General features: G+C 36.3%; 1 protein-coding gene and 1 long non-coding RNA gene across 4 annotated transcripts; one reads left to right on the top strand and one right to left on the bottom strand.

Moving 5' to 3' along the window:
- Positions 1 to 5,324: 5,324 nt before the first annotated feature.
- On the top strand, positions 5,325 to 6,316 carry LOC127151339 (uncharacterized). The gene is made up of 3 exons (XR_007824248.1): positions 5,325 to 5,397; positions 5,471 to 5,534; positions 6,140 to 6,316. It is a non-coding gene; the product is annotated as an uncharacterized LOC127151339 (long non-coding RNA).
- A 1,774-nt stretch (positions 6,317 to 8,090) lies between these two features.
- On the bottom strand, positions 8,091 to 36,173 carry LOC103496693 (plant UBX domain-containing protein 7). Of its 3 annotated transcripts, none has more exons than XM_008458658.3 (11): positions 35,742 to 36,173; positions 35,295 to 35,582; positions 34,524 to 34,660; positions 34,322 to 34,432; positions 16,729 to 16,921; positions 12,049 to 12,126; positions 11,889 to 11,957; positions 11,113 to 11,256; positions 10,929 to 11,028; positions 8,856 to 9,109; positions 8,091 to 8,505 (listed from the first exon to the last, which is right to left on the bottom strand). In XM_008458658.3, the coding sequence occupies exons 2-11, from the start codon at positions 35,394 to 35,396 to the stop codon at positions 8,341 to 8,343; spliced, it is 1,353 nt and encodes a 450-aa protein (XP_008456880.1). In that variant the 5' UTR covers positions 35,397 to 35,582; positions 35,742 to 36,173; the 3' UTR covers positions 8,091 to 8,340. The 3 variants fall into 3 exon arrangements, with proteins under 3 accessions (XP_008456880.1, XP_008456881.1, XP_050947373.1); XM_008458659.3 differs by having other exon boundaries at positions 35,295 to 35,404; positions 35,742 to 35,957; XM_051091416.1 differs by having other exon boundaries at positions 35,709 to 35,866.
- Positions 36,174 to 60,948: the final 24,775 nt, after the last annotated feature.

Here is a 60,948-nt window from a genome sequence, read left to right as displayed (position 1 = left end):
TGTCTATCCCAGTGCTCTGAAGTTCAAGAAGAATATTTGCACACACAAGTGAGAATTTCACAAAAATTGTGTGACGAGGATATTTTGAGTAATTCACCTTTTGGGATTGGACTTTTTGGATGGGCCTTCTCAATTTTCAAAAGCAACAACTAAATAAAATATTTTAGTTTCAATAAATAACAAAATAAATAAATAATTATACAAATGAAAAATCCAAAAGTTAATTAAAAACGAATAAAATGAATTGACAAAACTAACCTCATTTAAACTAAAAATCCAACGTTCAAATAAAACTTCACAAAAATGAAAAACTCACTCAAATACACTATAACAATAATTAATGTATCTGTCAAGCCTTAAATCAACCCTAATTGAAAGATCAAGATCCAAATACATAGCTCAAGAAAATCACACTAATTGATAGATTAGGATCCCAGTACATAGCTCAAGATTCTCGCTCCCTCTTCATGCGTTAACTAAGAACAAACCATTTGTCTTTTTTTTTTCTCTCTCTCTTTTGGCTTCTCTCCACCTTCAAACCTATTCTACCAAAAAAAAATCATCGTGCATGAAGCTCTCTGATCGAAAATGTCTGAAAATGTGAAGCTTTCCAATGGTTGTTCAATAGAAATCCTTGCGGTGGAGAAAATATTCATCCAATCAAAGTTCGTGAAGACGTGAAGTTTTTCACTGTCCATGTGTTCGAAATTCTTGCGGAGGAGAAAGAAAGCGTCCAGTTGAAATTCATGAAGTCATGAAGTCAGGAAGACCGTGAACAATAAAGAAAACCTAGAAGATGAATGATAGAATCTCCAAACTTCTCAAAACAAACAATGATTGTCTTCAAGCAAATAAGGTATTGGAGCTTCCAAATTATGTGCATAGTGTTCACACAAAATTTTCGGAGAAATTTGATTCGTGGAGTTGAACTTGTGTTGATGTTGTATTTATATTGATTTAATGCGACGTAGTTCGATCTCTAGAACTTGATCCTCTGATTCTCTCTCGGCTGAATGTTTACGCTTGATTTGAAGAAACGAAGTTCTTGGAGTTGGAGTCTTGGAAGAAAACTTGTATCTTCAAATGAGCTTCAATCTTGGAGGGTGTTCTTGAAGTTGGAGTCTTGGAAGAAAGCTTGTATCTTCAAAGAAGCTTCAATCTTCGAGGGTGTTCTTGAAGTTGGAGTCTTGGAAGAAAGTTTGTATCTTCAAAGAAGCTTCAATCTTTTAGGGTGTTCTTAAAGTTGGAGTCTTCGAATAAAGCTTGTATCTTCAAAGGAGCTTCAATCTTCGAGGGTGTTCTTGAAGTTGGAGTCATGGAAGAAAGTTTGTATCTTCAAAAAAGCTTCGATCTTCGAGGTTGGTTGACTTCAGGAGTTGAGGCTTCTATCTCTTGGGAGAACTCTCTCTAGACTTTCTGGAGTCAAAAATTTCCAACCCTTGCAAATGAAGAGAACTCCTCTATTTATAGAGTTCCCTGGTGGGCTTTTGTGGACTTGGGTTGGTCTGATCCATGGACCATACCCATAGGCTCAATCATATGGATTTTGGTCATATTTAATTTTGGGCTAAATTAAGCTTATTTTTGGGCTCAATTGAATTTTAGGTCAAGTAAATAATATTTAATTTAACCAAAATAATTAATTTGATCCAATTTTCATAACAAAGACACGTGATATCATTAGAATTGTCTGATTTGTTTTTAAATTTAATTTGGGACACATGCCAATTTTTAGTTAATCCCAAATATAATTATTTTAGTAAATGATGTGGCAATTTGTGATTGATTCCAAAATTTCTTATTTAACACATAGTTTAAAAGCTAGGTTTTTTTTTTTTTTTTTTGTCTCTTTAAATTAAGAAATGGTTTAAAAAATTTTAATTTTTTAAATCTATGATATCCAAACCTACCATCTAAAAAATATTTTGTAATGTTATAGAAAATAATGTAAATTAAACATGGGAGAGGAAAAAAATGAAAATCGTGTTGTATAGGCCATCGTATTAGTGAAAAATGTCACTCAATGGATGGAGGACATTTGGAAGAGTGAGTTTTATCACTTTTTGAGATTTGGAAAAACCTATAATATATCAAAATACCTTATTTTAAAATATATTTCAAATCTCAACAACTTCATTGAAAAAAATTCTTATTTAAAGAAATCAAATATTATTGAAATTGCAGCAAATTACACTTTTTGTATTTTGAATTACTCTATTTTCCAACAACATGATACATGAATTATATGGTTTAGTTATCTTGATGTTTTAAGAAAAACAAACAAACCAAATCTTTACTTTTTTTTCTTTTTTTTTTTGTAAATTTGATTAATGAGATATTTCGAAATTTAAAAAATAAACAAATTATATCTAAAAAAAGAAACCGGATCTTCATATACCGTTTTTATAAAATAAAATAAACATAAAATTTTGAGACTTTAAAACTGTGGAAAACCAAATCTCCACATTTTCTTTTTTTTCTTTTTTGTAAAAGATGAGATGTCTTTATATTAAATTTTCAAAAGAAAAAAACAAAATGTTAAAGTTAGTTAATAAAATACTTTCGATTAAATCAAATGAAATTAATTTTTGGTTAATAAACAAATACATTTGGAGATTATAAAAAGGTAAACTTTCCTAAATATAACAAATTAAACAATCTACTGAAATATTTAGGCTCGTGTAACAAAACCCATAAATTTAGCCATTTTTTAAATATTTCAGATTTGTCCTTCCATCTTTTTCTCCTCTCTTCAATTTTTTTATCGTCTTCTTTCTCTATACTCTTCATGTGATTTCTTCCATTTTTTTTAGATAACCAAATCTATTTCTTTTTATTCATGTTTCTTCTTTTTCTTTTCTTTTTTTTTTCATTCATTGCATGCATTGTATTATCTTTTTTCTTTTCTTTTTTAAACAGACGGTGTATAAAGAATCTTGAAAAAATTGGTTAAGCATTTAAATTAAAGTAACCAAAACTAAAAGATTGTGTATAAAGAATATTGAAAAAAAATCATCTTTCTTCTTTTCTTTTTTACGTAGATGGTGTATAAAGAATCTTGAAAAAATTAAAAATTTGTTAGGCATTTAAATTAGAGTAACCAAAATTAAAAGATCATGTATAAAGAATATTGAAAAAAATCGTTTATAGCAAATTTTGAAAAAAATAATCGTTTAGAGGTAGCCAAATCTAAACGATCGTGTAGGCAAATCTAAACGATCCTGTAGCCAAATCTAAACGATCGTATACCAAATTTTGAAAAAAAAAATTAGATTTGGAACCCCAAATGTAAACGATCGTGTAGCCAAATGTAAACGATCGTGTAGCCAAATGTAAACGATCGTGTAGCTAAATCTAAACGATCGTATACCAAATTTTGAATTTTATTTTTAAGATTTGGAACCCCAACTCTAAACCATCATGTAGACAAATAACGATCGTATATCAAATTTTGAAAAAATTGGTTTAGATTTGGCTACGATCGTGTAGACAAATTTAAACGATCGTGTATTAAATCGCGTTACCAAATATATTACGTGCATTGTTGACGGAACATTTTTGATATTTTACACGGTGGGCCTCTGGGCTTTTTCCATTTTCAGAATTGTTCTATACAATGTAAATACTTTACCTTTTTTTTATATTTTTGAAAAGACCCCTTATAAAAAAATAAACACAAACCAAGTCTTTTCCTATGTTAAAAGAAATCAAACTAAATCAAGTTTGTTCCGATAAATCAAATCAAAACTAATAAAAATGAAAATTTCAAAATTCAAATTCGTCCTTAACCATGACACATTTCTCTCAAGCCAGTTAAACTACAAAGACATAACCAATATTTACTATAAGACTATAATTTATTGAAAATTCATTCATGATCACGTTTCCGACGATTCCATTTACACTGTATAGAAATAAAATACAAAGTTTTCAAAAAGTCATATCCAACCATATGGATGTCACATATGGAATATTGAAAATATCATGCGTGTGCACTTACGTGACTTGCCATAAAACTTATTGTCCATGTTTTTTTTTTTTTGTCAAAAATCCAAGAGCACCTCACGAATTTTTCATTTCATCAAATTCCCTTTTTCAAAAATTGATATCTAGAATCTAATATTTTCCTTTACTATTCAAAAATTCAAAAATGGTTTTGTATTAAAAAGACCTGTAACGCCCAACAAATTCGATATTTCTTTTTGTTTTGGCCATTGTCATCAATATTAAGTGTGGTTATGGGAATTTTTAAATTTATTGGAAGAACCTTACCATTTTGATTTTCTCGAGTAATTAAGGTTGGGAATCCTTATTTGTTTAGGATAATAAGTATTACTTTTTATTTTATTATTTTATTTTTATTGGAAATAATTAGGGAAGCCTTATTAAACTAAAGTTGGTTGTTTTTGGTGAGATTTGGGGAGAGAGAGGAGGGGTTGTTTTGGGCTTTTAAAAGGAAAAGAAAAGAGTCATTTTTTCTTATAAAAAGGCCTTGGGACTCGTGCGTAAAGAGGAAGAGAAAAAAAAATCAAAGAAAGAAAGAGGGGAAAAGAAAAAAAGAAAAAAGGAAAAAAATTTTTATTGAAACCCTAGCCGCCGCACGCCGCCGCCGCCGCCGCCGCGAACCCGAGCCGCCAAGAATCCCCCCTCTCTGTTCAGCAGCGCAGCTGAGCCTGCAGTCGAAACCGAGCCGTCGCCGAGCTTCTAGCCGCGTCGGAAGAATCGTCCAAGCTGGTCCGCGCAGCCGAGCGCCGTGTCTGCAGCCGAAACTCGCCGCGCCGCGTCGATCTGAGGAAGAACAGCCAGCCGCGTCGCGTCGCTCCGATCCAGCGCTGAGGAGCCGCAGCCGATTCGTCAGCCAGCCGTGTCCGCAACGCCGTCGCTCACACGCCCAGCCACGCCGCGCCGCTTAGATCCGACGCAGCGCAGCCGGAACGTTCGTCAGCCAGCCGTCGCGCCGACTGAAATCCAGCAGCTAAGCCTCGCGCGCCTCCAGCCGTCGAACCCGAACCCGGAATCGCTCCACGCCCGCTCGCCGAACCCGAAACCGAACCCGCGTCCGTGCCCACACGTGCCCAGCTCTCCCCGCGTGCAAGCCGCGCCGCGCCGCCTGCACTGCAGGCCGAGCCGCGCCTCCTTGCTCCAAGCCGAGCCGAGTCGATCCCTGTTCTCCTTCCAGCCGAGCCGCCAAGCCTAATTTGGCCCCTTCCACCTAATTTTGGTAATTAAATCAACTATTTTGGCATTATCCAGTAAGATTCAATATTTTTGGGCACTAAATGATTTAATTTGGAATTAAATTAGATTATTTCTCCTTAAGGGTCGCCCTGGACCAAGTAACTGCTGCAGCGGGGGATTTCTTCGGTAGGGGCTTGAGCACTGCAACCTCTCTCTAGGGTAAGTCATTTCAAATGAGTCTTGAACCGTTAGTCGTTGGTGACCTAATTACGAATCTTGGCATATTACACAGTTAGGACCTCGTCGCTTGGAAAGCATACTGCCTTGCGGTTAGGACTCGTCAAGTAAATCTCCAGGTAAGAGATTCTACTACTAGCTTCATGTTTAGAAGTATGAGACTATGTATGCTCCAATTTTTCATGTTAAGAATTAGACAGTACGATGCCTGAAATAAATGTTAGTATGATGCAACAGACGATATGGTTATGCTATAGCCTGTTATGTGTGGCGAGAGCTGTTATGGCTATACGACGAATGTCGAGACGGAGAGTGTAGAGACGATTTATGTGATATGTTATATGCTGATGCCATGTGTATGTATACTGCAATTAGGGTACCTGTTAGCTTAATCTGTTAGAGTCGTACCTGCATGGGTGTCCTTCGGGATCACCACCTATTGAGGACTGTGTGGTCCGACGGGACACCAGTCTAGCATGGATATAGATATGACTCGAGTGACCCGACGGGGTCCTCGCATCCCGACTGTCCTAGATGTCCCCCGGGGCACCGAAGACCAGAGTTACGTTCCTACGGGAGCGCATGTTGCACGTGTTCGGGAACGTGCCAGAAATTGGGTACCAGTTACAGGACTCTGACAGGAAGTTAACAGGCACCTAGTGGGACTAGTAGTGGGTCCCTTACTGAGTATTTTATACTCACTCTCTTCATTTTATATTTTCAGGTAGAGGACGAGGCAAGGGCAAGGGCAAGCTGGCGAGCGACCCGAAGTGACCGTGGAGGGCCATAGGGGCTACTGCTTCCGCTTATCCTTATTTTAGACTTTCGTATTTGAGTTTGAGTATTTTTCATTACTTATCATCTTTTTATGTAGATAGGGCCCGAGTAGGACTTTAGAACGCATTACACCTTTTTGCATAACTACCTTGTTTAAATTTTCATAAATAAAATTTCTTAAACGTTACGCGTTTTTAATAAATTTTATGACTTAAACCACTTGTTCTATATTTAGTAATGACTTCGATTCAGTATAAGGAGTTGGGTCGTTACAAGACCCCTAGAAATAATCCATTTACTATATAAATTTTAGGGGTCTTTTCAAAAATATAAAAAAGCGACAAAATATTTACCTTCTATAGAACAATTTCGAAAACGGAAAAAACCCAGAAGCCCACAATGTAAAATATAAAAAATGTCCCGTCAACTACGCCGTGAACAACGCGCACCTAATATATTTGCTATCGTTTAGATTTGATTATTATTTGATACGAATTGTTTAAATATGGCTACAATTTATACGCGATGGTTTAGATATGGCTCCAACACGATTGTTTAGACATGACTATAATTTATATGCGATCTACAACGCGATCGTTTAGATAAGACTACAATTTATACGCGATCGTTTAAATATGGCTACAATTTACCTTTTCAATTCCATCGTTTAATTTTGTTACATGATCATTTAGATTTGGGGACCCAAATATAAATGATTTTTTAAAAAAATTTGGTACACGATTTTTTTAATTCTTTTGTTACATGATTGTTTACTTTTTTTATACGTTCGTTTACAGGCTACTCCAATACAAATGATTTTTTTTCAAGGTTTTTTATACACAATCTTTTAAATTTTGCTATTTTTTTATACATATTCATTTAGATTTGGTTACCTAAATGTAAACGACGTAAAAAAAATAAAAAGAAAAAAGACGATGGAAAGAAATCGCAGCGAGAAAAGAAGAGAAAAAGTAGAAAGATGATGGAAAGAAATCGAAGCAGAAAAAAAAAAGAACAAAAGAAGAACAACAATGGAAAAATTAAACAACGTAAATAAATAATTGAAAAAAGAAAAGACGATTGAAAGAAATCACAGGGAAAAAAAAGGAAAAAAGAAAGACATCAGGAAAAAACGGAGAAGACGAAATAATAGGAGGTAGACGAATCGCAAGAAATAGAAGAAAGATGGAATGAAAAACCTGAAATATTTATAAAAAGACTAACTTTATGGACCTTGTTACACGATCATTTGGTGCTTTGTTACATTTACAAAAATTTCCCTAAATTTTTTAAAAAAATTTATTTCATTTGGTATCAATTAAGATACTTTTTTAACATCTAATCAATTAAAAAGGTGTGCTTTCCTATACAACAAAATAAATAACCTAAACTTATTTCACGGGTATAGAAAGACAATTTATTACACTCAATTTTTCAATAAAGTATATATACTTCGTCAAAATATTTTATCTTTTATAATTTCCCTATTTACAAAATAGCAAAATGTAAAAATTTCAAAATCGTGGCCTTTTGTTTGCTTTTTTTCTGTATGTGTGATTTTTCCATTGATATGCTCATTCGAAACAATCTCAATTAAAATAATTGAAAACAAATCCACAAAGAACACATGCCCCGCAAATCGTCAACCCAATCCCCACAAAACTAAATACTCATTCTTCGCTTTGTTTTTCTTCTTTCCATTCACTTGAGTCTCTTTAGTTTCATCCACTCATCAATTTGTCATAGTTCTCCCTACCTTCCACGAAAAAAGAAAAAAAAAAAAGAAAAAAAAAGGAAAGTATCTTCTTCAGTAAAATATAGGTTCCATTACTACCATCATACCTATCAATCAAATTTTACGAGCACAGCAAACACACACCATGCGTAGGAGCGCGAAAGAGGAAAAATCAGCTCTTTATCGTACAAATAGTAGTCATAACCACGCCCGTTCTGTATGGCGTATACATTTTCAACAAAAAAAGAAGAGAGGAGAGGGAATGCGAGGGGAAAAAAACAAAAAGGAACTAGCTAAACTTTATACCCATAGTATATAGAAACTGCAGAAAAACCACAAAATACAGTGACTGACTGACTACTTACACAACTGCCCAGCTATGCTTGGAAATAGTTTTGGAAAATGGAACCTTCTCAGTCCCAAACGACAGAGATCATTGAATTGGCAAGCCCAGATTCCTCAAATGTCATTTGGGTATCATAGTCCAGAGTCTTTGTAGCTCCTGGTATCGCATGTGTCAATTTGAACGGTTTTGTCTCACCATCCTCTAACTGAGAAGAACAGAAAGACCAAAGCAACTGCAACAAGAAAAGGCCCTCAGGGTTAAAATGAAAGACACAACTTTTGACAAAAAGGGTTGAGTTGGATTATAAGTACATTTGTTTGGCTATAGTTGAGTTCAAATAAATATTGCTCATATTTGTGCATTAAATTATATAATTTTGTCTAACATTCTAATGTTTTTGTGCTTCTTAGAAGCTTGAATAAATTGTAATGTTTTAGTATGGCATCTATTATCAGATCAGCAAAGTATGAATGAAAAGTAACCATTTGACGTAAGTTCTGAGGCCTAAGTGCGTGAATCATATAACCCTACAAGGTCTGAACAAAATTGAGAATGGAATTGCAGCTCCTAAGAAACAAATACCTGGATTGGATCGGTTCGGAGGAAATTCCTTTGGCATCTACGTCCATTAGGAAGACGGACTCCGATCCTGCAAAGAAGATTTCTGTCACCTTTGGGTTCTTCAGGCAATGGTGGATAAGTTGGGCACTTCTCTTCTTCCTTCTCGGCAACTTTTGTGTCCTTGTCCTCAGAGGACAATTTGACTGCTTCCTTCATGCCTTCTAGAGAAACTGCCAATGCACGTTGCACTTCTTCATCCTCCTCGTAATCCACTTCTGCAGATAATTGAAATAGAAATTTTAAGCTCTTTGCAATAAAATACACACGTAAACCATTCACAACCACAACTAATGCCATGCAAGTTTCTTTCTTTCTTTTTATTTTTTATTTTAAATGAAAACCCACTTTATAAACTTTTAAAAAGACTGGAGACCATAAAAGGAAGCTAACCGTCCAAAGGACCATAAAAGGAAGCTAACCGTCCAAAGAATCATAACGATGGACCTCCAACTATCATCAGTACAGTGTGTGTGTGTATCTGGGATCAGAAACACAACTTATTTACTTTTATTTGTATTAATGTTTCCGTATGAACTTTTCCTTGTTCCTTTATTCTACTTTTGATATTGCCTGTCTTCAAGTAAGTCAGTATCATATCTTTTCGTCTCTTCATGTTGAAATATTCCAAGTTATTCTTGAGTCCAATCTCAAAACTGGTTTGAACTTTCCTTTCACCAATATAAATTGAGATATCAAACCGCAAGGAATCTTCATCAAATCATACATCCTTGCCTGTTAGCTGCCTTTGTTTAGACGAATTAGTTGAATCAATAGTCATTTCGCTAGTTGAATTAGGCAGAATTAGTTGAATCAATCGTTGTTTGGCTAGTTGAATTGGGCAGAAAGCTGATTACTTAACATCACATAGGGGTTGTCTGATTTAAGGTTTCATAGATGCCCAAAAACAAGGAAGTCTGGGAATAAAATTGCTGAGAATCAAGAATTGTGTTAGGCTGTGCATGAGAATGTTATCTGAATATTATGAAAGAAAATTATATTTATATTTGATTACATGACAACTTTATAAAATATTATAGCTAGTAAACAATAAATTTAATTCAAAGTTTTGAGAAAAATAACAATGTTAATTCGATTATTAATTACAAGTATTTATAAAAAATGAGTAATTTATAATTGAAGTTACAAGATTACAATAATAAAGTATTAAATTAAACTAAATTTACTGTTTAATAATTAAGTTACTTGGTTTAATTTTAAATAATTAGTTGTTAGTTTATTTGTTAGTTTTAAGTTAATATTCTAAAATATTTTGAAATAATATCATTCCATTTTTATTCATAGAAGAAATATAATAACGGCAAGAAAAAAGAAAAGAAAATAAGAAGATTAAAAAAGAAAAGAAAAAAAAAATACTCGAGGGGTAGAGGAAGGAGGCATGTGGATGAGTAGGGGACACACCAAACTCATCCATTTTCTATCAACAAAATCCTTCCACTCAAATAATTGAGTTTTTGACACCGAGGGATGAACTGAAAATCACACAGAAGAACTCAATCACAGTCCCCTCTTTTCTTCTTCCCTGAATTTTGGAATTTCTCCTGCATTTTGTTGGGTTTAGAAGAATCTTCACACTAGAAAAAGCCCAAAGCTAATTTCTACTTTACTCACTTGTAGATGCCAAGACCAAAGCCAAAGCCTTAGAAGATAATATTTTTAAAAAGAAAACAAAAGAAAGAAAAAGAGTGATACATGTAGAAAGGATGAAAGAGGAAGCGAAAACAGGAAGAGATACTTGGGTTGAAGAGTTCAGGTAGCAATGGAAAATCGAAATCCCACTCTTTTTCACGGTTAAAGAAATCCCTTACTTTTGCTTATTATTAATGCCTTGGAAACAACTTTTCCCAAAGAAATAACCAAAACCCTTCAACCAAATGTGATTTTATGATGCCAAAGCCTATTCCCATCCTCAAATTCCTTGAAACAAACGGCTAAATAAATGTTGTTATTTTTTTTGTGGAATAGATTGCACCATTAATGTTCTAAACTTCTAAACTAAAATAAAACACAAAATACCTCTAACTTTCGGTGGAGTCAAGGAACTCTCCCTTGGACGTTTATGAGATAAGGTAACATGATGATCCTTTGGACCTCCATCCATGAAGGGCAATAGATCCTGCAAGACACAAGATAATATCTTTGCCAGATAAACCAAACCCATTATTGAGATAAAAGACAAGTTCTCCAGAAACATTCACACCTCAAGTAGCCGTTCAGGTTGAACCATTCCGAACCAAGAGTGCATTTTTTGCCCTGTTATGGGATCAATGACAAGGACAGCAGGAATTGATTCTAGTTTATAATATGTGCAGACCTTTTGGCCTTCAGTTGAATCATCATACACCTGAGTGCAAATAACATGATATGATTAAAAAAAATGGAACTGAATATAACCTAGAATCACCAATGTTATATAAACAGAAAAAGAAACGATAAACTTTACATTAAAAGACAGTTCTGCAACTGACGAAATCAATCTTACCAGAAGAGGAAAACAAAAAAAAAGAAAAGAAAAGAAGGGTACTAATATGGGACAATGGCAGCTCTGACATGCCATTCCATTTTATGGACAAATGAACAAGGTCAAACTTTGGTGAATCAGAATTCCAGGTTCGTTTAGGAAAATTGCAACTTGAAAGAATTTTGCATTGTTTTTAGAGGGGAGAGAATACCGGTGCTCCTGAATACTCAGGTTTGTTCGTAGCTTATAATTAATCCATGAGTTCTTCTGAACCAATATTATCACCAATAAGACCAAGTCTTCATACAATTTGTTAGTACAATTTCAGTTTGGACTTAGTTTGAGCTTCGAGTCTTTTATTTAATTGGTAGTTTTCATTTAATGAGATGATCATATGCAATTGTTATGTTTCATTTTCAAAAACAAATAAAATGGTAAAGAATACAATGTTCTACGTCAACTTTTATGCGAAGTGTTGAGATGCCATGTGCGAGTACAAAAAGTATGGAGCTGACCTGCCAAAAAATAAAATTGGTAGAAATAGTTTGAGAAACAGCTTCATTTGCCCATGTATCCCGGTTAAGCTACAGAAGCAAAATAGGTATCCCAAGTAAGTGCCTGTTAAAATGGTAAGCGGCCTACCAAGATGGAAATCACAATGGTTGAAAATAATACCATATGCGAGCTGAATTCCTTGGTGGACTGCAGATTTACTATCAGCCACTTGTCCTGGACGCAGGCAGCACCTTTTGCCTGAAGAAGACAAAAACCTCCAGTAAATTGAGGAATGGCAAAAATGTACCAACTTGTTGATTAAAGACAGAACTGCATCACTACACAAACAGAAGAATGCTTGAGATCTTTCAATAAAAGAAACTTATATCAGAAGAACGAGCACCAAAATATGGTATTAAGATAGAAACAATGAAATAGAATTTTATTTTTCATTCAAGAAACTGCAAATGAGAAATGAAAGAATATACAAGGGCATACTTTGACATCCCAAGTTTTCAGTCTTCAAGTAGATTTAAACTAATTATCAATCTCTAATTCTGGAACTTGGAGTCACTTGAATTAGTTCGAAAGAGATAATTGGTTTACTTGAGTTTATTTTAATAGCAGATTTTGGCAAGATTCGGAGGAAAGAAGCTTAACTATAATTTCAAAAAGGAACACGCCCTAACTACAAAAATGATATCCAAAAGAAACAAACCAAGCTTATAATTACACAAAATCCAACAGACAACTACAATGAGTTTTGTGGTACGCAAATTTCAATTTAATTACATATTGTTTTAATGATTCTACTTTTTTTTTTCAATTTCCCACATATTTTCTTTTAGTAATCATTACTTAGTTAACCATCATGGTTTGCCCTAATGGATAAAAAGGAGACATAGTCTCAACAAATGATCAAGAAATCATGAGTTCAATTCATGATGGTTGCCTACTTGCAATTAATATCCTATGATTTTCCTTCATACCCAAATGTTGTAAGGTCAGACAGGTTGTCCCGTGATATTAGCCAAGGTGTGCATAAGCTGATCCAGACAATCACGAATGTAAAGAAAAATAAAAAAAAAAAAAAAAAACCTAATCATTACTTAATTATCTTAATGTTTTTGCATTACAATTCTAGCTCCTTGGCTATTTAAATCAATTATAATATACAAGCTAAATGAATATTGAGTGAGTTTCTCTTAAGCATTGTTTTAAAATGTCCAAGGCAAACCGAGGCGCAATAGCCCTCTAGAGCCTAGGCACAATGCACATAAAAAGGAGTGGGTTTTTTTGTAAAGCGCACTATATATAGAAAATATAAAAATTATATATACACACACACACACGTCTATTTACTCCAAAACATAGATGGACAGAAATAAAACTTGACAAAAAAAAAAAGATAGATAAGATTTAAATATAGTCATTCAACACCAAGTTAAGTGAAATGACATAAAAACAATCACAAATACAATTATAAAATCCTAAATATCAAAGTCATCTTCACTAAATAGGTCTTCCACTTCATTCTTTCTATTGTTCGTCTTATAACCATTTATATCGTCTTCGTTAGTCTCAAAGTCATCCAAATTAACTGGTGTGGGAGTGGGTTGCGGTGGTAGTTGTGTGCAAGATGAAGATGAACATGAAGCATTAGTCTTAGAATTAGTTCTTGAGGAACCAACAAGTTAATTAATGTCCTGTTTCTTCTATTTGTCCATCCATCAACCATAATGGCGCATCCAACCTTGGCCCACTCTGCCTTATGGCCTCATCAACTCATCTGTAGTTTCTAATTCCTTTTTGGAACACGACACTCTCAACTCATGATGCATGCTGGTTTCAATCAAGGAGCGAATCGCTCAATTGCTTCAACCATAGGGGCAAAGCATTCATAATTGCAGGCATTGAGAGGTATTCCCACATCATAAAACCATCGAGTAATTCTTTGGATGGTGTGCTCCCTTATTTCCTTTTTGTATGCCTCATTCATCGTAGTTTGCTTTGTTGTCATTCGTTCTATTTTGCACCACAGTTTCTGGGTGCGGTGTAAAATATGCATCCATTGGACCCTTTTGTCTTTGCTTCTTTTGAATCTTTACCCCCACTCATCTACTAAGCTTGAAAGAGGGGAGGAGAGGCAACATGAAAGAAGAAGAAGAAGAACGAAGAATAAGGAGAAGAGAAGAGACAAACTGATTTTTTGGAGAAGAAACTGTGAAGAAGAAGTAAGTTGACCCCCTTAGTGTTGTTGTCATATCATACATAGTGTAATGATGAATTAGGTTCAAAAAATTATAAATGTATATATATTTTTATATTAAAACACAAATTTGTTTGCGTTTAAGGGATGCATATTTAAAATTAAATTAAATTGTTAAAAGATAGGAAAAACACCCTATGAGCATGCTTCGCCCCTCGGCATTTCCTGGAAGTTGCCAAAAGGCGTGCACCTTTTTGTCATGCACACCCGATCGTGCCTTTCAAAACACTGCTCTAAGTCTTGTGCTGCCTCGGTGCTTAAAAAATCCTATTGAATTATTGCCGAGAGCTTTCGCATATTTTACTAATATTCAAAATGATTGCTCACCAAACCTGCGGAGCATTTAGTTTAGGTTCTTGCTTTTAAGTATTTGACCACAAACGTAAAAAACATTTTTTTCTTTGAGTTGATCTAAACCTTGGAGATATAAACCAACTAGAGCTTTGCAAATAAAATGGGCAAGAAGAAAGAGGAGGCATCAAGCTGAAACAATACGATTTATAAGAATACACGCCTTAAAGATGAAGATTATTCAAAGGGGAGGACAATGAAGTCATATCATCCACTCCCCAATTAGACATAGCTCTTCGTATCTTATAACCCATTTTTTTAATTAAGAAATGAAATTTTAATTGATTACCGAGAACTGTTATGATCATTATTTGTCAAGGAAAGGTTGAAAGGAAATGGGAAAAAAGAACATACAGACCATAAGCAACCAATAATCCAACCAAAAATATACACAAAAAGCCTTCTTTGTAGAAAATTAAATGGAATTAAGGAAGCAGATTAAACTTGCAAAATTGCTTCCTAATTGTACAGTTGGTCGACCTAAGCTTGAAGGCTAGAGACCAAAAAGAGATTCTTCTGCCATTTCTAAACTTGAAGGATGCTAAAGACTATTTCCAAACCTTAGAAATGCTAATCATTGAGCTACACAAACTCAAACCATATCCTCATGTGTCGATAAATACCAATGCCATAAATGCTTTAAATAACTTTACATCAGAGAAAATCCTTTTCAAATATAAATCACCAATCTCATTTGACCAAAAGAGCCATATTTTTTAATTTCAAGGAACCATCAATTTATGCTTTAGAAACCGATTCCCATTTTACTAAATGACTAACTTTGCTTCACTCTAAACCATCCCAGAAGAAAAACTGCAAAACTCTTCCCACTGCCAATAAAAACTTTGAGAGGTATTGATAAAATCGGCATGCAATATCGAGGATGCTAGATAAAACTGAGCAGCAAACTGTTCCTCCTCTTGATAGATTGAATGTTTACCACTCCTCTAGCTTGTTTTGAATTTTATGAATCATAAGCTGCCAAAATGAACTACTCCTTGAATAACCCCCTAAAGAGAGACCAAGATACATAAAAGGCAAAGATGTTGAGCTCAACTTATAGCATAATTCCCAATAGTCTCACATAAAGAAGATTTTTCACAATTTTGACATCGTCACCATTCTAATAGTTCTTTACTGGGTAAGAAACAATTTTGTTGATGAAAGAAATAATCCAAAATTATTTAAAAGGGATACAAAAGGGCCCCCCATTCACAGGAAAAACATAAGATGTTTCAAATTAGCAATAAGAAGATTTAAATTGTGGATTTTGGGGGCTGTAGATCTTTACACCAAAAAGAAGGCAGTGAAAATAGATGATTCTTGGCTTATTTAGTTCTTTGTATGATTTAGCAATATCTTTGAAGATTCTAGCATTCCTTTCTTCCCAAATCTTCGATCACAGCAAATGTAAGACTTCCTTTGTAGCTTTGAAGGGACGATTCAAAAGTGACATTCAATGCCAATCCAATGAGTCTTGTACAGGAACTACAGTCCAAGTCCAATTGAAGGCATTGTAATGCTCGACCCATATATACTCAAGATAGCATAGTCATTGGCATTCTGATGGGCAATACCAAGAGAGAGATAGGTTAATCCATGGGCATCTGAATTCAGGCTGCTCCATAGTGTTGACCAAGGGAGCTTCCATATCTTGGAAAAGACAGACATATCTTGGGTCAAACAGCTGCTGGATGATTGATGAATGACAATGATTTTGGATAAGAGTATCGGCATGTCATCCAAATAAGTATATTGACGCGGTTCGCATAAATCATGTACTTATATTGCTAAGAATTTCACTAACTCTAAGAAAAAGAAAAGAAAACAAAGGGCATCCTTGCCCAATCCCTCTTGTCTAAAATTCTGCCTAGAGAATTTAGAATCTCTAGCACACCCATTAATACAATCAGTCCATTTCAAATGGAAGCCCTCGAGTGTCATCACCCCCTCTAGTTCCAATTCACACAGATATTGTTCCGAAGTCAGTTTTCTTTCTTTCTTGTTTTGTTTTTTTTTTATTATTTATTTATTTATTATTTTTTTTTTTTTGGTGTGGAGGGGGGGAATTGGGGACAGAGAATGCCTTCTTCCAAGAACATGGCATGCATCCACCATAAGATCAACCTTAACATTGTAAGATTTTGTAAAGGTCAGGCACGAACAATGTAAAACAAGGGACTCTAACTCACCTTTTTTAAGGGTTAAAAATGAATGAATAAACAGATAAAATAACTCACCTTTTCAAAGGACCCAGTGAACATCAAATGGTAAGGAGGGCGGTATAAAGAAGCTAAATTATCTCGAGAATTGCCACTTGTGGATGCTGCACCATCTCCTGATTCCCAAACATCATGATGTTTCACTTCATTTTGCAAGTTCCGGAACCCTATTGATGATCCAGATTCATTTGGCAGATACCCCATAGTTGTTCTAAACAAAGTTAACCAATAACCACGTTTTAGGAAATAAAATTAATAAAAAAGCATGTTAAAAATGGCATATTGCTTCATGTAGGAGTCAAACAATGCAACATCATAAAGGTGTGAAGAACAAAATAGCTCGTAAAAGCTAATTTAAACGTACAATGAAAAAGCATACAAATGCTGGAAAAAGTTAGCCACACTGTTTTGATTAAAACGGTTGCAATTTCTCAAAAACAGAAGCAAGTTGGTAGTATAAATATAATTAATATTGTCAAGGAAGTTTGAGCTTCTGAGAACTAATATAAAAGTCAACAAAAAAACATTTTAGAAGAAATTACCAATGATGCTCCTGGAATAAGCTCTTAAAAGTGAATTTTGATATTTCCTGATGAGCAAATGAGTATGGTGATAGCAAGTGTATGTGGTGGTAGATCTTCTTTTTTTTATTTTATTTTTTTTGAAAAGAAAATGAGTCTCGTTTATAATAATGAGACAAAACTCAAAGTATATAAGAATTATAAAATGAGATAGAAACCTAAGAATCATTAGCGCACCCGGACATTCAAATATATTGATATCCCCTATGACCCTTAACAAACCTTACAAAATTATCAAAACTTTCCATTTGAGACCAACACGAAGCCTATAGCGTTGTCAACTAATACAAATGAATCCAAGGAGACAATCTAATAGAACAAAAGGCTAATACTAGGCTAGGCCCCCAATTCTATTCACGTATAATAGGAGAAATAGGAAAATACATGAAGCCAGTGAGGGGGAAACACGTGGAAGTAGGGAGGATAGCCATGAAACCAATGAAAAGGTTGAACGTGGTAGTGGGGAGTAAAGCAAGGAGATCCGGGTCCAGCAGGTGGGGACCACGAGTTAGTTAGTAGTGGGAATTAAAAGGAGAGGGGGGAGCAGAGGAAGGTACGGAAATTTTGAGAAAGACGAGAGAGGCTGTAGCTTCCTTGCAAGGGAGAAGGCAGAGTCCAGGACCCGTCGTTCTTGGTTATTTAGTTTTTCATTGCTGGTTGTTTGTTGTTTTTTTGGTTTTCCAGATTGTTAGCTTGGTTTGTTTTTTCTAAATGTTCTGAACGTGTTGTTTACTTCGTGGTTGATCAGTATAATTGTGTTTCCTGGTTATTATCTTGAAGTTATTGTGTTGTTTTTAACCGTATTTTGGTTGAAATATTAATAGAGGTTAAGGAACCAGTTGGTATCCTAACATTTGGTATCAGAGCCTGAAACTTGGGCAAGCGCATTACGATGGCAAGAATGGTCGAAAAGAGATTAGAGACAGTGGAACAAGGAATGCAGACTCCCGATAATCGAAGAAAACATAGCGTTGCTGTCGAAGAACATTACTAAGATGAACTCCCAGATTGATAAACAGTATCAACAATAGCAAGTTATCCTGAAGTACATTGAAGGGATTATCAGAGACGACTCAACCAAGAAGAAAACAAAGGAGGGGTCAACCAGCCAAGTCAAGAAGGCTGAATCCACGGTTTCCGCAACAATGATGGAGTCGAAAGAGGAAGTCAAAACAGACGAAGAACGAGCACTGGATCGTAGTAAGTTCAAAAATGTTGAGATGCCGGTTTTTTATGGAATGGACCTTGACTCGTGGCTTTTTCGAGCAGACCATTACTTTAAAATACATAACCTGTCTGACTCGGAGAAACTCACGATAGCTGTGATAAGCTTCGATCGACCAGCTCTTGATTGGTATCGGGTGCAAGAAGAACGAGCATTCAAGGGATGGGATAACTTGAAACAGAAGATGTTAGTGCGATTCTGGGCAATACATGATGGTAGGTTAGTAGGCAGGTTCTTAACCATCAAATTGGAGACGATCGTTGAGGAATACCGAAACCGATTCGACAAGCTGCTAGCTCCGGTGGCCTTCTTACCCACAGTGGTGCTAGAGGAGATGTTCATGAACGGATTGAATCCATGGTTGAAATCCGAAGTAGAAATGCTGGAGCCCGTTAGGCTGGCCCAAATGATGAAGTTGGCATTAAAAATCGAGAACAGAGAACTAGTCCGAAAAGAGTGTGGGCTGATAAGCGCGTATGACATCAAGGCCCTATACAAGAACCAACAACCCAAGAACATGGTCACAACAGCCGCAAAAGAAGCCATAACCATAGGTAACTGGCCAATGCAGACGATCACTTTGAGGGAGGTGGCGGAGGGAGATAACCGTCGTGATGGGCCCACTAAACAACTAACGAATGCTGAGTTTCAGGCCCGAAGAGAAAAGGGATTATGTTTTTGCTATGGGGAAAAATATTCTGTAGGCCATAGATGCAAAACCAAGGAGAATAAGGAGCTTCGAATGTTGTTGATCAAAGAAGGAGGAGAAGAATTGGAAATTATGGAGGAAGAGTTCTTTGACGCAGAGGCCGAAGTTAAGCTAGTAGAAGTTCTTAACATGGAAAACCTGAACATTGAGTTATCCATTGACACTGTAGTAGGTTTGACCAACCCGAGAACCATGAAGGTCAAGGGGAGGATTAGGGAGGAAGAAGTAGTGATACTAATTGAGTGTGGGGCGACTCACAACTTCATTGCTGAGAAGTTAGTGACAAAGTTGGGGCTAGCACTACATGAAACTCCTAATTATGGAGTGATCTTAGGCTCGGGGACGACAGTAAAAGGCAAGGGAGTGTGCAGCGATGTGGAGGTTTGGGTGGGAGAATGGAAGGTGAATGACAGCTTCCTGCCCTTGGAATTGGGGGGAGTGGATATGATCATAGAAATGCAATGGTTATACTCTCTTAAGGTGACCGAAGTAGATTGGAAAAATTTGTTGCTGACTTTCTGTCACCAAGGCAAGAAGATCACTATCAGGGTTGATCCGAGCCTTACCAAAACGATAGCCGTGGGAGGTGGAAGACCAAGGGTTCCTAATGGAATGCCGAGCCATGGAGGCAAGCCAATTAGGGAGGAAGAGCAGGAAGAAGAAACGATAGCACCAGGGGATGCTCCCATGGCCGCCCTTCTGGAGAAGTTCACGAGTGTGTTTGAATGGCCGGAAAAGTGTTACACCCCCAATTATTCATCAATACCAGAGGAGGGATAGAAAACAGTAAAGAATTGATGGAAGTCGGTTGTATAGGGGGGACCACATTTCTGTTAGAATTGTTTGTTAGGAAGGTGGGACCATCTGAAGGTTATAAATAGGTAGAGGAGAGAAGGATGACAGGAGGAAAATTTTCATGAAGTAGTGGGCACTGTAGCTCTAGAGAGAGAGTCTTCAGTGATAGTCTTTTTCATTTATGAATTACATATTGTAATCGTTGAACTCCTTCGTTTATATTGCTGATCGTTGAGTTCCTTCGTTTACCTTTTTGGCTATTTCATATTGTAATCGTTGAGCTCCTTCGTTTACACTTCCGATCGTTGAATTCCTTCGTTTACCTTTTTGGATATTTCATATTGTAATCGTTGAGCTCCTTCGCTTGCATTTCTGGATAATACATATCATAATCGTTGAACTTCTTCGTTTAGCTTGTATACAGCCGTTTTCATTTCAATTAAATTGTTAGTTTGCCTTAAGAAATTCAGTGTTGGATTGAGATCCAACAAAAAGTTACCCCCTCAACGCAGCATTGACCATCATATATATTTGAAGAGCGGAATTGACCCGGTGAATGTAAGGCCCTATAGGTTTGCCCACCACAAAAAAGAAGAGATGGAGAGATTGGTAGATGAGATGCTGTCCTCAGGCATCATCCGTCCCAACAAGAGCCTCTATTCCAGCCTGGTGTTGTTGGTGAGGAAGAAAGACGGGAGCTGGCGATTTTGTGTAGATTACAGAGCCCTAACTAATGTGACCATACCCGATAAATTCCCTATCCCGATCATCGAGGAGCTGTTTGATGAACTAAATGGAGCTAACATGTTCTCCAAGATTGACCTCAAGGCCGAATACCACCAAATACGGATGTGCCCTGATGATATTGAAAAGACAGTCTTCTGTACTCACGAGGGCCATTACGAATTCCTAGTGATGTCGTTCGGTTTGACTAACGCCCCCTCGACATTCCAGGCTTTGATGAATCAAGTATTCAAGCAGTATTTGAGAAGGTGTCCTTGTTTTCTTCGATGACATTTTGGTGTACAGTAAAGGACTAGACGAACATTTGCAGCACTTGAAAGTTGTCTTAGAACTGTTGAGAGAGAATGAATTGTACGCAAACCTGGAAAAGTGTAGCTTTGCAAAACCACGGATTGGGTACTTGGGCCACTTCATATTTGAAAAAGGCATTGAGGTAGACCCCGAAAAGATCAGGGCTGTCAGGGAATGGCCGGTCTCTACCAACGTGCTGGAAATTCAAGGATTCCTAGGCCTCACGGGGTACTACCAACGATTCGTGAAGAACTATGGCACCATGGCAGCTCCCCTAACTCAATTACAAAGACTAGTGCTTTTCGATGGAGTGAGGAAGCAGAGACAGCGTTTGAAAGGCTTAACATGGCCATGATAGGTGTGCATAATGTTGATGAGATGGAGACTTTGTCATGCCTGACTTCAACAAGTCTCGTCCCAATACTAGCCATGCCTGACTTCAACTTGTCGTTTGAGATTTGTGTCGGATGCTTCAGGATTTGGGGTTGGGGCAGTGTTGACTCAAGGCCGACGACCAATAGCTTACTTCAACAAGACCTTGTGTGTGCGGGATAGGACGCGCCCGGTGAATGAAAGGGAGTTGATTGCGGTGGTTTTCGCGATTCAGAGGTGGCACCATTATCTGTTGGGGAGGAAGTTTATGGTGAAAACGGATCAAAGGTCACTAAAATTCTTGTTGGAGCAGAGTGTGATACAACCCCAATATCAAAAATGGATAGCCAAGGTCCTGGGGTATTCTTTTGATGTAGTTTACCAACCGGGTTTAGAAAACAAGGCCGCTGATGCCTTGTCCAAGATTCCCCTAACTGTGCACTTGAACCAACTTATGGCGCTAGCATTGTTAGATGTGGCCGTCATCAAAGAAGAAGTGAACAGGGACCCGGGGCTACAGGAGATCATACGATTGATGGAAGAGCAGCAGTTAGAGATACTACATTATACCCTTCATCAAGGGGTGCTGAAATTCAAAGGCAGGTTAGTGGTTTCAAGTTCATCATCCTTGCTGTCAACCATTATGCACACCTATCATGACTTAGTATTTGGAGGACACTTGGGTTTTTCTAAGAACCTATGAGAGAGTGACCAGTGAATTGTATTTGAAAGGGATGAAGAAAGACAAAGAAATATTGTGATGAATGTGTGATCTGCCAGAGAAACAAGTCCTCGACGTCGTCTCCAACCGGGTTACTAATGCCTTTATGGAGTGATGTCTCAATGGACTTCATCGAAGGGTTGCCGAAGTCAAGGGGTGGGAGGTAATCCTAGTAGTAGTAGACCGGCAGAGTCCAGGTTCCGTCGTTCTTGGTTATTTAGTTTTTCATTGCTGGTTGTTCGTTGTTTTTTTGGTTTTCCAGATTGTTAGCTTGGTCTATTTTTCCTTAATGTTCTAAACGTTGTTTACTTCGTGGTCGATCAGTTTAATTGTGTTTCCTGGTTGTTATGTTGAAGTTATTGTGTTTTTTAACCGTATTTTGGTTGAAATATTAATAGAGGTTAAGGAACCAGTTGGTATCCTAACAGCTAATCAACAAAAGCAAGTGAACAAAAGAGCCAATTGGCTCCATGCCCACAGGAAAGGTGAAAACATCAAAGCTCTCCAAATCACGTTTTTTTTTTTTTTTTTGAAACGGAGACAAACTAATTTGTTAATAATAACAACTCAAAGTACAAGAGAGTTACACAATGAGTGTAATAAAGAAGCCTAGAAAGCAATAAGTGAGGGGGATCATAAGGTGTATCTGGACATCTCAACTAGATTGATACCTCCTCCTTAGCACCAAAACAACATATCCCAATTAAAGCTAGAAAATAAAATATGCAAAAATACAATGGAGAAATAGTCCAGCCTAATACAGAGAGCTGAGACAGAGAAAAAAAGAAAATAAAGAAAGGGAAATGGGGCAAACACAGCGGTGCAAAGGCTGAGCCTATAGACAAAAGCAAAAGCTGCTATTGTGTAAACTAGACCAAAAGGAACTATAAGCTATGCTCCCAAGAAGGCCGGCCAGAGAGGGGGAAAACGAAGCTGTCAAAATGCAAAACAAAGTAACCAAAACAAAACAAGGCCTAGGGGGTTGGTTGAGAGATAAAGACTGCCCAGTTGAGACAAAGGTCTTGAGCGGAGTAATTCACGAACTGATCGTCTAGAGAGAACCAAGCTGCTGCGTTGCGTTCTTTTCAAAGACAAATTACAGAACTTCCACCGAAAGAGAAATACCCAAAACTCTTCTCCTTTCTTTACATTATCTCCCTACCCTTCTTTCTTTTTTTTTTTTTTCTTTTTCTCTTTTTTGAAGGGTTAAGCTGCCAACCAAGGTATTTCCATTTGCAACAAAAGCAACCTTGCCAAAATCGGACGTTGAAATTATAGCTACTGAACACATGTTCTCTGTGAAGACATTGCAATACTTGCTATTGACGCAATTGGATTAACAGTATACAGGGCATCCAGGTATCTCTACAATTTGTTCAATCAAAACAGGGCATCCAGGTATCTCTACGATTTGTTCAATGAAACCAGAGACTGGAAAATGAAAGCGATGAAAATCTTGTGGTGCCAATTGAAATATCAGCAACGACCCATCTTTAAAAGCACTCACACTTATTTTGCCCTAAAGGACCTCGAACTGAAAAATTCCGCCCCTTGGGCTGTCATCAAATGACTTAAATGCCATTAGTCAGCAAACAGCAGCACATACTGCAACATCACCACATTCCACATGTGCAATTGGTCTAACAGCAGGCTCCAACTCTCTTATAAAGAAATCATTAAATGTCTTGAAATAATCCAAAGGGTGCTTCACCTCAATCATATTGATTTGATCCTTGAAAGATACAAGGAACGTGGAATATCTTTTGCAGATTCCACTGAATCCATTTGCTTTCCTTGCTTTTCAAAAATGTTATGCAAGAGTTCCTTCACCCCTTTATTCATAAGATGGCCCTCGTGGACAAAACAATCTTTCCGCCGATTATCTCTTCCACTAGCCTTTTTTCTGCTGATCATGCACAACCGTATGAGATGCACTCAAACCAGAGTTTAGACCAACATCCTAAGATGAAAAATGTGCCCATTCGCTTAATTGAAACATCCACCCATATGCAGCCTGTTTATCAGTCAAGAACCCTCTGGTCAACTGTCTCTTTAAACCAAGATGATGCCACAATCATTGACTAAGAGAACAGGAGATCCTTGGGCAATTCCAAGGGTATTTTGAGAGGATGGGTGACAGCTTCATCAAATAATGCAGTGAGGTCTGCCCCTTCATTTTATGCATTACACTTGTGATCAAAACCGTTAAGGAAATCCAAAGACTCCTCACTGCCGACAATAAAAGGTGAATCCAAGGCATCGGGGGGAAGCTCTCCAAATCACATTGAACTTCAGGAATGCTGTAACGGTCGAACTCCTTAGAAGGATGCACCAAGATGAAGCATTTCTACGAGCGATTTCATAACAATCCAACCAACCAAGGGATTTTAGGATCCCAACCTAACAAGAGATACTCAAGAACACACAACTCAAGAACAATCAAATATGGAAAAATATTGAAATGTAAGCTACAATCTCACAGGAACAAGTAACCTCTAGCCTTTCGCAAGGGCTAGACTCTCCCTAAATTCCCCCTCAAGGAAATTCAGTACAAAATTATTCTCTGTGCTCTAAAACCAAACCCTCTATTGATACCTAAAAAAGCCCTAGCCAACTTACTATCAAATTACTAATGTGCCCCTTCCATTCATCCTACTAATATTCTACTAATAACCTCATATATTTCTAACTAGGTCTCTTACATAGTCATGAAATATCCTTTGATTCCTTTCAAACCATAAATCAGCCAAAATTGCTTTTACCCCAATAAACCTCATTAAACGATTGGTTTTCCTCTACAATCATCACTTTCCATGTTGATGGCAAAGTCCCAACCTAAAACATTAGAACTCCATAGAGACTCAATGAAGCACAAGCCAAAAACTTCTTTCTTTGAATCTTAAATTCTTAAATAAGTGCCAACACGTATTTTGTGACTTCAAAAAATCTTTTAATGGCCGATCTCTTTTAGGCTTTAGGGAAGAAATCTACAGTATTCGTGAGTTGGTGCCTGGCTTATGGTGCTAATAAAATCACTAAAAGCATGGAAAAGTTGTATAGGAAGCTTATTGATATTCCTTTGTTTAATGGGTTTTTCAACTGAACAAATAGAAGAGAGACCCATCCTCTCTCTTTGTGATCATTTTCTGGTTAGTAGCAAGTGCATGGAGAAATTTACATCATCAATGGCCTCAATTCTTCATAGAATGACTTACTTTCTAACAGCATTAGATACGGAAAAAAAATAGTTGTCCAACACCTTTCCATTATGAAAACAAGAGGTTGAGTAGAAAAGATTCATGTATTTCTTTGACTGAAAATGAAGAAAAATATCCAAGGCTGGTCAGGTTTTGTATTTGTGCAGAAGCTGCAGAGAATGAAACTGGTTTTCAAAGCTGGGAAAAGGAGAAATTTGGCTTTACTGGCAGACAAATAGAGGAAATTCTCATAAGCCATCAGATTGTTAGATGCAACTGAAGTAAAACCTTGGACTCTTTGACCCATGTATAGGGGGGCACAATTGCATGAACGTGATTTTTGACCATGTATATAGAAAAAGAGCTTTATAAGCTTAAATGGAGAGTGGAGAGAAGAAAATTCAAGGTTCTTTCACAACTATGCTAATCCTATAACAAATTACCAAAAAAAAAACAATCAAGGAAATTCAAAATGACTCAAAAGAAAGTGTTAGAATGACGATTTGATATGATTAATGAATGAGTTTGTGTACTTCACTAAGTTATACATTAAAAAAAAAAAAGTGGAAGCTGGGTGATTCCCTCTAAAATATCTTACCATTCATACTCAAGGTAAGTCAATTTTGGAGGAAGAGAAGAGGCCTCTTAATAGCCATTTATGTAAAAAGAAGCTGATTTTTAAGTGAGGCTGAGGTTGACAATTCCCTTTCTGCCTTAATCCTTTGAAAGGCCATCAGAAAATGTGATTAGGCGGTCTCCAGCCAAAAAGTAAGGAACGTGTTATTTTGGCTGAAAAAGAGACCACTGTTGCAGCCGGGCCCAGCTCATCATTAAGGGCCCAGCAGTTGATTTTCCGTTTACCAGTGCACCACGTGCACAGCGTTATTCTAGATTAAATTAAAAACCTGTTTAAATTATTATGGCTATTAGAATTATTAGAATTATTTTTTTGGAAAGAATAATATATAAGATTTTATTTCCAAAATATTTTCTAGATATTTTCCTTTCTTATTCCTATTGTAATCTATTTATTCTCTCCCTTTGTACCTATTGTATTCATATCATAAAATAATAAAACTAAAAACATCGTGGTTTTTCTTCCGGTTCTCGGGTTTCCACGTAAGCCGGTTTCGTGTTTATTGTTTTCAATACGGTATCCGAGCGAAGCAACAACGAAACCCTAGAAAAAATTTTAGGAATCACCCAGACCAAAACCGCCGCCGCCACCGCCATGGAAAAACTACTCCAACGGATTCAGACGCCACCGATCCATCCAATGGGCCAACCCTCGCCGTCGTCCGCGCACCCGACCAAAAACCATTTCACACGCCACCTTTGTCGGGCGCGTGGGTCCACGTGCCGCCGTCCGTGAATCTAACCGCCCATCCCATCCGCTTCTACGCGTCATCGCCTGTCCAACCGTCTCACCCTTCCAGTCATCCACCGCAGCACCCGCCGCCCATCGCCGCCGGACAGCAACCTTCAAAACTATCAAATCTGTACAGCAGTACAAATCTGTCCGTCGACCCTTTACAGCAACCTTTTTTCTATAGGAACGGGGCTGACCAACACCATAACTGATCCGGGATTGAAGCGGGCGAGTCATCGGCAACCTCCGATTATGGACAGCCATATGTTCGTGGTCTCTGGATTAATCAAACCTATAGGAGAGCTGTTTTTGAAGTTAGTACATCCTTGGCACAGACCGATCTACCGATGTATTCCAAGAACCCGGTAATTTCGCTTCCTAACGTGCCTTCAAATTATATAACTAACTCTGTTGCCTTTAGTGCTCAATCCTTGACCCATGATAATGGGAAACCAATTATCGTCTGTGAGTACTGCAAGAAACAACGGCATACCAAGGATCAGTGTTGGAAACTCCACGGTCGGCCCCCAAGAGGTAACAAACGCTCCTCCAACGAGCAACAGAACTTAAGGCGTACTGATGTTAGGGAGACTGCCAGCACCTCTCAGCCTATTGGCCCTACTGCTAGTCATACCAGCTCTCCTACTCTAAGCGTCATTGCTCAATCAGGTATGTCTCAATCCCTTGGCCTTATTAGTGTTGATGGGACGAATCTTTGGATTTTGGACTCGGGGGCCACAGATCACTTGACAGGTTTCTCGGAGCACTTTATCACTTATACCTCCTGTGCCGGTAATGAGAAAATTTGGATAGCCGATGGCTCTTCAGCCCCAATTGCTGGGAAAGGACAAATAGTCCTCTATGACGGTTTCTCCCTCCAGAATGTTTTGCATGTGCCTAAGCTTTCTTACAATTTGTTATCTATCAGTAAGATCACCCGTGAGCTGCACTGTAAAGCTACTTTCTTACCTGAGTCTGTTTGCTTTCAGGGCTTGAAGTCGGGGAGGACGATTGGGACTACTCGGCATAGCAGGGGACTTTACATCCTTAATGATGATACCTCCGGTAGTAGTATCTCTACAACTAGTTTACTATCTTCCTATCTTAGCACCTCTGAACATGACTTTATGTTGTGGCATTTTCGGTTACGTCACCTGAACTTTACACATATGAAATATTTGTTTCCCCATCTCTTTCTTAAAGTAGACGTCTCCTCGTTATCTTGTGATGTGTGCATTCGGACAAAACAACATCGTGTTTCTTTTCCCTCACAACCATATAAACCACACAACCGTTTACTCTTATCCATAATGACGTTTGGGGTCCCTCCAAGGTCACCACCACATCTGGGAAAAGGTGGTTTGTAACATTCATTGATGATCATACCCGTCTTACCTGGATCTACCTTATCACCGATAAATCTGAGGTTTCTGCTATTTTCCAAAACTTTTATCACACCATTGAAACACAATTCCATAAAAAAATTGTTATTCTTCGGAGTGATAACGGTCGAGAGTTCCAAAATCATAACCTTAGTGAATTTCTAACCTCTAAGGGGATTGTTCACCAAAACTCGTGCGCCTACACTCCTCAACAAAATGGAGTGGTCGAGCGAAAAAATCGTCACCTTCTGGAAGTAGTCCGTTCCCTTATGCTTTCCACTTCCCTTCCTTCATACCTGTGGGGATATGCTATTCTTACAGCAACTCATTTAATCAATAGAATGTCTTCTCGTATCCTCCACCTTCAAACTCCCTTCGAATGCCTTAAGGAGTCCTACCCCTCTACTCATCTCGTTTCAGAGGTTCCTCTTTGTGTGTTTGGGTGTATCGCTTATGTCCATAGTTTTGGCCCTAATCAGACCAAATTTACCCCTCGGGCTCAGGCTTGTGTGTTTGTTGGGTATCCCCTTACCAGCGTGGTTATAAATGTTTTCACCCGCCGTCCAGAAAATACTTTGTCACCATGGATGTTACTTTCTGTGAGGACCAACCCTATTTTCCCATTAGCCATCTTCAGAGGGAGAGTGTAAGTAAAGAGTCTAACAGCACCTTTGAATTTATCGAACCTACTCCTAGTACCGTGTCTGACATTGATCCTCACCCTATAAGCCTACCTACAAACCAAGTTCCTTGGAAAACATACTACAGGAGGAATCTCAGAAAGGAAGTCGGGTCCTCTACTAGTCAACCGCCGACTTCAGTCCAAGACTTCGAACCTCCTCGAGACCAAGGTATGGAAAACCCTACAGAACCTTGTATTAATAATACGATGAGTGAGAACAACAGGTCTGATGCTGCTGTTCTTGAAAATATGGAAAAAAAGAACCGTGGTGATGAGACTGAGGTTAGAATAGAAACCAGTAATGATGAAGCTGAACAGAGCCATACAAGGAAACATGATGAGTATGATCCTTCTCTTGATCTTCCTATTGCACTGAGAAAAGGTACTAGGTCTTGTATAAAGCACTCAATATCTAATTATGTGTCATACAAGAATCTATCACCACAGTTCAGAGCTTTTACTGCCAGCCTTGACTCTACCACAATACCGAAAAATATTTATATTGCTTTAGAGTGCCCTGAATGGAAGAATGCTGTCATGGAAGAGATGAAAGCTCTTGAAAGGAATAACACTTAGGAGATCTGTGCCCTACCCAAGGGACACAAGCCTGTGGGATGCAAATGGGTATTAACTCTCAAATACAAAGCAGATGGAACTCTTGACAGACACAAGGCAAGGTTAGTTGCAAAAGGATTTTCTCAGACCTATGGTGTTGATTATTCAGAAACTTTTTCTCCTGTTGCTAAGTTGAATACGGTTAAAGTCCTTCTTTCTGTTGCTGTAAACAAAGATTGACCTCTATATCAGCTGGATGTTAAAAATGCTTTTTTGAATGGAGATCTAGTAGAGGAGGTCTACATGAGCCCTCCGCTTGGTTTTGAAGCCCAGTTTGGTCAATAGGTTTGTAAACTCCAGAAATCCTTATATGGTCTAAAACATTCACCTAGAGCATGGTTTGACAGATTCACTACTTTTGTCAAGTCCCAAGGATACAGTCAGGGACACTCTTATCACACTTTATTTACAAAAGTTCCCGAGACAGGGAAGATTGCAGTTCTAATAGTTTATGTGGATGACATCGTTTTGTCTGGAGATGATCAGGCAGAAATCAGTCAACTTAAGCAGAGAAAGGGTAATAAATTTGAAATCAAAATTTGGGAAATCTGAAATATTTCCTTGGAATGAAGGTGGCAAAATCTAAAGAAGGCATCTCCGTGTCTCAGAGAAAAGACACCCTTGATCTGCTAATCGAGATAGGTGTGTTGGGATGTCATCCCGCGGACACTCCTATTGAATTTAACTGTAAACTAGAAAACTCTGATGATCAAGTTCCAGTTGATAAAGAACAATATCAGCGCCTTGTGGGTAAATTGATTTACTTATCTCATATTCGTCCTGATATTTCTTTTGCTGTTAGTGCTGTTAGCCAGTTTATGCAGGCTCCCTACGAGGAACACATAGAAGCTGTCAAAAGAATTCTGAGATACTTAAAAACGACACCTGGTAAAGGGTTGATGTTTAGAAAGACAGACAAAATGACCGTTGAGGCATATACTGACTCGGATTGGGCAGGATCTGTTGCTGACTGAAAGTCTACCTCCGATTATTGTACCTTTGTTTAGGGCAATCTTGTAACTTGGAGGAGTAAGAAGCAAAGTGTTGTGGCCAGAAGCAGTGCTGAGGCCGAATATAGAGTTATGAGTTTGGGAATATGTGAGGAAATTTGGCTCCAGAAAGTCCTGTCTTATCTACATCAAGAATGTAAGACTCCATTAAAGCTCTTTTGTTATAATAAAGCTGCTATTAGTATTACTAACAACCAAGTTCAACATGATAGAACTAAACATGTTGAGATTGATCGGCATTTCATCAAAGAAAGACTTGACAGTGGGAGCATATGCATTCCGTACATCCCTTCGAGCCGACAGGTTGCTGATGTTCTCACCAAGGGGCTTCTCAAACCAAACTTCGACTTTTGTGTTAGCAAGTTGGGCCTCATTGATATTTACGTCCCAACTTGAGGGGGAGTGTTAGAATTATTAGAATTAATTTTGGAAAGAATAATATATAAGATTTCATTTCCTAAATATTTCCTAGATATTTTCCTTTCTTACTCCTATAGTACTCTATTTATTCTCTCCCTTTGTACCTATTGTATTCATATCAGAAAATAATAAAACTAAAAACATCGTGGTTTTTCTCCCGGTTCTCGGGTTTCCACGTAAGCCGGTTTCGTGTTTATTGCTTTCAATAGTTGGTTATAAAGGTGGTTTGTATTTGTTTATAGGCTGAAGCTACCAAGGTGGATATTCAATCTTATACGGCTCACCATATTGCTAAATCAGTCCTTATGAGCATAACCATTCTACTACTTATTAATGTTTTTCTTGCCCCATTTAGGTTCTAATCTTAACTCATTGAAGAAATTGATTAGAGACTTCTTTTTGAAAGAGAATAAGGAGTTTGGTGCTGTCAATGGATAGATATGGGAAGTTTCGATATTGGTAATCTTACCATAAAAATCATTCTCTTAGTCAAATGGAGCTGGAGATTCCTTAAAAAAAATGGTGGAGACAAATAATTTTCTCAAAATAGAAATGAAAGTTGAATGAGAATCAATGACGACCTTCAACAGAAGGTTTTAAATCACTAAAAGGCATGTGGTTACAAATAATGAAAATATTCTCCTTCTTGAGGAGTGGCACAGGATAACACATTTTTGTGGGTAAAACCATTTTCGGAAGACCAAACGACTTAGTGATTCACTATGTGCAATTTCCAAGACTGTTCAAAAATTATGGTTGGCGTAAAAAAAGGGCCTCAACTGTCAGCCATAGTCTGATTCTCTTTGCCTGTGGGATTTAGAGTTTAGAAAAAATCCTTTTCAGGCAAAGTTTGACAAATGGGAAGCTCTCTTGGACAACTTCAAGTGTTTAGACCGAACAACAGGGATGATTTGAAATTGTAGATGTTGGAAAATGATGGCTCCTTTTCTGATAGGTCCTTTCCTTCCAGACTCATTGTGAACCAAGAAGCTTTGGACAAGCTACATTCTGACCTTCTGTGGAAAGCATCGTGCCCAAAGAAAATCAAACTTTTCTTGTGGATTCTCTTTCAAGATATTGAATACTTACCATAAAATCTACGATTCTTCAATATCCTACTCTTCAATGAACCTTTTCTTCTCTTTCCTCTTGGTTGTTGGTAGAGAAAGATTGTTAAATATGAACAATGTGTAGTGATAGTGTTTTTCTCCTTCTTTGGAGGCAATGGTTTGAAAGAAACAATAGAATTTTTGTGATCAAGACACAGTAACAGGACAGCTTTTGAAAATTAGTTACTTTTTCACTTCTACTTGGTCCTGTACTTCAATTTTGTTTTGTAACCATAGCCTAATCAATATCTACACCCATTAGACTTCTTTTTTGTAACCTCTGGGTGTGGGCGGATATCTCATCTCTCCCCTGTTGTTAACAAAACCTATGTTTTGTAACAAAAATAAAATAGAATAATCTCATTTAAAATCAACATTAGAATTCTTTTCAAATAAACTAAGGTTAAAGTTATTATGAACATTTTTGTCTCTGAAGTCCAGTTTATTACGTTTTTATTTACATCAGATATTGGCAAACAGAGAGCAATTAGCCCCCCTAAATGATCAAAGATGTAAAGTGGCCAATGCAACCTCTGAAAGAAATCAGCAAGACCAAAGACTTCTTAAAGAAAAACATAAGTTTTAATCGTGCCAATGGAGGAAAAAAGGATTTAGGGTAGATAGGCAGGTCATCCAGCTCCTATGTTGATGTTCCCCTCCCTCTTTACTGTAACAAACTACAGATCTTATGTTATTAAAGAATGATGGTCTGAATCAAATAATGCCTAAGATTTGCATTTAGGAGTCTTTTGGAAAGATAATTGGATGAATGGTTAACCTCTCACAAGGATCATCATTGATGATATTCACCCAAACCATTCTACAAAGTACAAACTCCATTGTTTGGAATTTAGACTCCTCTGGAGACCTTTTAGAAATTTTTGGCCACCAAGCACCTCCATTTAGGGCTATCTTTCCTGCACATTTATTAAACAGATGTGGGAAGCAAACAGTCCTGAGAAAGTAAAAATTTTGGTATGGTTCAAGGACCATGGGAGGGTAAATGCCAAGAACAAAATGCAAAAGATAATTTCTAACTTGATTTTATCCCCCAAATACTTGTTATGTGTCTGCATTGTCGTTTGCTAATAGAGGCTCATTTGCAGATTTCTCCATCCAAGGCCTAAAAGCTTAAATTGGAGCGTGTTCATAGTTCCAGCTTTTTAGCTATTGTTGTCTAGTTGATCTTATTTTGTTCCATTTGTACTGGTACTTGTTTAGATATAGTCTGCTTTCCTTGCACTTTGTGTTTTGTCCCAATTGTATACGGGAAATTTGTACTTGGAGCTTGGGTTTCACTTTATCTTGGGATTGTATGTTTGGATATGATGAGAACATTAAGGAGTATCAACATAGTTATGATGCTTGAGTGCTTCCTGATCCTAAAGTCCTATTGTTCTTTGCATTTACAGTGTGTACTTTGAGAAATAGCCTCATTTCATTATTTGAATGAAGAGGCTTGTTTCCTTTAGAAAAAAAAATCATCCTCCATTGTTTAGATATTGCACGGATTCCTCCCAAGAATATAGAAGATTGCCTTGTTAAATTGTCCTTCAGCTGGTGCTTCAAAAGCAAGATGCAAAGGTTTTCTTTCAAATGCTGTCAGAGCTCAACTTTAGATTCCAAAAGAAATAAATTCTATAATTTTCTCAAATAAGTATGATTCATTTACAAAATTTTGGTGGCCGCTTATGACATCAACAAGGAGTGCACTTCACAATTCTTTTTTATGTCTCTTTTATTGATCAGCCCTCAAAAAGATTGCAGCCTGCAGGCCTTTGTTTGTTTCCTCTTTTTTGGCTTAGGGGCTCCTCATCCCTAAGCCGTTTGAAGGTATTCTCCTTTTTGTTGATAATGGAATATCTTTCAATCATTTATCGTTAAAAAAGAATACAAATGTAAAAAACCTCTTTGAGGCAACCCATTCAAGCTAGTTATGCTTCTGTATTCAGTTCAATCAGTAAACTGCCTCAATAAAAAAATCACAGACCTAACTAATTAATAGGAAGTTAAAAATCAATGATATGCAAGAACAAGAGAAACATATATTCACATAGTCCTATAGCAGACATCACATTACATTTATGAAATATTAAGCATAAAATTCAGTGATTTTTAGCAAATTCACATCAAAATCTAATTTGGAATTTGCTTCATCTGGTGAACTTAATCTCTACATGCATATGTGATGAAAGAACAACTAACGATCAATAAAGTCTGCACAAGAGGCAACAGCCCAATGAAAATTTATTCATTTGCAATTGAGACTAGCAAACAAATAATCTACTGAGAAGAATGAGTAATAAAAGCAAAATCATCACAGATACACCTAAAAGACACAAGAAATAAAGTGAGTCACAAATAAAGCAACCATGGAAAAGAAGCATACCCATACAACATTGCATCATCATAAAGAGCTTCCCTTATAACAGGTAAGGGAGGGCGGACCTCATCCTCATATTGTCCAAATGTTCCAGGTCCCGCATGTTTTCCAGATACACTTAGGCAATTGTTAAACAAATGTTAAGAAACTAATAATTGAACTCCAGTAATGTGGAAGAAACAAACAACCAAACGGCTTATAAACATACTTGGATGTGTGATCAGTTGAAGAATTGATCTGTTCATTTGTACGTGGAGGAGAAGGAACAGATGGTGGTCCAGCCACTCCTGCTTCATTACCGACATAAAACAGCTGAATAGCATCCTCAAGCTTCCAACTAGTTGCCTGTCCATGCAACATTCAATATTAATGCTAAAAAAGAAAATAACTATAAGTTTTCTCCAAAATAGTCCCAAACCTAAGAGAGAGGAAAAAGAACAAGAACAAGATCGTCAACAATCGTTCAACATCTTGTTCTCAGTCAATTAACCGCCCAATATATAGCCTCTCATGTTAGTATGCTAACTAAAAACTATCAGCTACGGACTAGTCCGAGAACCTAAAAGAAAGGGTGGAAAAAAAGATATGGTGATTCGTTTAACAAATAAAAATGTAGGATATGAGTACATAACAAGATCGTTCCAGAACCAAAATCTGGATAGTGGAACTTGATAGATAGCTTTCCCGTAATAGACACATACGCATCATGCAGTACAGAAAAATATTCTAAACAAATAAACGACTAATATCAAAAGATTGCACATAGAAGAATAACTATCTTCCCCTCCAGTCCCACAACCGTAAACGCAACACCGACTTAGGAAATGGGCCGGATTCCGAAACCCCCTCAATGTCAAATTGAATATACAAGAATCAAGCATCAGAAACAACCTATTAGCCACAAGACGTAACATAATGCAACAAAAATAAAGTAAGGGTAAGAACAGGTAAAAGGGTTTGTGGGGGAGGGGAGAAAAACCTGCAAAAATTGTCTAGCAGTCTCAGCAGTCTGGCCCACAGCAATCTCAAGAAAGGAGGAGACCATACTCTGTTTATCGGTGGCTGAGAGCACCCCTTCCATTTCCCTCGCTTGAAACCCGACGATCGGCACAAAAGCAAAAGTGTTGATGAGAAAGAACCAAATTTTTTAAAAAAAATAAAACTTGTGGTGGGCAATCAGTGGGGATTCTTGGTTTTTCTTCGCTTTTCTTCGATTTGGAAAAGTCAGCCAATCGATTCGATACCGTGGCTGGAAAAATTCTTGGGACTGTAAAATTGCCGGTGAGATCTAATCGTGAATCAAATATATAAAAGAGAAGGGTATTGTAGATACCCAAACGGCAAGTGAAAAAAGGAAAATTAAGGGGGGAAATGAAATGGAAAATGGAAGCACCTGTATGGTAAGAATTATGAGTGCTCAACTCACCTTTTTACTGACCACTCCAGATTCTTGTGACCGTCGGGGTGACCTACCGCTTCAATGTCCGAAATCATGGTTATTTCATTGGTATCTTCTTTCTTTCGTTGCTTCCTTCTTTTTTATGCGTTTTTGTACTGTCCATTGAAGACCCAAATGAAAATTAACCACGATTCAAATGGTCTTATGATGACATCATTGGCCTGCAAAATTATCAAAATATTCTCATCCGCACCAAGGCCAGTCCGCTACAAAAAAAATTTCGCTTATATTTCAAGGTTTATATTCTCATCTTTGTTCCTCGTTCTTGTCTTATACTTGATTCTGACCATTCGGAAATATTAAGTTAAAAAGTACTACAATCGACCATTTGTTTCTCTTTCATCACAATTCACTTGTTCCAAAGTTCTTTCTCTTTTGATTCTCCAAATTCACTTTTGAAACCAAATTATTTATAGCTTCCATTCTCCATTGTTCGCCAATTGAGTAGGTGACTTTTGTTCGTTTCATATAGCAATCATTACTTCAAACTTTTCGGCGATTGTAACATTTTTGTTCGTTTCCCATTTTTCATTTCCATTTCCTGTTTCAATTGCATGTAGACTACAACATTAGGGTTTGTATTGGACCTTTGTAAGAGAAATCATAGATAAAACCCACCTAAACACAAAACGACAAAGAAACTAGACTTATATCCCGACGCTTAAAAAACAAGAAGTATGACATAAATGAGAAGTAGCAGGTCGGAACAAACTAGAAATAGGGACAAAACATTGAAGGAGGAATAGTATTTTGACATAAGAAATAGATACTTGAGACGAAAAATATAAACAAGAAAGAGAAACAATAAATGGAAACGATTTGAAAAAAAGAAGACAAAATCTTTTTTTTTTTTTGCCCTAACTCTCTTTGTTTTCAATTATAGCCAAATTTTCCTAACTCTCCATTTTTAATTTATGTAGTAAGTAATGGTTGAATTCAAAATTGTTGAAGACAAGCTACTTGCCTAACAACTCATATTGGAATTGCTAATCGGATTGTGTGAGAGAAGTTGACAAAAAGACAACTTAGATGTTTAAGAAGATGGTGTTTGGTCAAATTGTAGATATAAACATTGTCTTCAATAGTCATCTTGTCCATCACATTCTGTTGAGGGAAGTCGAAGGCTCTAGAGATGAATTGATGAGATTTGACATCAATGGAGCCAATGTAAAATTCTCAAAGAAAGAGTTTTTGCTTGTGACTAAATTGTGGTGGTCCCCGAAAGAACTAGCGGATACACCTCTAGCTACGAAATCACTACGGAACAAATAATTTAAGAATTTAATGGCCATAAAGCTTATTTGACGAAATTTGAAGAGCGGTACAAGCAACTTGAATTTGAGAATGACTTGGATGTCGTTAGAGTTAGTCTTTTGTACGTTACTAATTTAGGCATGTTGTGTCACGCCCCCACCCAGAATGCATCCTTCTCGCGTTCCAAAGCATGGTTGCGACTTGGACAGCTTCAACACCTCTAAATGAAACATTAGAACATCCGAGCTTACAACTTAAACTTTATTTATTGAGAACACGTTATGCGATAAGAACTCAACACATCAAGCTTGAATATAACTTAACAACTTTTATTAACTTTACGCAACTTGATACAAATTCAGATGACCCTTTAAAGAAAACTAAACTAAGCTCTAGAACTTCAACACCTAGCTCAGATCTTAACGCCTGGCTTCACGCCTCAACGCCTAGCAACTTGCCTCTTTTTAACGACCTCAATGCCTCACTTGTTTGAGGAGGAAAACTTAAAACATATGCCTAATGTTTAGTGAGGGACATTTCAGGAAAATCATTTGGTGAATACAATTGCATACAATAAAATTTTTCTATTTTCAGAAACATCATCACACCACGTTACAGATTTAAATAACAAAAATCACATTAGCCTCTACTTATCCCTTTCGCTTGGACATTGAACTTCCTAACCATTAGTATCTCTGCAGACCCTTGTTCAATTCCCGTTGCTCTAGCGATAAACTTGAACACGGACTACCCAATGCATTTTGTCATCCTTCTAGCAAGGAGACCACTCAACGCAAGGCATGCTCTACTTTTATGCACACATAATAGTTAGCTCTTGATAGGAATAAAACTAATGGTTTACTTGCATACAAGCATCATAAATAATACTTTCTTAAACTCACAAATATGCTTTCAAATAGTCATGTTTTCCATCTAAATCATATTATAGATTACATATGTAATACACCATACATAACATGATAACACTTTGAAAGGAAAACTTAAGGAAACTTTGCTATTTCTTCGGTAAGCCACTCACAAAGCCTAAGCTTTCTTCCTTTCCAATCCCTTCTTATCGCCTAACTTCAAAATCTCATCTTCTCGCATGTTCTTTATTTGATAGAGCTTAAGCTTAGCACTTCTTTGTAACCTTTCATCTGAGCTTACAAAGCTTATTTATACTAATCGTAAACTACATTAGTCATCCTTAAACTAATTTTAGCTTGCTAGCACGTTCTTTGTATCTTACACATGTATGTTTAATATTTCCTCTAACCATACTTAACTTTAACCCCACACATAACCTTCTAACTAATCTAGATTCATTAGTCTCTTAGATTTCCTAACTTTCTTTTCTTACCTAGCTCAAAAACTCTTAAGCTCTTCATTGTATCGCCTAGCTTGAATGCATAACTAACCTTTCCTCGCGTCGCTTAGCTAGAGTGAATCCTTCTTTGAAATGCCTAATCTTCATACTTAGTATTTACATCCTCCTTCTAGCCCATGATTCAGACCAGGATTTAAAATTCGTATCTCTAACATTCCCCTACATCCCTTGTGATCTGGCAACATCGTTCTTACTTGTCTTAAAGGCTTATTAGATTGAAGGTCTCCCCACAAACCAACAAAAGTCCTTTTAGCATGCTTTGTCCTCATTCATATGCATCCTAGGAAATTTTTCAGAAGGTCATCCGACACAAAATTGTTCCAATCTAAGCACGCTTAACTTCGAAGTTCCTATAATCGAGCTACCAAAAAGAAAGGTACACATTGTTGGTATGTGTATGTTACTTAATTCTGTTGAGCCTTTCTTTACCTTATTTTCATGTCCTTAGATCCCTCTCATTCAAATGTGATATCAGATCATTCATGTTCCCCTCCTAAACTCAGGACGTTACATCCAAGACACAGGTTTCACATTTCTCCCCTTCTTTAAGACTTTTGTCCTCAAAATTCCACATTTTCCTTTCCTTTACTTAAACTTGGCCCTCTCGGTGTCGATTATTGCATTGAGCGAGACACCTCTCCTCGTTACTCAATGCCTTGTTTTGGTTTTGCATGACATTCCTTTTGGTAATGGCCTTCTTCTTCATAATTAGAGAAAATAATTGTACTTCTTCGACATCTACCTGTATGCCTTCGACCACACTTATTGTTTTATGTAAACCTTTCTTCTTTAGCCTCCTAAGACTTTAGATATCACGCTTTGATACCAAATTGTCACGCCCCCACCCAGAACATATCCTTCTCGCGTTCCAAGCGTGGTCGCGACTTGGACAGGTCCAACACCTCTAAATGAAATGTTAGAACGCCCAAGCTTACAACTTAAACTTTATTTATTGAGAACATGCTATGCGATAAGAACTCAACACTTCAAGCTTGAAGATAACTTAATAACGTTTATTAACTTTACGCAACTTGATACAAATTCAAATAACCCTTTAAAGAAAACTAAACTATGCTCAAAAAAACTTCAACACCTAGCTCAACTCTGAACATCTGGCTTTACTCCTCAACTCCTAGTAGCTCGCCTCTTTGTAACGGCCTCAACGCCTCGCTTGCCTGGGGAATGAAAAGTTAAAACATAAGCCTAATGGTTAGTGAGTGACATTTCAAGAAAACCTTTTGAGGAATACAATTTAAAACTTTTCCTATTTTTAGAAGCATCATAACACCACATTATGGATTTAAATAACACAAATCACATTAGCCTCTACTTATCCCTCTCGCTTGGACATTGAACTTCCTCAAAGCATAGACTATTTTTCGGACTCATCTCACCATCAGTATCTCTACAGACCCTCGTTCAATTCTAGTTGCTCTGGTGATAGACTTGAACACAGACCAGTCAATGAATTTAGCCATCCTTCTACGAAGCAAACCACTCAACGCAAGGCAGACTCTACTCTTATGTGCACACAATAGTTAGCTTTTGATAGGAATAAAGCTAATGGCTTACTTGCATACAAGCATCATAAGAAATACTTTTTTAAACTCATAATTATGCTTTCAAATAGTCATGTTTTTCATATAAATCATATAATAGATTACACGTGTAATGTCACACCCTTTCTCAGATCATCTACTTGATAACTTGTAGAAATACAAGTTATTATGGCCTTTTAGGTAAAATAATGGAGTAAAAATGCAAGAGATAAAGGATCAAAATGCGTAACTTTTATTGCAAATTTATAATGTTAAGAGAATGCAGCTTACATAAGTCACCATGTTTGGTTAACTATGTTTTTAAGGGTGCATTTGGGGGAGGGCAAGAGTTATAGGATAAAAGGATTATGATAATCCCAGTGTTATGATAATCCTAGTGTTATGATAATGTGTTTGAGGGAAAGGTTATTATTGGTAGTGTTATGGTAATATGTGTTTGGGGGAAGGAATATAAAAGATAGTGTTATTATAATATGTGTTTGAGGGAGGGATTATGATATTAGTGTTATAATAATGTGTTTGGAGGAAGGGTTATAACTGTAGTAATTTTTAAAAAATAATAGAATTTGCATTAGGTTATTTGGGTAGGGTTGTAAGAAAGAAAAAGAGAGGAGAAGATAGGATTATCTAGGGACTAGAATTACTCTAATCCCTATTTATCATAACCCTTGGGCCAAACACGATTTGGCCCAATTTTTTTAACCCTTTTCCCCTAAAAACCCACCCCAAACATACCCTAAGTGCTTTTATATGCAAGATGGCGAAAAGAAGAAATGAAGCGAATTGCAAGAAGAGCGCGTACAAGAACTTAGCGATAAGAAGCTACCTAACAAATCGTAAGGCGACATGAAAACACATCACGTGAGATGATTTGTTAAAAGATAAAAGTGGTAGTTGGAGCTGATTTGACAAGAAACGATTACATTCTACGATGACAATTGCAGAGGATAAGGATGGCTATGCAATAGAGCGTAATTAATTCGTTGCCCAAATATGCCTATAAAATACCTCTAACTTCACCCTGTACAAACTCTCTAAGGGGGTCCTCCATTAAAGAGGGCGGATGGAAGGAAAAGTTTTAGAAACCTTCCCCATCTACAGAAGTCCTCTTCTCCTCTTCCTTCACCTCTTCTCTAGTCAACTTCTGAGTGAGAAGAGGAAGGAAAAGCGTGCTCATAAATAAATGTATAAGAAACATTTTCAGAAAACTTATCGGTCAAACTCATGCTTTTCACAATTTCTAAACTCGATACTCATGCTTTGGAAATAAACTCTATAAATCAAGAATAGTTCTCAAATATGTAACTTAAAACATGTGTTTAAACATAAAGTTAATAAATCATGTTTATGAAACAATTTTAAATTTATTTTCTTATCACTCACAGATGGTAGCGAATTCCTTGGCTTATAAATTTGTCCAATCTTCTCTTACCGTGAAATTAGAGAATTTAAACTCATTTTAAACCTCTAAAATTAGAAAGCATAAAAACTTAGCCCAAAAATCTCAAAAACACCAAAATTGCTCAAAACTAATGTCATGGCACAGCTGGCCACTAGGCAAGGGCAGCAGGCAACATTCACACATGCAGGCCCTTAGGATGCCTGGTTACGTGCTTGCCTGACACTCATCATGTTGCATGCCTTTGGCGACGTTATATAGCTCTTCACCCCACTCTGTATGTGCATCTGAACTCCCTTTGCGCACATGACCTGCCGTATGGCTTGGGTGCATACCCCACGCTGTCTGGCTGTGCGTTTTTTTATATCGTATGCACACTACTATGCCCAAATAACCTATTACCTTCAAAATACGCTCACACACAAGGCCTCATGTCCTGATGACTCGACCACCTTAACCTTGCCCAGAAAACTACAAATTTCTAGAAAACTTCATTCGACTTCAAGATCTTATAACTTTTAATCTAGCCATCAAAATGAAAATTTTCCTTCTTCAAACGTGCTTAGAACTGTCATAAATAGCTTACCTCCAAAATTTAGCTTCAAATTCAAAGAGATGTGTTATATAGACTTTAAAGAATCCACACTGCTCAAAATCCTTTGAAAACTAACCCTTCCTTCTTCCTTGAGCTTGAACAATACATCTTCATGTCTTCTTTATCCCACAACCTCACCTCTCCTAATAGACTCCTTTAGTGAACTTTTGTAACAAATTTAAGAGAAAACATTGAGGGAATTGAGAGCATTCTTCATTTGAAAAGGACCTAATTATAGAGCTATTTGCATGGCTAGCTTTGTCACCTTTTGCTTGTCGAAATCCCAGTTTTTGCATGTTATGGAAACTTGTCCTCCACTCAACCCCCTGAATTGATTACCTATGGGTCTTAAAAAATGCCTAACAACTTAACACCTCACCTAAAGCTTCCTAGCAAGACCATGCCACCTTGCTAACATCGTAAAGCCTTGGCTTGTCATAATGGCTACCATCATGGTCATCAAGCCTTCTCGCCTTACCTTCTCACCTAGATCTGCCTTATCTGCCTTAGCTGCCTAGGTCTTGCCTTAAGAGGTTCTCAACACTTCTAGGCCGCCTAGCAATGTTCAAAAGCCTAATTTTCAATACTTAGCCTAAAATCCACATAGTTTTCCTTTCTTTCTTTCACTTGGCTGCCAACCTCCCAAAACCTTAACACTTTGACAAATTTTAACTTCAACAATTCCTTCAATAAGGCAACCTAAACAACAAAACAATATCAAAACTAAACTTTAGCATTCTCTTAACTAAGAATTTCTTAAGAAAGGTTAAGTTTAGGGTTCACATGTAATACACCACACATAACATGACAAGACCTTGAAAGGAAAACTTAAGGAAAATCTACTCTTTCTATGTTAAAATCACTCACAAAGCCTAAAGCTTTCTTCCTTTCCAATCCCTCTTATCCCCTAACTTTATTGTCTTATCTTCTTGCATGTTCTTTCTTTGATAGAGCTTAAGCTTATCACTTCTTTGTAACTTTTCCTTTGTGCTTGCAAAGCTTATTTATAATAATCCTAAGCCAGATTAGTCATTCGTAAACTCATCTTAACTTGCTAGCACCTTTTTTGTATCTTAAACGTGTAGCTTTAATATTTTCTCTAACCATGTTTAACTTTAACCTTATATGTAACCTCCTGACTAGTCCATAATAATAAGTCTCTTAGAATTCCTAACTTTCTTTCCTTGCTTAGCTAAAAAACTATGAGGCCTTGATCCAGAAAAGGAAGTCTTCTTGGGAGGTTGTTTCAGATAAGTGTTGAGACATCACGCAAGAAAGGATGCAAAAAGAGAATAGGCGATTCGAAAAGAAAAAAATGTAAGTCCAAGGTTCTATTGTGTGAAGGTAAGTGATGCAATGAGAATAGCTAGCGATAGAGAAGCATGCATTGAATGGTAGGAGCAAGGCATTTAGTAGGATACTGCGAGGAAGTAATTATCTTATCAAGGTGACTTGACAACTCAGAATGGAAAAGGAAATGACGGTGACTTTTTGGAAAGAGAAAAGGACAGTCGGATAATTTAAGAGTTTGGCTTCTCAAAGAGATAAGGTGTGTGTCTCAAAAGAAAGTCAAATTGTCACTAATGGTTAGACTACGTGACGAGTTCGGGGTGGCAACATGACGCTACATGTTAGTAAGGTGACACATGTAAAGAATAGAAGTGACCCTTGGATGTGAAAGACTTCTATAAATAGGTTGGAGGCCAAAAGGAAAAAAGAAGAAACATTTGTCCAAAAAGTGTTAGATTTTATGATGAAAGTAGACAGAGGAAGTTTTGAATGTTGAACGATTGGTTGAAGAAATAGTCAGACGAGAGGAGAAAGTCAAAAGCCGAGAAGGAAGAAGTTGAGGCTAAGTATTTTCTATGAGTGACGAAATAGAATTCGAAAAGTGGTTTCCACATTACTACTTATTTTATTAAATGTTTATATGAATAATCTTCTGTGAATAATTAAATACGATTTATCAATGTTGTTTCTGTAAGTGATCTTTATAAAAATCAATGCTTGTGAATGATTAAACGTTTTCTATATTTAAATGCGAGTTATAGATCCTCTTTTATAAGTACTACGATCTGTTTATTAAATGTTTTCTATATAGGTTATGAGAACGATTCTTTTACTAAATAAATATTCATGATCAACAAATCAGTTTTCAAATGTGATTTCTAAACCATGGTTAATGTTTTTCTATGTTTACGAACAATTATTGAATAATTGCTTGAGAAAGGAAAACATTTGTATTCATGATCATTGCTTTGAAAAGGAATGCTTTGTAAACATGGTAGTATATGTATTCTTCTTAACTTTTTAATAATTTGTGCTAAACGTAAGTTATAAGTTGTTGCTCCCTTATTGTATCTGTGTGATTGTGCATTGTGATGTGGTTTGATCTATTGCACAATGACTGGTCGAAATCCCAAGTAACTTGAGTGATACTGGTGAGTGTGAATCCCAGGTCTAGACGAGGAAAATACCCCAGGTCGGGGCGAGTTGTTATGTGTTTTTGAAGCTAGACGCTGGTGGAAGTCCTAAGTAACTCGCATGATAGTGGTTGAGTGTAACTCTAGATCTTGGTGAGGGGAGAGTCTCGATTCTAAGTGGGTTGTTGACGAGAAGCTAGTGGAGTGTGACTCCTAGGTCTGAGATTGGTTGAATGTGGCGGAACGCTGGTGGGAATCCTAGGTAACTTCCATGATGCTGGTGAGTGCGAATCCTAGGTCTAGGCGAGGGGAGAATCCCTAGTCTTAGAATTAAGCTTGTTATGAAATGATCCCACTGTATGGCGTTGTAGCGCTCGCTGTGTGGTTGCTTAAATTGTTATGGTTTGATACGATGTGTTTATCTAATATGGTTTGACCTTATTATTTTTTATTTTGTGTGTTTTCCCTAAAAAGGTTTTCTCAAGATACCACACTCATTAAGTCCATTTGACTTATGTTTTAAGTTTTTTCCTTTCTATGTCGTCAAGAGTTGAAGTCATGTGAAGGCTGGTTCTAGGGTATTATAACCTAGTTAAAGAGGAAAGATAGATTTACTCTTTAATCTTACATTACGTACTAGTCGTGACATCTCATCATATGCATAGGGAGTTGGTTGGTAAGTGAATAGCTCCTTAACGTTGATGACCCGACTGTAAAGGAAGATAAGAGCAATACCTAGGTTAGTATGGCCTAATCCGATGAGCCAGAGAGTTAAGGAGCTGAGTCAAGGGGAAACTAGCCCTATACGCGATTCACTAAGAGAAGTGGTTGGGTGATCAAGGCAAAGGAGGAAGTGTCGCCTTGATACCTCTATGTACTCACCATAAGAATCAGTGTTTAGCGATGAAGAAAGAAAAGGAAGACTTCGAAGAATGTCCTTGGGTTAGATTGAAGATGACAAAAAGGACAAAGGACGCAAGAGGAGTCTGATACCCCCCAACCACTACTATAGAAGTAGCAATAGGCGGTGGATGAAGGAAGGTGTGATGCACCTTGATGAGAAGAAGAAAGATGTGAGAAGATCAGAGTTTGTTTTATTTCATGCAAGCAATGGCTACGAGTTGTAATTTGTTTGTAACTTCTGTAAGCTTTAAGTTAATAAAGAGAAGAAGTTAAGTTATTCCATTGTGTTATTGTATTTTTCTTTGAGTTGTTTTTCCACTGTAAAAGTTGTGAAGGTCTCTAAGCTCAAGGGGAGAGCTTTCTGAAGAGAGAAGGAAAAAAGTTGTTTCACTCACTAGGCATTCGACACGTCATCTCGCTTGAGGTATGCATTGAATGTCTAGGCGGAACGCCCTCGATTTGGTCAGGTGGCGTGACATTTGGGGTGGGGCGTGACAAAAACACCTAAACTCTTCACTGCATCACCTGGCTTGAACGCATAACTAAGCTTTCCTAGTGTCGCTTAGCTAGAACACATTCTTCTTTGAAATGCCTAATATTTATATTTAGTATTTACAACCTTCTTCCGTGCATTCCTTCTATTCCAAAACGTAAGTTTCAGATGTTGGGGAAGGACAAGACTAAAGGCCTAGTCGATAAGACATTACTAGATGACGTTGAGAACTTGGTGTCTTTTGATAGCAAGGATTGATAACAAAGTTTTTGGGCCAAAACCTTTGAAGGTCTTAAGAGAGCTTTAAAAGAAAAGGTTGAGGCATACAAATGGAATTCGAAGAAAAGGAAGAGTTATGTCATTAAGTATACTTTCCTAGGGTTCACCCTTGTCTTTTTAATAACTTGTAGAAATACAAGTTAATGTAGTCTTTTAGGTAGAATAATGGAGTCAAAATACGAGATAAATGATCTAAAAGCGTAGCTTTTAGTGTAAAATTATAATATCAAGAGAATGCACTTTACATAAGTCTTCATGCTTGATTAACTATGCTTTCAAGTGTTTTAAGATGGAGGATGGCGAAAAGAAGAAATGAAGCGAGAATCGCGTGAATTAACTCAACAATTCATGAGTTGCAAGGTGAGATGCCAACACAACACTATACGAGATGATTCATTAGAAGACAAGAGTGGTAGCTAGGGCTGATGTGAGAAGGAAGGGCTACTTTCTATGTTGACATTTGTAGTCAAGGATAATTGTGTAGTGTAGGCAAGGACGGATATGCAAGATGTGCATTTAATTTTTCACCTAAAGTATGCCTATAAAAGAAGTTCAACTCCACCATAAACATCATAAACTGAGGAGGCCATCTCTTAAGGAGGCCAGTGAAGGACGGGTTTTAGAGTCCTCTACCATTTATAGTAGTATCTCTTCCTCCATCCTTTCTTCGGTCAATGTTTGAGTGAGAGCTTAGAGAGAGATTAGAGAGAGAGAAGTTTCCTTCAATTTTCTCTAACTTGTAAAAGAGCCAAGAAATGAAAACTAATGCATTCTGCGGCTTGACACATTTCTTTTCTTTTCATTTTTGTAATTTTAGATGTATTGTATGAATACAATGCATTTTATCCACTGTTTCTCTTCCATTCCTTTACTATTCTTCTTGTTGATGTGTTTTACGGTAGTTTAAATTTATGTTTTGTACTTGATCAGGATTCTTTAGTTATAAGTCTCATCATGTTTAGTTGAGCTTAACTTAATCGCTTGGCCAGCATTGGTCGCCAACTACTCAAGAGTGTAAGTAGCAAGGACATAGCTAAACATGCACAAAATGGGAGTTTACAAACAAACTCCATTTTGGGATTTTGGCTCTAATCATTTGTGTTATGAAAGGAGAACAAGTGTAGTGTTTAGGCGCCAAGAGGTTGCTTGTCTTAAATAGAGAGTCAATATGATGCTTATAAATAAGGAAGCCTAGATGTATGTCGCTTGATTTATCTTTACCATTTGTGTCTCGAAAGGAAAACAGGTGTGGTGTTTAGGTGTTGAGAGGTTGCTCTCCTTCAATATAAGATGGTCAAGTGATCTATATCGTACCAAAGGCATATCACATAGCTTAGATCGCCTAGAATACTAAGACTTTCCAACATCCCTCTCAACACAAGTTAGTTTGTATTCCATAATCATCTCATTACATTCCCCTCTATAGAATCCTCTGTGTAAATAAGTAGATTAGTATAGTTTTATATGTACACTGTTGCCTGGTTAAGAAGTAAGCGTTATAACTAAAGCTTTGATAGAAATTCCCTGTGTTTCAACCATGGCTTACCTAGAAAAACTCTCGCTTCATTTACTCTTGGACAAGCGTGAGGAAAACTTGTACTAAATGTTTATCAATATGCATGTAGCAACGCATAGGTACAACGTGCACCTTTTATCACATAATCCTAACCTAGACGCCTGTTTAGTTGCATAATTAGAGCTTTACATGTCATATTTATGAAAGATATTTTATAAATTCAAACACGAAAATAAACAAGCAAGTTTTTCGCTTGTGGAAGTTTTGACAAGTTCACTTCCAGGTAAACAATGTTTAATGGTCTTACAATAATTTTTCTTTATTTATTTTGTATTTAAAACTATAAATAGACTAATCAACTTACATATATAGATTTGAGCTTATATGACCATCCTAACCCTATCTAGTAGGGGTGTAGTTCGGCGTAGCAACCATGCAATTCCTCATTTCTTAAGGTAGGAATACATGCATTTGTTGCCAAATAGGCTATTACAATGCGATGTGTTTGATGCTTCTGATGTAAGTTGCAAAAAATGGGATGCCTTTAGATTTACTTTTTTATACGCATGTCTTTATCATGTTAATTCGTAGATGAACTTAATGGTGGGGATGATCATGAATCAGTAAACCTTGGTCCTAAGCATCCCTACATCTTTCAAGAGATATAGTGGAAGAGTTGGAAGTTGAAGTTTATTTTGAGTTCAGTAGAAAAGATGGAAGGAAATTCTTATTAAAAGTTAGTTGTTACTCAAGTGTCATGGTTAGTGTGTCGTTACAGCCAAGGTGCCCTTGAGAAAGAAATTTTGACTCAGTGTTGATGTTAGACGATTAAAGAGAGGTTAGTAAGGTGGAAAGATGCCAAATATCTGACTAGGCATTTCAAGTCAAGGCTAGACAACCAAAGTTGTCAAAATAACCTCTAGGGATATGAAGTAGGCGACTATAAGTGTTAAATATTAAGCATGGTTAGACAGCCAACCATATTAAGAAAACATCTACAGACATGAGGTTGAGTGACAAAGATACACCCTTGCCTTAGAGGTTCTTTGCATGTTAGGTGGCAAATCATGCTAAGAACCTTTAAGGCAAGGCTACATGACCAAGCAAGTGCCCAAGGGTTGGCAAGCTTGGCTAGGTGAGAAGACCATGCAGTTTCACATATGAGGCTTTGTGGCAAAGGTTGGTTGTGTATGCAAGCAAGGTAAGGATCAAGGCATTTTGGGCAAGAGCTAGTATTTAAGAGAACGTTGAAAGGGAATTTGTAAACCCAGGGTCTTAGAAAAACTTATGTCCTTTGAAGTAATTGGAAGTTTAAGTGTTGAAGGGAGTTAAGGATAAAAGTGTCATAAAAGGTGTGTCATGGTAATTGGGAAAGAGGAAATTTTTGGCTAAATTTTGAGGGTTAAAGGCTAGGTGTTTTGAAGGCTATTTTGGTGGTGTGTAGGCACCCAAAGGAAAGAAAATAACCTCTAAAGAGGTTATGAGGCGTTTAGGCTTGGTTAAGTGGCTAAGGCTTGTTGTTTGAGCATTAGGTGTGAAAAACCTCTAAATGGGTATCATGGGCGGCTAATGTATGCTTGGCTAGGTGAGAAAGGCTATCACTTAGAGATTATTTAGGGTCTTGAGAGGTTAGGCAAGAAGGCTAGACAACATAGCGTTGGGCGAGAAGCATGGTACCCGAGAAGTCATTGAGGTTAGCAATGCGTTTGACATTAGGCGTTTGGGCTTGTTATTAGACATTGGGCATTTTGTTTAGGTGAGATGATGAAGAGGTGGGGTCGGTGAAGTGCTTTATAGGTGTCCTCTGCATGCTTAATCTAAATTTTGGCTAGTAGGAGGTGTTAATAAAGGTTCATGCAAAATTTAGTATAAATAGGTCACTTCATATGAACATTTCTCTCAAACTACTTATGTGTTATGGCTGAAATTAGTTTCAAAAGATCATAAATTGAGTCTAGTTTTTAGACTAGGCTGTTGGACGAATTTTAGCAAGAGAGGGTCGACTGACTTTGGTGAATTTGAGCAAGGTGTACTTCTAGAAGGCTACAAAGCTCATCCTTCGGAATCAAGAACTGAAATTTTGAGGCAACCAAGTTAAGACATTTTTTAGCAATTTGTAGAAGAAATTTTCCTCAAAAGAGTTATGAATTTTTAGTTATGATTTTTCAAAGTTGGGTTAAGTTTCTAGCTAAAATATTAGTTTCTAGGCAAGTTGGTGGTTGGCCGAGTGATAAGGTAAGCTAGGCAAGATGAGTATGCGTTTTGATAAACAAAGAGGTTAGTATGCATTAAAGTTGGCGTTGGATGCACAATCTACACGTATGGCGTGTGGCCAAGGAGGCTCGTGGAAAGCCTTTTGAGCAAGGGAAGTTGCACGGGACGTCAGACACGCAACCAGGTGAGGCGTGTAGCATGCCTGTGTGAAAGGTTAGCACGCGGGCATGCCCAGCGCATGTGGCGAAGCCTTGTCGCCCATCCATGCGTGCCAGATAGTGTCATTGGTGTTTTTGGACACTTTTTAGTGGTTTTTGGAATTTCTAAGTACACTTTTGATATTTTCATGGTTAAGGGAAATAAAATGGATTATTTTACCATTATTTCAGGTCAAGAAGAGATCGAACAAATTTATAGACCAAGGACTTGAGCTTGTATCTGTAAGTGAAAAATAAGTTTATTAAAGTGATTTCAAGCATGTTCTTAAGCTATTGTTTATGATTGATTTTAAGTAAATGTTTGAGTGATTTATGAATAGTTTTTCAAGCATGTTATTATTTAAAAGTATTTATTCAAGAATATTGTTTAGTGAGGAATGTTAAAGGTTTACTGGAAAATGAGTTTTTTAAGGTATTATGAGATTTAATGACTTTTTATGCAAAAAGATTATTAAGAAAGTTTAAGGTTATGACTTTATAAATGTTTTTTTTGGAACGAAGATGTCTCAAAATATCCCTTAACAGGGAAACGTTACGGGGTGCCAAGGAAATTTAGGGTAAGGACACCTATCTCCAGGATTGGAGTTGGGGACACCTATCTCTCAAGAACAGGGATTGGGGATGCCTATCTTTAAGGTTTGGAGTTGGTATCAAGTAATCTCTACACCTCCCAAGAGTAGATACTTGGATTTCGAGTAGGAAAAACAAGGATTTAAGTTACTGTTTCCTAAATGCTTTAAGATTTAAGCTTTCATGTTATTGTTTATTATTTACTGTTTCAAAGGATTATGAATCATTGTTTCTGAAAAGTTTATGAAAAGTTGTTTAGAGTCCTCAGAGATTGGATCGCTGCTATCTGTCTGATGAAGGATTTTGTTTAATTATTGTATGTGTCGTTGATTTGTATTTATGTTTAGTTGGTCTTTTGTGATATTAGACTTAGGTTTTAGAAAGGTTTGTTTTGGGTTATGTAAATAAAAGTCATGTCTGTATAAACTTGTGTATAGTTTGTTCAATAGCAAAGGGTTTTTCCTAGTTGTGTTTAAAATATTAGGTGTATAATTTCTTCTGTTGTTTACTATTTAAGGGTTTAAGTTAAGGGTCAGCTGATTTCATTCTTGAAGGGGGTAATATCGGTTAATTTCATGCCACATCTCGGGCCAAGCAAGGAGGTACTCGGGGTGGGTGTGACAGAAGTTCTTTTATTTTACTTGTGCGTTCTGAGTAATTCCAATTGCAAAAGCTTTCTAAATGAGTCTAGTTTTAAGGGTTAAAATATCAGAGAAAGAGAAAGTGAGGAAGACTTTCAATGATTGAAGGAAAGCCTTGAAGGTCATTTCTCAAGTGAAGTTGAGTAGTGTTGATTTTCCAGAGGCTAGAAAACTCATTAGTTTGAAATTGGAGCTAGAATTTTGTGCTAATGTAGTTAAGAGGATAAGAAACAGGTTTGTAGAAAAAAGTGTCTTGGTTTGAGTTCTAGATTTTAAGTTATGAATTTCTAAAGTGAAGTCTGGGAGGTTAAAACAAAAGTTTCAAGCAAGGGACTTTCAAAGCTGGGCCTTGAGGCCAGGTGACAAGGCTAGGCAAGAGGAATTTCTTAAGCTAAGGAGTTGAGCTTCAAGTTGTTAGTGACAAAATGAATTTCAATGTTTATTCTTAAACATGAGTTTGAAGCTAAATGTTTTTAAGCATGCTTTGGGAATTTTGAATGATATTTCTTTATCGATTTAGAAATAATTTGCAAACAATAAATTCAAGTATAAGTTGAAAAGTACAAGTTTAAAGCATGAGTTTATGTTAAGCATGTTGTCACGCCCTGCTCCGCATACAAACCAAAAAGATGTGCAATGAGGTATGAGGCATGATTTAAGTTAAGCCTTTTAAACCTGGTCTTATCACATAGTCCACTTAAGTAACATAACGCCATAAAACTTAATCATTAGGCGATAAGAAACATCATAACGCAGTAGATAGGACAACAATAACTCCTTTTATTTCTTTAACCATACAACATACAACATAATTTAAATACTTCCTTGATCAAAATTACAACAATTTAAACTAAATGCCTTCCACGAATTCCAACTTTAAATGCCTTGCTAGCTCAATCTTATATTCTTAGCCTGACCTTAGCACCTAATCACCTGGGGAGGGAAAACTTAAAACATAAGTCAAAAGACTTAGTGAGCGAGGTTTTAAGAAAACCTTTTGAAAACACAATTTGTAAACATAATTGTTTTAGTTCAAATAGGCTCATCACCTAATTTCATAATATTCAAACACATAACACACATTAGTCTCATATCCCTTTTTTTAGAACATGTACCATTCCCAACGCTAGGACTCATCGCCTTGTGTTTAGACTATTGTGATGGCCTTTTCGTCAACAATATCCAGAAATCTCTTGGTTCACTCCCTGTTGCTCAAGCCACCAAGCACAATACACTTCTTTTATGCATTGGCTTGGTTCACTCTACCATGCAGGCTTTTTCTGCATGGTTGTCTATTATGTGCACATAAAAGTTAGCTTGTTGATAAGAATAAGAAAAATGGTTTGAACATAAATTCTCATTCGTTTAAACAACATAAAACCTTTTCAAACATAAGCTTTCATTTGAAATATTCATACATAAAACATTATTACAAGCCAACATGAAATTTTAAGAAAACTTTAAGGGACAAACACATTTCAAATTCACTCACAAAAATTTGATCTTTCTTTGTTTAACTTTAGATTTAGCTTCAACAGTTAGAAATTTTTTTAGAAAATCCCCTTTAATTAATCCTTTTCAGCTCTATTTATACTAATCTTAAACCGGATCAGTCATCCTTGTGCTTCTTCTAATTTTCCAACTCCTACTTATAACTTTACATGTGTAAGCTAAATATTTTACTTAACCATGCTTAACACTTAATCTTACATGTAAGCCCTTACCAAATCAAGATTAGACATTTCCTCGTCTGGCTTCATTTTGCGTGGACTCCAAAAGCATAATAGTCCTTAAATGCCTAATGTCTTTTTATCTTGCCTCACCCTAACACAGACTTTAAAGCGCTAGCTTCTTCTCAAAATGCCTATTCACTACTTAGTCAAAATTTTGACCCTTCTATTTCAAACATAGGTCTCACACATGTTTTATGAACTATTTCAAAGCATGTCTTATAAATATGAGATTTGAATGCTACAGTAGAAAATGTTTAAAGCAAGCATGTTTTTAAGTTATTAAGAGATTTGAGTAAAGTAAGAATTCAATCAATCATGTGTTTAAGCTAAGATTTTAAGGATGTTTTGCATGAATCTATTCCTGATGGTTACTCTTTGAGATGTGCACACATGTTTATATTGATGTGAAGGTTGTAAGAGCTGTTAAGGCAGTTAGACCTATGTTTCTTGTACATCAGTGAAGGTACAATTCATTGTGCCTAGGAGGAGGTCACAATTAGAACTAGGCCTATGGTTTGGGAGTTATGAGGTGAGACGTCACCCATGTCACAGTTATAGTTGGGTCATACGAAATGCTATTTATGAAATACTATTTATGAAATGTCATTTAAATGCTTGCATGTTTCCAAAAGCTAAAGCTTTATGCATAACTATTTTGAAGTGCATGTTTTATAAAATCGTCACTCATTGGGTCTTCAACTCATCCCTTCAAATGTTTACTCACTTTCCATGTAGTGATCATCGTGTCAAGCATGTCCTATAGCTGCTTATTCACTATTTATGATTTGGGGTCATTTTATCTTTATAGTTAGCATGTTTATGTTTTTAGCATGAGATGCAAGTTATGGGCCTAACTTGTTAAGTTGTTAAATCTGTGTTTTTACTGAGTTTCTGCCAAGGGTTGCAAATAGTAGTTTAAGTTGTTAGTAAAGCATTTAGCTTGTGTTGTTTCCTTCAAGCATGTATTATTAATGTTGTGACTATTAGTTGAGTCAGTTCAGGCTGTGTCACACCCCCTCTCGAATCACCTACTCTCGATCCGAGAGACGGTGTACAGTCAACCGATATCACTCATTTTTTGAACGACACTAGCTGATCTTGACTACTGGACATTTTAAAATACTAAACAACTTATCAAATTTAGAAACTTAAGCAGTGAGCCAATATGAAAATTATAGATTAAATAAACTTCATTACATAACTTATAAAAAAAAAACAAGTTAAGGCTATACGACATGGATTACAGGTCTTAAAACATAAAGACAGCAAAACAACTTGGCTAGTCTTAACTTTAGATATAAGTACATGACATAACTTTAACTAAAAGAACTAACCAAAAGTAACAAAATATATTAACAACTGGCACAACAGACTGGTGATAGCAGGCCATGTTAGAATAAATACTTTAAATCTATATAATAGATTAACCCAAGATTATTCATACCAAATTGTCAAGAATAAGTTACATGTCAGATTCTATTGTCAAGAATAAGTTACATATCAGAATCCATCTCCTTGAATTGATGATGGCTATAAACTGATGGCTATAAAATGACTATTGTCTTCCTTAACCAAAACCCTGAATGCCCTTAGTGGGATCTTGCTCTTGATGGGATACAAGAAAGACTAAGTGCTTATTGTTTTTGTATATTGGGTACCATAGCCCTCAGGTTTTTTATATACTAGTTTAATTAGGATTCCCATTAAATCTTAATTAATATAGAAATAGGCTTCTACCAATTTAGTCCATACTTAATTAGGAATCTTGAGCCTCAATTAAATAGATCATATAATAGGCTCAATTAAATAAAATAACTCAATGTCATAAACTATTAATTTATATACTTAGCCCATACTTTAATTATATGTATTATTTAAATCCGTCTAACAATCTCCCACTTGGGCGATGTTTGTATTCCCAATATAATTAAATCACATAAACCTTAAGTGCATATAAACAAGTTATTTTAATAGAATTTCTCTTTAGTTCAATCTGGTCCATCTCCTGTACCAGCATGGAACTAAGGCGGCTTTTGTCACTATCCTTGTAACTAAATCTTCCTTGATCACCAATTCGAATACATTCAATGATATAAATCAAGTATGGATGGATAACATGAAAACTACATGCAAAGTGATCTAGATCATATCTATTTCCAACTGATCCAAATTCTTTAGTGAGATCTTTCTTAAAAAACCTTATGCTAAACCGCATTTGCAAAACTACATGTATGATAAAAAAGTTAAGATAATAAAACATAAACCCTAAACTTTATTCTATATAGAAAATAAACAAATTAAGGTCAAAGAACATCCTTAATAACAAACTCCCACTAAACCATGGAATTAGAAAATTGACTAACACCAATATAAGCAACATACTCAAGGAAAACTTTACTGGTGTACTTTTAGTCAATGGATCTGTCATCATCGAGTTTGTTCTTTATGTGTTATATCAAAATTTGACATTTTGAACTTTTTCTTTCATAACTAGAAGCTTTACATCTACATGCTTTGACTTTGTATTGCTTCTGTTGTTATTGGAATGCATTATTGCTAAGTTATTCTCACAAAATAATTTTATTGGTCTTTGTCAACTACTATTTACAGCCTAGTGATAAAATTTTGCAACAATATTCCATGACTAGATGCCTCATAACATGCTATAAACTTCACATCTATGGTAGAAGAAGCCATAAGTGTTTGTTTAACACTTTTCCAAAATATAACTCCTTCAACCAACATGAAGTTATAGCCTGAAGTGGATCACAAATTGTATTGGCATCCAACATAATCGGAATCAGAATACTAAATGATCTTCGATAAGTGAGCATATAATCTTTTGTTCTTTGTAAATACCTTATAACCCGATTGGCTGCTCTCTAATGATCCATGTTCGGTTGCTCAAATATCTGCCTAACACTTCAAATATGAACATATTAGGCTTCCAATAGCTGATGCATAGGGAACCTTATGCATCTCCTTAATCTTAACTATGGTCTCGGGGTATTGTCCTAAATGAAATTTATCACCTTTAGCATTGGGGGTATCTCCTGGTGCACAATCTTTCATGTCAAATCTACTCAAATTTTTTTAATGTAGTTCTTTTGTGATAATCTCAAAATACCAGAGCAATGCAATATTTCTATTCCTAATACAAATTCCTTTTGAGAAACCTCTTAGTGTCATGCAATAAAGCTATATCATTACTTGTTATGATTATGTCATCAACGTGTAAAACCAGAAAAATATATTTACTCTCACTGATCTTGTGATATACACAATCTTTTACTATATTTCACCTCAAACCTAGAAGAGGTAATTACTTCATGAAATTTGTGATACCTTTGACAAGAGGTTTGTTTGTGACTATAGATGGATTTCTACAAATTTGCACACCATAGACTTGAAAGTTGATTGGATCATTTTTTTTATGCCAATGTCATTCTAATGTTCTTAAAGAAACACAATATAATCATCTAAAATTTCTCTTCTCTTTTCTCTAGTGGATCTCCTTAATGACACTTCTTGAGATTGTTGAGTTTGCACTTTAGGGACTTCATTGTTGTCTTGTTCCATAATTGGTTCCATAGTGAGGTCGGTAATTGGAGTCTGAACATCATTTATGCCTACATTAGGAAGAGAAACTAATTCAGCTTTAAAGACAACTTTCTTTATGTTATCTTTCCCTTCAAACTCAACATCCTGAAGGAATTTGGCATTTCCAGTCTTAAAAAACGATTTCAAAGTGGGATCATAAAACTTGAAATCTCGAGAATACTCAGAATACCTAACAAAATAGCAGTTAATAGTTCTTGGGTCTAATTTTCTTTCGTTAGGCCTGTAAGGCCTAACCTCAGCTGGACAACCCCAGACGTGAAGATGCCTAATACTAGGCTTCTTTCCTGTCCACAACTCATAAGGGGTTTTAATTATTGCTTTATTAGGTATTCTATTAAGGATATCTGCTACAGTCTCTAGTGCCTCACCTCAGAGGGATTCCGGTAAAAAAGAATGACTAATCAGACTTCTTACCATATCCTTAAGTGTTCTATTTCGCCTTTCCGCTACATCATTCATGTTGGGTTTCCTGGCATAGTGTATTGCAGGACGATTTCACATTTCTCTAGGTATTTGGTGAGGGGTCCTGGACGTTGTTCACCTGATCCATCATATCTACCATAGTATTCACAAACACGATCAAACTTGACAACCTTAATTTTGTTTCCAAGTTGAAGTTCAACTTCACCTTTAAAAGACTTGAAAATGTCCAAAGATCGAGACTTCTTATGAATTAAATATAGGTACCCATATCTTGAATAATCGTCTATGAACATAATAAAGTATTGTTGTCCATTCTAAGAAGCCGTAGGGAATAGGACACAAATGTCTGTATGTATTAGTTCTAAGACGTCTGAACATCTTTTGGCACCTAATTTTCTTATGTTTGTCTGTTTTCTCTTAATACATTTCACACAAACTTCAAATTTACTTAAATCAAGGGAGGAAAGAATTCCATCTGACACAAATCTCTAAATTCTCTATTCAGAGATGTGATCTAAATGCTTGTGCTGCAACATAATAGAACTCTCATTTAATTTATGCTTTATACCACATGATTTAGACAGTAGAACCTTGTTAGATGAAGCATATGAATTAAGCATATAGGTTATCAATTAAAGAACCAGTACCAATAAGCTTGAAGTTTTGAAAAAGACATACTTTATTATTTCCAAAAGAACAGGAAAAGCTAAATTTGTCCAAATTGGAAATAGAAATTAAGTTCCGTCTATATGAGGGTACAAAAAAAGTCTCATTAAAATCCAAAAAGCAACCAATTTTTAAAAGTAATCTAAAATTGCCTATAGCTTCAACTTCAACTGCTTTGCCATCGCCCACATAGATGAATCATTCAGCATCATTTAGCAGTCAGCTCCATAGGCAACCCTGCATGAATATACTTATTTAAGTAGTAGCACAATAATCTACCCACCAAGTATTTGTAGGTACAGAAGGTAAATTAACTATAAAACAAAACAAAGTAAGAAGCTTACCCTTTTTTACACGCCATTTTACAACATCCATAGGTTTCATTTTCTTCTTACCACGAAAGTTAGTTGCCAAGTGAGCACTTTCTGTCCTTCTTTCTTAATCCTATCTTCTTCTTACACACATTGTGAGATAAACTCATTAATGCTTCATTTATCCTTCTAAGTATTATAACTTATCTTAAATTGAGTGAATTGTGCAGGAAGAGAGATAAGTACCAAATGTAAGAGTAAATTTTCATTTATCTTGATATCAAGTGCCTTTAGTTTACCAGCGAGATTGGCACTTCCATAATGTACTCTTTGATGTTTCCATTGTCTTTATACATCATGGAAGTTAAAGTAGTCAAAAGACTACTTGCTTCCCCTTTTTCATTTTTAACAAAATATTTTTCAATTTCAGTAAGGAACTTTTTGACATTTCACTTTCAGTGATAGAACCTTGAAAAGTCTCTGGAATGAAGTGCCTAATAATCATCAAACACATGTGATTTAACCGTTTCCATTTTTCAATATTAGCCTTATTCGGCTGTTCCTTAGTAGAAGTAGGTTTATTGGTCCTTAATGTAAGGTCTAGATTCCTACACCTGAAAAGTATCTCCAGGCTTTTCTTCCAAATCTTGAAATTCAATCCATTCAACTTAGGGATTGAACTCAAATTACTAGATATTTGAGCAAGACCAACTTAAACAAAGAACAAGCAAATAAATTGTATACTCACAATTAATATGTGTCGTAAAATAAAATATGACAAAAAATGTAATATATATGGTGGGCTCCTTTTACAAGATACCTAACACAACATTGATGTTCAACCTTTGGGTAGAGACATCAACTGTAAACGGTACTCTCAACGTAATAATCAAAGTACTGACGGTAAACTCTGTAAAAAAATTAACCTTTCTTTGGACCGACTATTTTTCACATGAGCAATCCTTATAACTGTCACCTACTAATTACCATACGCATACTCATAATTTGACCAAATAATTATCTTCCTTTAGGCCGATAACTATTCGCATAAATCAATGAATATGCACATCCTATCTTTTAGAATTAAACTAATCTAGATAACAGATGCTACTTTGACAATGCGTTATTTTGATCAATTCAATCTAAAATATAATACACAAGAACAATAATTTTATTATTGCAAAATATAACGGAGGAAGAACACCAAATAATCTTTACCAAAGTTCATCTAGTGATTGGGTATTTTAAAATACAATTAAAGCAACATAAACATGTGAATATCCCCAAAAAATTCATCATTCAAGTTTAATTCATAGGATGATCAATTAATCTTGAATTAACAATATGATCAATTAAATTTGTATTCACAACATGATGATAATTAATCAAATCCTGAATCTACAACATGATCAAATAAACTTAAATTCACAACATGATTAACTAATTAAATATTGAATCTACAACAAGATAAATTAAACTTAAATTCACAACATGATTAATTTATCGAATCTTTCAATCTAGAATAAATAAACTTAAAAGAAAACCAATATGATTAATCAAATCTTGAATCTAGAAGGATTAAATTTAAAACCACGATATAATTAATCAAATCTTTAAAACCACAATATGTTAATCAAATCTTGTATCTAGAATAATTAAACTTAAGACTAAAATATGATTAATCAAATCTTGAAACTACAACATGATCACAACATGATTAATCAAATCTTGAATCAAGATCAATTAAACTTAAAACCACAGTATGATTAATCAAATCTTGAAACTACAACATATGATCACAACATGATTAACCAAATCTTGAATCTAAGATCAATTAAACTTAAAACTACAATATGTTTAATCAAATCTTGAAACTACAACATGATTAATCAAATCTTGAATCAAGAAACCAATAGAAAACAAACATATTCCAACAATTTAACATAAAATTCATGCTCGGATACCATTTGTTAGAATAAATACTTTAAATCTATATAATAGATTAACCCAAGATCATTCATGCCAAATTGTTAAGAATAAGTTACATGCCAGATTCTATTGTCAAGAATAAGTTACATACTAGAATCCATCTCCTTGAATTGATGATGACTATAAACTGATGACCATAAAATGGCTATTTTCTTCCTCAACCAAAATTCTGAATGTCCTTAGTGAGATCTTTCTCTTGATGGGATAAAAGAAAGATCGATTGCTTATTGTTTTGGTATATTGGGGACTATAACCCTAGGGTTCTTTATATACTAGTTTAATTAGAATCTCCATTAAATTCTAATCAATCTAGCAATAGGCTTCTACCCATTTAGTCCATACTCAATTAGGAATCTTGGGCGTTAATTAAATAGATCACATAATAGGCCCAATTAAATAAAATAACCCAAATGTGATAAATTATTAATTTACATACATAGCCCATACTTTAATTATACATATTATTTAAATACGTCTAACAGGTCAAGCTCACAGATCACAATCTCTTTCTAGAAAATGGAAAACATTTGGAAAGAGTGAGGAAAATAGCCTAGTGAGTAACGAGTCTTAAAAACGTGCTTTGAAATAATTTAACTTAAAGCTTTTCCTTTTTGCATAAATAATTTATGAAACATAAAGTATATCAAAGAACTCTTTAAACCTTTTTCTTGTCAAACTCGTCCTGATTTCTAAAATAATTCTTTCTCTTTTTCTTTGTTTATTCTATATCCTAGACTCGGTCATATTAGCTTGATGATTCATAACTATCGTGACTGATAACTCGATCATGATATTATCATGCCTGAACTTAATCAAGATAGCATAGTATAATTGGTACTATCTTGTCTGAACACGATGGTGGTGGGTAAGTGGTTAGCATAGTCCTATACCCCTAAAACTCTATGCACATTGACCATAGGTAACTCAATTTATAGAATGAACATGATTTTCTTGCTTAAAGCCTTACTTAGTGAACTCAT

This window comes from Cucumis melo, chromosome 10 (genome assembly GCF_025177605.1).
Source record: "Cucumis melo cultivar AY chromosome 10, USDA_Cmelo_AY_1.0, whole genome shotgun sequence".
In the NCBI taxonomy this organism is placed as follows: domain Eukaryota; kingdom Viridiplantae; phylum Streptophyta; class Magnoliopsida; order Cucurbitales; family Cucurbitaceae; genus Cucumis; species Cucumis melo.
Note: the sequence above shows the minus strand (reverse complement) of the source record. Positions and strands in the feature narration are given on the sequence as shown.

Excerpts from the sequence above, each read along its gene's own strand:
- LOC103496693 (XM_008458658.3), bottom strand. The coding sequence starts at position 35,396 with ATGGAAGGGGTGCTCTCAGCCACCGATAAACAGAGTATGGTCTCCTCC. Across the intron at positions 34,661-35,294 it reads CTGCTAGACAATTTTTGCAG|GCAACTAGTTGGAAGCTTGA; the intron begins GTTTTTCTCCCC and ends TTGCATGGACAG. Across the intron at positions 34,433-34,523 it reads TCAACTGATCACACATCCAA|TGTATCTGGAAAACATGCGG; the intron begins GTATGTTTATAA and ends CAATTGCCTAAG.